Raw genomic sequence first — 70435 nt, forward strand, 5'->3', positions numbered from 1 at the left:
CTTCTTCAGTATGACACATTTTCTACATGACCAGCAACTGAATAACAATGATTACATGATACTGTGTGCAGAACCTAAACTTGTGTTTCCTTCAGAAAACCTAATATGTAGTTAAGTTCTCTTCCATACATGTGTTCATTGTTCAGTAAATACAATGTTCTCTGTGGTTCAGGTTTTCATTTCTTTCATCTCTGTTTTGTCATCACACATCTTAGAACTAAACATTCTTCCTTGATTCTTCTCTTAAATCTAACATAATCAGAACCACAATCTGCATCTGCTTTAATTGACCAAGTTTGTTACCAAATAGCCTACAATGAATTTGGTTAGTTTTTTTTACCTTAAACTTTCTTAACATATGATACTCGCAAACTAAGACATGCCATCTTCCTCCGTTGGCCATGTTGCCATCTGCACTTGACCTCATCAACTCACTTCATCCTAACGTTTGCAAAGCGTGCTTTAGCGTGTCTTACCTGAATAATGACAACTGCTTTCAACAACGTATGCGATATAAGTTCTATGGAATAACCAACTTACACATCTTTGATACATGTACGCTACGACTTTACTCACCTCTCAGAAGACAAAAACCGGTGTTAGCACAGGAGACATTATAGTCGAAGCCAGTGTTGCCAACTTTTCTGTGAGGAAAGTAGCTGTAAGCTCTCTGAAAAGTCGCCAGAAGTTGCTAGATGACGTAATAAACTAATTTGCATAATATGTAAATAAGCTGCGGATGCGCACAATATGCAATTCTGACGGGGTAACACTAATATTTTTCCCGCGAATACAAAGTTCTAATATGTTGCTGTTATTTCGTCAGACTGCGCTATGTGAGTGGAGAGGAGACCATGACAGCCCTCGCTGTTCTCAGCTCTCGTGAGATCAGTTGTAACATGAACTGCAGAACAGGATATGTGAGATGCTTTTTCAGTGCTTTGTCAACACAAAAATCCACCAAATGACAAAAAAAAAAGTCGCTAGATTTGTCGCTAGTCGCTTTTTGCTAAAAAAGTCGCCAAGGGGGTCTGAAAAGTCGCCAGATATAGAGACAAAGTCGCTAAGTTGGCAACACTGGCTCAACCTCTGAGCTTGGGCATTCCCCTTCCGTAAGAAAAATGAACTTGCAAAAATGTTTTTCTGAACTTGTAAAAATGTTTTTTTGAACTTGCAAAAATGTTTTCTAAGATGTTACTTTGTTCCGGAACTTGCAAAAGTTTTTTCTAAAATGTAATTTTTTGTAAAAAACTTGTAAAAGTGTTTCGAAAACTTGTTAAGTGTTTTACAAAATGTAAAAATGTTCCCGAGTTTGTTTTTGTGTTTTGCCCTTCTCGGCCACCGTACCAAACAGCTCATGGTACACTTTAAGATTAATGAAACAGTATTCAAAATGTATTGACAGTGTTCATTTACCCAATCAAGAACACTCATCTAGAGTGTTATTTATAGCTTGTTTTTTTGTTTTAATGATTTTGGTAAGTCGATGGAGCTAAAATGTAACGCTGACATTGGGTAAAATAAAGATAATATATTTGATTAATGGCTTACAAACTAAGATTTTAGAGCACTCTGTGCTCAAATCCTTGATCTTAATGGTTAAACAGACAGATTTGTAAAGGTAAGGCTGACATGCATAGACCATTAAAGAATGGCTTTTTTTTAAGCAAAGACTTTTGAGCACTTCACGCTTTGAAGTTTTTGTTCATGCTGGCTCTGGTCTACAGCTGGCAAAGTGAGTAACGTCACAGTAGGCGTACATTAGACCATGCATTTCAATTGGAAAAAGAAAGAGGAAACGCTTAATTCTTCTAAAAGCCAAAACAAACTTAACACTATGAGAAAGAAGGTGAAAAGCCTCACACAACACAGTAAGTGGTACTGTTTCCTGGAAGGGGACGCTGCCTTGTCTCTGTAGCCTGTGTGTCACCACACAGCTTACATACAGGCCATCCTCCCAGCGTGAGGGGATCAAACTCAGCACAGAGATGACCTCCTGAGTACCATCTTCTTTTGTCAGCAGGGTCTCCATACTGTGGTTGAGTGTTGGGCTCCATGCCAGGGTTGGGGGATCCTGGGGGCAGTGGGAAGCGACTGCACAAGTCATACGGGCGGGGGTGCCCTCCTGAAGGGGTTGCGGTGAGCTCAGACGTGGCTTGGGTGGAGCATCTGGAGGAAGACATGCCAAAAAGTTGCATTAGGTGCATCTCTGTTATCGGTTCAGGTAGATTTTTAAATAAACAGAATATTAGCTATTAGGTTCCCGAGAGATTAAAGTCTCACATATTTTCAGAATAAAACATTGGTATGAAGCTAAGTAGGCCTACACACAGGAATTATTTAATGTTAATTCAGAAGGGTATTTTGGACAATTTCCGCCTATATTGCACTGTTTCATTTAAAACTTGAATATCTATGGTTCTACACATTGCAAAACAACCATTCATAGCTTAAATTAAAAAAGACACCTTGCCCCTCAAATGCAATCAGTTAAAGTGTTTTATTATTTCATTTTAGTAAACATTTCAGAGCAGCAAAACTAAAACTTTTATCAGAAAAAAACATAAAACGCCTAGTGTTTTTTAATGTCTCATTGTAAAACTAGGTTTTGAATGTCATGGGAAACTAACATTTACATTTCCTGATGCAACAACATCTTGACAGTGTGTGTAAAAAATTTGAAGCAGATAGACAAAAGTTTACAAATGTTACACATCAGTTTACATATGGCACCTTCAGACGTCTCCAAGTGTCTCATAACCTCACCAACCTCCCCAAATACAAAAGCAAGTACCTGTCACTGTATATCAAGACTTCATACTTTTTTCTTGCCTTCTGTACTACAGCAAACTATTCTGAATGAATTTCAGTGTAATATATTGTAATTTATTGTGAAAACACATATGATGCTCTAGTCTCCAAAATATACCCAAAAATATATCCAAATCCATATAAAAATACATCATGTATGTTTTGTGGTTTTTAAACTCAGACTAAGGTAGCCTGTCCTGATGTTTGTGTATTACAATATGTTTTGTGGAAGTGGGTGTGGAAGTGGTGTAGTAGGGTGTGGTGGTGGTGTTGTGGAGTGTGGTGGCGGGTGGAGGTGGTGTGGTGGCGGGTGGAGGTGGTGTGATGGGATAAGATGAGATGAGTTCTGTTCTGATGAGATGAGTGAGGAGCGGACAAAATTATCTCCTGCAGGGACATCTCTGGAAAAGAAATCAGTTGGCAAATGTTACACAAATAACTCAGTATAACTGAACAAGACATTGTAAAATAACCAAACACAATGCAACTAAAAACAAGAAACATGCAGACATAGAGAGTAGAGAAATATAACATACCAATCATACCACAAGGTATGCTAACAGTAAGTATTATGCGTGTGTGAACGAATACATGCAGATATGTATAGTTTACAATACGGACACAGAACAGCAAAAATGCCAAACTACGCTTGCTAATTCGCCAGACATATACATAGGCTAGCCAAAATTGTAGAAAAATATTAAAATGCAAATGTGTGTGAAACCATACATACAAAAGCATTTACATAGTTTACATTAGGTGCACATGACCCAGCAAAAATAGCATCTAGCTAATGTTAGCGAACTTGCTAGCAGGCTTGCTAATTCGCCAGACATATACATAGGCTAGCCAATATTGTGGAAAAATATTAAAATGCATACTAATATTATGTGTGTGTATGAAACCATACATACAGATATGCAGTTACATAGTTTACATTAGGTGCACATGCCACAGCTAATGTTGTAGCTAACGTAGCTAACGTTAGCGAGCTTGCTAGCAGGCTGGCTAATTTACCAGACAAATACAGGCAAGGCAATATTGTGGAAACATATCAAAGTGCATAGTAATAGTATTATGCGTGTCTGACACATAAATGCAGATATAGATACTTACATTTCATGGCTAGGACACAATCCAGCTGTTCCTCGTAGCTTTATAGCCATAGCGGACCTTCTGATTATCCATTTCCATAGCAATCTGAATAGCGTCAGGCATCGCTGTCATATATCATCTCCACAAATTCTTTCTTCATTTTTGAAGCTAAAGGAGTCGAGAAGCAAAACTAATTTGATCCTTTTGAAGTTTGTGGTAAAAAAATTATGTCTTTGGGCGAACTCAAGTACAGTGTTGAATACGCAAAGTTTGGGCTTGAAATGGGTTCATTGACGCATGGAAAGCAAATGAGAGAACTGATTGGTACGCGTGAACCAATCACACTCTAAAATTACTCAAAGACAGGCATGTCTTTCTAAACCTGAGAATGAGTACTATTGGATGGAATAGGTGTCAATCAGTTTCTAGTAACTGGATTGGAGAAACAGACAATTTGAATGTGGTCATCTGTTACAGGAAGTGGTTGCTTCGTGGGCACTAGACATGAAAAATACGGTAGAACAAGGAATAAAATTGTATTTTGCCCCCCAAAAACTACACAGTTTTGCAGAAGAGATATATGGCTTTGATTATACAGGTGTATTTAGGTAATTGAGAGTGAGTACATAAATAAACTACAATAATATCCTCATTTAAACTATTCAGTGTCATAATTTAGTTGTTTGGATAGATAACGATTGTTTCATGGCAGAAAATACGATATTTTGGCAAAGATAGTATGTTTTAATGGACAATTAGTTTGACAAGACGTCAGGAGGGGGGGAAACTACAGGGGGCATCACGTTTTTCTGTTTTTCTGTTCTAATGAACTGTTGGGCACAGGCATTTGATATTACGTGTGCTTGTGGCAGTATTAGTGCTTACTCAGAAAAACATCTGTTTGTAGTTAAATGTTTTTTTATTTTTGTGGCTACATACACGTAATTAAATTGTTATCAGCTGCAGAGCGCCGCCGCACCCAGCAGGGGGCGCTTCAGAGGTAACAGGGAACCCAAAGCAAGATGGAGAAGTCTTATCGAGATCTTATCTTGTCATTGAAGTTATATACATTTTTCTTACCATTAACTTTTATTGAAACATTTTCCTCAAAAGTATATTTTTCTTTGCTCTCCAGTCTAAAGAAGTATTTGTCCTCATAATCTCTTGTGAAATTGTATAAGACTGAGGTGCAGTTCCCCTGGGTGAGGTCACCAAGTATCTTGCCGTGAAGTTTGTTTTGGCTTTTAGAAGAATTGAACACACCAACACCGTCTTTAAACCACCGGGAGCCTTTTCTCCACACTCCTGTGGCAGGACCCATCACACTTGAGTCCTTGGTGGTGAAGGAGCACGGGATGAAAATGCAGGAGCCATGGGTTGTTTCCAAAGTTGGGGGCATATTGACAGAGTAGTCTGAACATGAAACAGCTGTAGCCAAAAGAGACATAACATTTATTTTTATTGATACACTTCATGTTTCATATGTTCAAAAAAAACGATATATTGCAGACAATGGAGATGAAGCTAACTGTGTATTATAGTGAACATTAGACATACTCACATGAAATAAAACATCCATACAAAATGAGGTCCCTCACCAGAATCATATCTCAAAATGATGGCTACTTCAAATAGAAACACCTTGAAAGGCAAATATCGTACCATCTTGAGTTAATTTCTCACTGTAAGCCCATTTTTAGCATCAAACCATTTACTGTCATCCAGATAACCCTTACCTTATCTTCAAACCATTACATCCTGTAAAATCAGACAAACATAAATAGCTATACAAGTATGCAGTACTATTGTGAGGAGACACAGTACTTTTATGTGGAGACAAAGTTTCCCGGAGACATACTGGTTTTGCTGAGATGCAGCGACAGGAAAGCATCCACTTTCTCTTCTAAAGAAACTGCCCCCTAAAAGACACACTGCTAAAGGGTACAGAGGTCGGTAACACTTTCTATGAAGCCTAGCTTTATAAGGCCTTAATTATGACTTATAATGTAGCTATAAGACATTATAGCAATTATTATAACTTTATGTATTATGTATAATGTCTTCATGATGACTCATAACCACCTTTATGAAACATTATATCAGTTAATTATAAATGGTTGTAATTTAAGACGTAATAATGCATTATACAGTAAATATGTGATTGTCAGTCTGTGTTTCAGTAACACTTTCTATGAAGCCTGCCTTTATAAGGCCTTATAAGAGCATTATTGCCTTTAAAAGTATCTATAAGTCATTGTAAAATGGGTTCAAATAACAAGAATAAGTATAAACAAGATAGAAAAGATAGGTAAAAACAAATTGGAATGTGGTGAAATTTCATTAAATAAATGCAAACAAAATAATACATTTTTGACTCCGAAGGTAAATATGCTCATATTTCTGGAAAAGAATTACTGAGGTTTGAAGCTGTAGTGTGTGTACAGAGTGTGTTTTGTATTTATTTATATTTATTTAAGTTTACTGTAAGATGTTGTTAACAGTTAATATAATGTTCATAGTTTGAAGTTAAAAGGTTTGAAGCGTTAGTTTGAAGCCAAGTGTTTTGTATTTATAGTATACCTTAAACAGTTAATATATTGTTCTATTTGAAGAAAATGATTTGCCTTGGCAGTAAAAAAAGCCTTTCTTTAATGTCGTCAATCGTCGTTTTGAGCTTTTTTTTTTTTTTTTTTTTTTAAGTATCGATTCTGGCACCGTCTAGGCACCGTCTAGGCACCGGTATCGTTTTAAAAGTATCGGTTAAGCACCGGTATCGAGAAAAAAAAGGAGAAAAAAAAAACGATACCCATCCGTTCTTATAATGCCCTCATAGGGCCTTATAAAGCTAGGCTTTATAGAAAGTGTTACCCAGAGGTCTAAGCCCAAAGTACACCAAATAAAAGACCGGAACAGTGATTAAAGCAACACTATGAAACAATTTGACACCTTTTGATGTATGGTTTTATAGGCAACTAGTTTTGGTACCATCCTCAAATTCATTGTGATAGCATATGATCATGTGAAGGACAGATAAACACCTGTGTCTTTCCCACTAGCCATCCAGGATATCATGTATGTAGTTCTGTGTTTCCTGGCTGGATCCCCTTGCAATGAAAGAAAAGCTTTCATAGCATGACATTCCCAGCTACGCATACTGCAAAAAGACACCAGTTAGTGTGTTGACAAGCTTCTATCAGTGTCAACTGGGCTGTTGTTGGTGTTTGCAAGGTTTTTGAATGCCTTTTAGGATGCTAATTTTGGAACAGAACTCCTTTTTGCTGCTTTAAAATTCCAACCAGATCTATTTGTTGTGTGTTCCTCTATACAAATCCATCTACATCTACACCTACAGTACAAGCCAATCAGAAAACAGTAGACTATTTTGTGGAGTATAATACACCATTTCTTAGAAGTAGCACATTCAACACCACAGCTGAAACCTTAACACCTAGCATGTATGGCTACCCACAAGTATATCAGGCTATTAAAGTAGCATTGACAAGCAACATTGACAGGTCACACACAGCAAATGTCCTCATATCTAAATGTGGGTAGGCCGTACATTCCCACAACATACAAATACATATTCCAGGTAAAATGCAGATATTGTCACTAAGATTTTAAATTTTGTTTCAGTTATTATGTTTGATAAGGGGTTGCAGTGGATCAGAGGCCAGAGCACCTTACACTGTGTGAGGTGAAAGTGTATGCAGAAAGCAGTGATGTTGAATGTATGGACTAACCAGTGACGTGCGGTGAGGTTCGCAGCTGGTGAGGCACAGAAACCGGAAGTGATTACGTCATTCAGATCTCTAGTTGTTTAAAAAAAATAGAAATGTATACATCATACATGTGTATATATGCTTATGGTTTTAAAATTGTCATCTCACCAGAACTGAAAAAACTTTATGTTTTATTGTCTAACAGCTTTTATTGTCTATATTGTCTTATATTGTCCTATATTGTCTAATACCATTACTTTTAAACGATTATTATTATAAGAAGTTATGCGGCTCTTGTCAACTGACTTTTACGAGGCTATAGGCCTACAGCTAAACGTACAATCGGTGTGGTAATTGAACTTTTACACCGTGTCAAATAAGATATTAATAGCAAGGTAGTGTCACAGGGTGACCACATTCAGTTGGGGAGGAACCAACCGTCAGGGAGTTGGGTTCCTAGGGGTGCGCTGAGAGCGTAACACCAGCTAGAAGCTACCATGTAAACAAACCCTGGGTTTATCCATAACCATCCAGCTGAGCGGAATGACTCCCGCTACAGCTCTTTTAAAATAGAACTTCTCGCCATGAAGTGGGCCTTGAGTGAAAAATTTAAAGATTACTTATGGGGCGCTAAGGTAAAGGTTGTGACTGATAATAACCCTCTTGTCCACTTACAGACAGCCAAACTGGGGGCCGTAGAACAGCGGTGGGTGGCCCAACTGGCCAACTACGACTACCACATCCACTATCGACCAGGTAAAGAACACACTAATGCTGATGTGCTTTCTAGGCTCCCTGCTAAAGGAGGGACCGACCCAGCCTCAACCCCTTCCACGGAACCTGAAGATGGTCTACTGGTAGGAGTGATCGAGGCACCAGGATCAAGCCACGAGTTGCCCCCCGCCAGCTGGGGCTGGGACCCAAACCGATGGGAGGAGCTGCAGGGGGAAGATGACGACTTGGTGGCAGTTCGGACCTACCTGAGCCAGGACTCCTTACCCTCAGCCGCAGAGAGAAAGGCCCAGACACCAACTGTGAGACAGCTCCTGAGCCACTGGGATAAACTCTGCGTACGAGAAGGGGTGGTTTGTCGTTCGGTGCATGACTCCGTAACCCATGACACTGTGTTCCAGGTAGTGGTGCCACGGACCCAGGTTCAGTCCCTCCTCCAAGCCTACCACACACAGATGGGCCACCAAGGGCAGGAGAGGACCTTGTCCCTGTTGAGGAGAAACTTTTACTGGCCGAAGATGAAGGAGTCGGTGGAGGCCTTCGTCCACAGCTGTCCACGCTGTATGCTTTTCAAAGCAAGACAAAACCCGAAAGCCCCCTTAGTCCCCATACTGCCCAAGGCTCCCCTTCACACCTTGAGTATGGACTTTCTGACGCTGAGTCGGCCAACGGACCGCTACCAAAACATCTTGGTGGTGACCGACTTGTTTACCAAGTACGCTTGGGCGATCCCCACCACTGACCAGACCGCCATCACCACCGCCAGGGTTCTTTGGGGCACAGTGTTCCAACCTTTCGGTTGTCCAGAGACCCTCCACTCCGACCAGGGCCCGAACTTTGAATCAAAGGTCATTCAAGAGCTGTGCCAGCTGTACGGTTGCCGAAAGACCCACACTACGCCATACCACCCGCAGGGTAACGGAGGATGTGAGAGGTTCAACCAGACCCTGCTGAGCCTTTTGGGGACCCTGGAAGTCGAGCAACACAGTAGGTGGGTGGACCATCTCCCTTTCCTAATACAAGCCTATAACAACAGTGTACATAGTACCACAGGCTATGCCCCATCCTACCTGATGTTTGGAAGACATGTGCGTCTACCCATGGATCTGCTCCTTGGGACGGCACCGAGAAACGGACCCCAAAGTACAACAGAGTGGGTGAGTCAACACCACCGACGGCTCCAAGATGCCTACAGGCAGGTCACCGAGCATTTAGGTGCTGCCGCTGCCAAGAACAAGCGCCTGTACGACCGGACAGCCCAAGACGCCCCCCTGCTGCCTGGCGAGCGTGTGCTGGTGCGAGACTGCCGACGGCAAGGTAAAGGGAAGTTAAGCGACCGTTGGGAGGCCACACCCTATGTGGTATGCAGCCAGCGACCTGACCAGCCTGTCTACACTGTGCGGCCGGAAGGGAGGCTGGGCCCTGATCGGGTACTACATCGCAACCTGCTTCGTCCCTGTCCAAATTACCCAGTACCGAGGCGAGAGTCGCCAGTGAGACCAGCAGTCCCGATACCACCTGGGATGGGGTGGGCAGCAGTGCCTGTGAGACCTGGACCGCCCGCAGACGAACTGGACCCCCTGGCACCGCCCAGACGTTCCCAACGGGACACCCAGGGCCAGCCCCCGGAGAGGTACGGTAACTGGGCCTAAGAACACAGGTTCTAGGGACTAGAACCCAATAGTGGGGGAGGATGTCACGGGGTGACCACATTCAGTTGGGGAGGAACCAACCGTCAGGGAGTTGGGTTCCTAGGGGTGCGCTGAGAGCGTAACACCAGCTAGAAGCTACCATGTAAACAAACCCTGGGTTTAGCCATTGATTAGGCTAACTAGCTTCAGCTGCGCAGCCAACATCAACTCTTCTGTCTAATTAACCCTCTGATTGTGAGCTCTTGAAAAGCAACAGGTTACCACCAGTATGGAGGCAGATTGGGAAGGAGCAGACAGGGCCAAGGAACAAGGACTCGTAGGCGAGACGGCGGCCCAAGCAGAATCCGAACAAACTGATGACAAGCCGGGCAAGCTACTACCCAGAGCATACGGAGTAATTGAAGCTGGATAGCGCAACCCCTCGCCAGTCGCATTCACAGAGAGGAACCCCGGAATAAAGGTTACGAATACTGCTAAGAGTGGAGGACGCCCTAACTACGTGAAGCTAAGTAACCTGTCTCCTTGCCAATCAGAAGTACCGTGTATCGCTGGTTTACTGTCTGCTAACGGTTGGCCAGTTATATGTATCTTTTGAGGACGCTACCGCTGTCATTTGTGTGGCACGAACTCTCTCTTTGCAACATTGTTGCACTACCCGCCGGATCGTGGAGCTATTGCCTGGACTGTCTATTTATATGAGCAAGTAAGCCCCTGTGTTGGGCCCCTATGGACTGACTATTTGCTGTGGCATTGTTTACACCTGAAAGTGCCATTGTTGAAGTGACGTTGTGTGCCGTGTTCCCCTAGAGTGGTGTGTCGAAGTGTTTGCACTAATTGACTGCACTGTTGTTAGTGTGGCCTCCCACAACAGTTCCAGGCTTTACCCATGATCTGTGTATGCTACATCCGTGCCCTGCTAACTGAGTGTAGAACATGTTTGACATCAAATAACTTTCTTCGGTTAGCTTCTCACAGCCCAGGATCCCCTACTGGAGGAGACGAGGCGAGCGGCTACCATCAATTGCCCCGACCACCTGTAGGAATTGCAACAACGGCTGTGCTACCCTAGACTAAGCCCGCACTGCTCTTCTCCCCGCTTCCCTGCCATTAATCCCACAGTCTCCTAGGCTTTGGAGCTCTCTCTCCCCCCCTCTGCCAAAGCCTCACGAAGTGCCCTCACATCAAAGACTTTTCTCTTTTTAACTATTTAATAAAAGAATTACTTTTAACCCTGACTCTCTGCGTCTGCCATCTTTTTGGGGTGAAGTTACGGTGTGCTCCTCAGAGTAATAGTGGTTTAGGTGAAGTGGAGGCTCCAGTGCCCCCCACCTGTGACAGTAGCGTATGTAGCCCTCCCACCAATGATATGGCTCATTTCAAGCTCTGCCTCCCCTGCCTCCTATGACTGCACGTCCCTGGGACTAACCACACGAGCTTGTGCGCTCTATGCTGCATTGTAGGTCTACATATTAACAGAAAGTTTGAGTTGAGTTCAGGCGCTGTCGTCTTCTCTTCTCTTCTCACGTGGGTCCCACAATCACATCTAGACTGTGTGTGTTAAATATCCAGCGAGCCCGCAGCAGATTGAGGAAGCCACTGCGCTTGAACCCCTGGGACCAGCCGCTGCTCTGACCTTTGACCTCTGGCCAGCTGAGGACCACCATTGCTTTCACAGAGGTGTGCCATGCTGGAGAACCATGAAGATACCACGCTACAGATGAGAAATGCCACTCCAGACTTACCAATACACCTGTCGGTGAAATTGAATGACCTCAAAGGACCGTACGGAACCGAAGAGCCACGATTACCAGACCAGTGGCTCTGCATCGCCACTGTCACCCGAAGAAACAGGCTTTTACCAATTGACAGTGCTCAAATACTACAGAGGCTGTATTTAACCTACATTTAGCAGAGAATGCAATAGCTTTGCGGAACACAGCAGGCTTGTGTAACATTGAGCTGAGATTTAGCATAAATGTAGAATATGTAGTAATTATACTAATAGAGGCTAATAATAATAACAATAACAATACCTCTAGCCTACTACAACTAATGATGGTTATTATCTATAAAACAATCAATCTCTTTGGGATTGGTTTAAGTACTGTTTATAGACTAAATGTGGCCAAGTTTTATGAGTGGGCAAGGTCCAGGGGTGCAGTGTTGCACGTTAAACAAAGGTTCAATGAAGGAAGTGTGTACCATTAACCATCAGTTCGTGAAATGAATGCATGTGGCCTGAAGCCTAAAAATGGTTGCTTTATGGCGGAAGTGCCCGAATACTGTCCTGATAGTCAACAATGTAAGCCAGTAGGTAGGCTGAGTGTACTGTTTGTAACCAATCACAATGTACCATTGCATTTGCGGGGCGTACACGTTGGTGACTAGAGGAAGTGAGAAATTGATCAGTGTATCCAAAAGGGTTTATCATGTCACATTCATCCTAGATTCTTTAACCGGCATGTAGTGCGAAATATTATTTTAAACAGCTAGTGATTAATTGCCAACTTTGCTAATATTGTCTTCCACGGAACTACGAAATCAAACGGTAAGCATGGGGCGCGTACAACGTTACCGACCAAGATGTGTGCTAGTTAGCCGTATATTGTTCATGTTTTGCTGCACTAACGTTCGCTTTCGTCAGCAATACCAGCATTACACGTACCAGTCTATGTGTGGTTCCTCCATAAAGCCTTCACTGCGTTTAAGTTTGACAGTGTTTGTGTTGAGCCTAAAACACGACTAGCTTGCTATGCAAAAACATGGGAACAGATCATTTTAGGACATCTGTCCGCACATTCATTCAACTTAATCAGCGTCTTGATTTATGTAGTAGTACTATGTCCTTTTTTCCCATCCAATCGTTTTGCCATTTGTCTTCATCTACCCTACATGTCTAACGTTAACTCTTCCAGTATTGCAGCGATGGGGGAGGTAGAGTTATCCTGCCTGGCCTATGTGAAGATGTATCTACACTCTTGCCTGTTTCCCCGGTGCAGCGTTAACGGCCTGCTGTTATCATCCAGTCCAGTAGGGGGGCCTTTATGTGTTACAGACTGTGTGCCTCTTCTCCACTCGCACCTGCCCCTGGCACCCATCACACAGGTTGCCCTCACACAGGTAGGCCAGTGCTGTGATTTTGCAGGCTGCCTACTTGACATCTGTTGTATTATTTATGCTGGTAAATAACAGCATCGGTGTCATTACCATTCCTTTGTGAATATGGCTTGAAAGTAAGTGCTGCCGAACCATGTTATGGCTACTATGTTGACTTTGGATATGAATAGAAACTGGTCATATTGCGATTCATGCAATGACTTTTTTTTTTAGGTGGATGTATGGTGTGCACAGACACAGCAGAGGATTGTGGGATACTATCAAGCAAATGCTTGCGTATCAGATAGCAGGTACTTTTCTTTCCCATGAACACACATTTCTGTTTTTCATAGTTTCGTTATGTTGAGCTCAAAATATATCTAAATATGTTCTGAGCCTTCAATTTTCACCTCTCTTGCAGTCCAACACCTTGTGCCTTGAAGATAGCAGACAAGATTGCGGAGCAGTGTAGTGGAGCGGTGCTACTTATGGTAAGAATATGTCTGTTTTATTTTTTCTAACACTGGTAGCACCAGCCTAATAATTTCTTCAGTTTAGTTCATCCATAATCAACTACTACTGCCCAATCCTAATTAGTTACAGGTAGTAAAGTTTGTTGAAATGTGCAATTTTACTGTTGGATGTAAAATAGATGGATTGTTGGGCCTACTCAGCCTTACCTTTGTTTGTTTTTCAGATTGATGGGGCCAAAATGTCCCAAGGATACAGGGTGCCTCCCATAGTGATGTATGAGCGCAAAGACTCCCGCTGGACACTGAAGGACAAACACATGTAAGACATATGCATGCACCACATTAACCAAGGGGGAGGGAAAATTGAATGTGCATTTTTGAAGAACAGAATATACAACAAGATCTCGTAGTGTGCAGTTAGTTGACCTGAAAGATTCAACTCCCTGTTGCAGTTTGCGCAGGCAAGTGCAAAAGGTGTTATCAAAAGCCAGTGCACACCGACCACTCTGGTTTGTCTGAGAGGTGCTCTCCATTTACTACCAATCAAACAGTGGAATGCATTGTCACTCATACGGATCCCCGGTGACAGTGAATCCAGACAGTTGACATTGAGAAAAATGTCTTGTGCGCTGTCAGTTTCCAATACTGACAGGTGGAGATGTTTGAGCTATTCATGAAGTTGTTAAATGACTGGTGGAGATGTTTGAGCTATCATGAACTCGTTAAATGAAAACTGCTCATGTTAACATTGTTTCCTCTCTCAGGATAATGCTGAGACAGTGGGAGGAGACTCGTTCAGTAGCCAATCAGCTGCTTGACTCAGGAGACCACACGCTTTTGGTGGATTTTGACAGTCATTTGGATGACATAACAAAGGACTGGACCAATCAAAAACTGAATGCCAAAATAGCAGAACTGGCATCTCCTGTCAATGGGAACGTGTGACTTGATGTTCGGGTGTAACAACAGACATTTAATAAACCTCATGAAAAACTAATGTGAAATGTTCTGAAAAACAACTGCAATTTTAAAATGTTTTTTTTTTTTTCTCCATTAATTAGATTTGTGTTAATATACTGTGTATTGTAATGCATTAACAGAGGCTGTTTGTTCCATCTGAAATACTTTTATTATATTTCAACTAAACATTCTAAAGAACTGTCAATGAACAATTATGTTTTGGATAAATAACAAAAAATCATAGTTCTCTGCCTTTTAATAAAACTTAACTAGCAATTGTAGTGGTAATTAGTAAGTACACAATATGAGACCAAACTAGATCTACAGACTCCCTGTGGTTTGTGCAACTGTACATATTGACATGTGTTTAAGTGTGCTTTTAATCTACATTTTGACCAACAAATAGAGTGTCTTGTTTTCTTCCCACATGCTGAAAGGGTCTGACTGGATTATATGTCACTATGTAGGATGGAACTGAGCACTCAGGTATTCCGCTGCCTGTGAGAGTGACAAACAGGAATTCGTACAGTAAAACACAATTTCAGTACCCATAGCACAATGTTAAATCTCCTGTGGTAGTGGAGAGGGGGTACCACACAATGGCCTCCAACCAGTTGCACAAGGAATTTAACATCTTGTCCTGTATTTGAAATCTGCTTTATTTATTTTAAATAGCACAGATTAATTACGAAGCGAAGGTTTACCTACATAATTTAACCAAATCACCTAGTGATATCTTCTTGTCTAATTAAAAATAAAATATAAAATAGAATCTGTCTGGGAGAAGAGGATGGATTTTTGCTGTAAAAAAGAAACCAGCACATTCTTGGGATTGCAATAGCCATGTTCAATCACTAAAAACGTAAAAGTCACCAAAAAGGACATGCTACCCTTACTTATAAACACAACAGTAATCAAAATCATCATAAACAACACTATACGCATAATAATCACAGGCCTTTTCACAAAGAACAATTATACATTTTGAATTGCAATCTTGGTTAGTGAGTGATGCATTACATCATAAATACACATTCATGCCACATCAGTCAGATATCAAGGTTTGCATTCTTCCTCCCCTCCTGCGTCAGGCACGAAGAGACAAATGAACACCAATTAATCTCATTCAACAGTTTCTACAGAGACTGCTCTGAATGTAATGCCTATTAATATGTAGAATGTGGCGGTTGACAATAGTGGTCATTCATGTCCATATTTTCTCTCCTTGGTCACTCAACCAACCAGCCTGATTCTTCTGAGAAGTAGGACAAAAGTGCTTCAGGTTGGGATAAGTTTAGGGTTCCTAGTTAAGTGTTGTTATTTTTTTGCCCTTTTCCCCCCAGAAGATCTGGGCAATCTGTTTGCCTTGGGTAAACCACTCTGTGGAAAGTGCATTAACAAACTTGGTTTCTTCCTGAAGGGTAACATGTAGTGCTTGTGCCGTAGGTAATGCTTCCATTGATAGACCAGGGTTCTGGGCGATCACTCAGGAATGATAGCGTCAAGGCTAAGGTATCTGAATGAGATTGAGAGTGACTTCTCCAAGTGGTGACTGACTTGCTAGGTTTTGAAAGATGGACACAGACTCCCTGAGCGTGTCTACCTCCTTGATCTGTTGTTCTGCCCAAGGAAATGAGATCTGGTCAAAGAAAGAAAGCACAGAAGGATGAACTTAAGGGGGACGTCACCTTTTCTGCACAAAGTTGTACAAACACATAAAAAGAATTGTTACAATGTAATTACTGCAGCATCATTTCTTATCGTGGACTCTTTAATAACTGTTTAATGCACTGATCATTGCAGAGGAGTCTGGAACTGATTCAGGCTAAGTTGCCGTTTACTTACGTTCACAGTGATGAGCTTAGTGGCAGGGTCATCTGTATTGAGAAGCTCCTCCCCAAAGCACATGGTGATGCTGGTCTGTGGAGGTGGTCCCCCAGAAGTTTGATAGTTTTGCAGTTCTATTTCCCAACACAAAATGCAATTGTAAACAATAGTACAAAGGCAAACTATCCCTCAAATAAATGAGTGATTATGGTCAGGGGCGGATCTAGCCATTTTGGGGCCCTAGGCAAAATATAGACATGGGGCCCTCATTTTTGAAACACGTACACAAAACAAATAACCATCCCAATACTCTTAGAATCGCAATAAACCCATAGTGCATGCCACTCAACTCTCCACAGTAAAATCAGTTTCAGATTTCTCCAGCCTTTGCCAAAATTACATGTTTATTACTCAGATCAAACGAGAGCGAGAGAGAGAGAAAGAGAGAGAGAGAGAGAGAGAGATTAGAATTTCCATTCTCTGCCGTGTTCTTTTAGGAAGGCTGATACATTTTTCCAGTCGTTCGTGCCGTCAGTGCAGAACCGCTGCTTATTGCAATCGCCAAACAGCCGACAACAGAAACAAACAGCGCGGCCTTTCGTGTTACTGTACACAAGCCAGGACCTCTGGATTTTTTCGCATTTTTTCATGTTCAAATAGTAGTGCGTGCTTGTAAAGCGTCTGCCCTGTTTGTTCTGGGCAAAATCTCCTCGTAATTGCACTGGTCCTTTCTGTACAATTGAACAACGCTCGGAGTCTGTAAACTTTTCTGGCCAATGTGCAGGGTCATTTTCACCGAGTCGCATACAGATCCTTCTGCTTTGGTTTGAAGTAACGTTATTACGCGCTGCGCGCGTTACTACGTCATCATATTCTGGACTAGTCCAATGCACAGAGGAGGGCATGTGTGCTGGAAAATTATTATTTAGGCATTAGTTCGGCGTTATGTTGAAATTTTTGTTATTTTTTTCTACTAGCAATGTGTGTTTTTTTTTTTTTACTTTACTTAAGTAATGGCTGGGGGGGGTCAGATTTGGGGGCCCCTAATAAAGACAGATTTGGTTGGGGCCCTAGGCACCTGCCTAGGTTTGCCTAATGGAAGATCCGCCAGTGATTATGGTGTACTTTGTACTTAAACTGGAATATAGCAAGCAGACACACTGAGACCAGCGGTTATCAGAGTTCCCTCACCTTCTATAAATTCCTTCCTGCTGAATACCATCACTCGCTCTACAGTACGCTCCATCTTATTGAGGGAGGTGGAGGAGGGAGTATGAGGCCCCCTCCAAAAGACCCGCCCTTGGCAGCAGCGCTTGGCATACACCCCACTTCCTGTGGATGTCAGCATCACACCCTTCTCCATGAAGGGCAGCAGAGTGGAGATGGCCTGCATGGCTGGTTCAGACGCCATTGAGATGGGAGGATCTGGAAGGGGGATCCGGTGGAAAGTGGTCTGAGATGATGGGGGTGGCGGGACTGGAGGCACAGGCATATAGGAGATGCGGATGTCCTTGTCCTGAACCTCACGCCTGAGCATCTCCTGGCCCAGGTACTGCACAGAAACCAGGAAGGAGTGGAGCACTGCCAAAGGAGAAAAGCAGGGGGTCTGGTTAAGTAAGATTGCTAAGACACGAAGAACAACAGAAATAAGCTTGTTTGGTGGACACTCCCTTACCTGTGGAGGCAGCGGGGGAAGTCTCAATTGTAACGTTCAACTGGATTTCGTTGACTGCAAGAAATAGGATTTATATGAAACTCACTTGCATTACATGTCATCTCTAGATTAGATTAGGTCTGTGTTAGAATGAGGTTAATGTTATGTGTCAAATCAAGAACTGGGACATACGGCCATCACTCTTCATGGTTACTGTGGGCTCAGTGACTTCTAGAACTTGGGTGTTGAACTCAGTGACAGCTTCCATTTCCTTTATGGAAAAGCAGAATGTAAGGTCACATATGTAATTACTGAGACTCATGAGAAAATCTAAAATAGCATAACATAACATAGAACAGTAAATTGCAATGGCTTATTTTGGGGTGGGTAAGAAAACTCACTATGTTGATTTCTTGCACTGCTGTGACTTGTTCCTTTATCATCTTGGCGGAGAGCTCCTCCTCGCTATCCTCGCTGTGGCTCCTCCTCCTACTCCTCCTCCTCCTCTCAGACACTTCCTTCATCTGACCTGTTTTGACATTCCCCAGCCCTGTGCAAGAGGGAATTGCGTGCATAGACAGTGGTTTCCAAGGAGTCTAATTGCAGTTGTGTAACTGGACAGATAGCATATCACCATTGCAGTTTTAGAAGCGATGGCAACATTTGTACTTTGTGGCCTACACTGATAAACCCCTTCAAGAGCAGTAGTGCTAAAAATGCTTCCAAAACTCTCCCTGTGATGCTTTGAGATACATGTTGAAATAAGTGCAGGAAAGAACGTAATTTACAGTATATGACCTAATTATTATAGGGAAATATTCTTTGCTTTTCTGAAAGACAGGAGAAACCAAATTTAACAGAGTTCCTGTCCCCAAAATATGTTCTCAACAATGCAAACATAGTGATGCTCATCCTTTTGTAGTATATTTTAATAATTCATAAAAAGAACACATGTTTCTTTGGCATCTACCAACTGAGACAACGGAGAAAGAATGCCAAAGCATTTGACCACAGAGAGACTATGGTGATGAACAAGTTAATCTACTCATTTTAAAAGCTTCCTGTTTCCTGTGGTTAGCAGTGCTGATCTCAAGGCTAAATGAACTAACACTGCTCACTGCACTGCAGCGTAATGTTTGCAAGTCTGCCATGGCTTGATTAAATCATCTTCCATCCAATTTGATCCATTCCATACATCTTAATGTAACCAGATCAAGTCCATTATTATGTGTACTACACTGTCTAGTTTAGCAGCCACTACATGACAAGAGAACAGCAATTACATTGCGTGCGATCAGCTGTACCGAATAATAAATAGCCTAAGGGTTTGTTGTTGTTTGAGTTTGCCATCAGGCTGATACTTGACACCGTAGCCTGAGCATTACAATGATGTCCCAATGTTTACTGTAGACCTACCCTACTCCAAGACTATGGCAGCAGGTCTGTTTGCACTCATGGGAACACCACAGTTTTGTAAAGGTACATTTAGTCAGAAGTAGGTTATAGGAGCAATCTAAGAGTGATTGTGAATAAAGGTATAGTACAGTTTAGGTATTACTTCTTACACTATGCGCAACAGATTGTAAGAGTGTGTGCAGGTGTGAGAACCAAGGTACGGTTAGTTGTGTTGCTACCTTGCTCAGAGATTGGGACCAGCCGATACACTTTGAACGGCTCTGATATATCCAGCTGTGATCTTTCTGCAACCTCACAGAACTCAGGGCTCTTGTTGAGCGCGCAGCGAAGACGAGTCTTCCAGGATGCAGGGTCGGAGCGGCCAGCGTCAGTCAGCTTTCCCTTAAACTCAGCCCAAGCCTGCAGAGAGTTTTGGGTTAAGCACGCTAGCCATTGGGAAATGTGTTTTACCAACTTGTGAGTGTGGGGGTGGGTCCGTGGTTACAATGTTGTACAAACTGTTACTTCACATCCCTGTTTCTTCATAAACACAAAAACCAGCAACTTCTCAAGCTGCCTTGAGTTAACATGACTACTACCACGATATTTACCTACAGACAGATGTAGTGGGTTGGTTAAGTGCTCAGTGAACACATGGGGGTATGGTGTTACCTTGAAAATGGCAGCATCTTCTTCGCTGCGGAAATCTTGTTTGCCTGCATGTTTCCATGGGATGCGGAACATAGTCTTTGCCTGGTCATCCCACATCAGACCTGGATACCTTCCACTGCTCACCTGTGGAGTTCACAAAAATACCTCTAAGAAAGGGGCTGTCTGTGTCTCCCCCTCTCTCTCTCTGACACTCCACACATACACACTCTGAGACAGTCCCCTCTGAAGTGACATACAACTCACCTGCTCCACCATCCATGAGCGAAGCCGGCGCGTGGACCGAATTCCCGAAGGCATATCTACGATCAACAAAAACAGTTTATTGCTTTCAAGGCCGTATGACCCGTTTTTTTTTTTTCATTTTTCCAATACAATTCTCTAGGCTAAGTATTGTCTAACATCAGCTGAAAATGACTATGGACATGAAAGAGACACATTTTGACTATTATGTACAAATTAAAGTATTCATGTTGAGAACATTTAAGAGCGTTAGATGTGCTAACTGGTTCATTTGGTCTACCATGAGCTATTTATGTGCACATTTAAGTATTTATAGAATTTATGTTGAGAACATTTTAGAACGTTAGATTTGTCAACCTGTTGTTAACTATGGTTCATTTTGTTTAAAAATAAGGTCAACTACTATCTACAAAATATATATTTTTAAGGTCTTCGTTAACGTAATCTATTGCACATATTCAGGCGTTACAGTTAAGAGTCACTTACCAGACTCAGCTTCGGATCCTTCGTTAGGATAGAACTGGACCGCTAGCAATCTCACCGTCAGGGAAGTTCCAGTCTCCCAGACCTCAGCTGTTTTGAAGTAGACTTGCCCTTTCCCAGAAATCACGTGACATCGCGGAAATCCAAAGCAGGTCTCTTTTACCATCGCTAGATGGGGCTGTTTAAACCTTATGGACAGGTCGCTGATTTTGTGCATTTATTTACCAAAATGTGCCTTTTTCATTTTTATTTCACTATTTGAGGCAGCTAAGTATTCAAATCCCGTTGTGCAATGTGCACCAGAAGGATATCTCTTTGAATCTGAAATCAATAGTATGGCTAGATATCTCATTCGTGGACGGTAAAATTCGACAGATGTATGGAAGGTGTATCACCCAAAGACGTTTGTGCTGCTTCTGAAGTTGGTGGCTAAGACACTCAGCAACAGAAGAAAATCATTTTAAGAATTGGTTTTATTGTTTTTATTTTACACAAGATAGATTTTTACTTTCATTGAATGATTCTATTTCAGTTGCTAAAACACATACAAAAACATATTTATTTGTGTATTTAGCTAATCGTGCTCCTTATTTCCTTTAAAAAAAAATATTTAAAAGATAAATGCTTCCAAAAACATTATGAACAGTTATTTCTTCCGGGGGACCTTGTCTCCAAGTGGAATCTCCTTCAGTTTCTAAAATAGAAAAACAATCAGAAAATCAGTACACCAGACAGGGACGTGCACAGGAATTTTGAAGGGCAGTTGCTCTGCCCTGGAAAAAAGGGGCAACACATTTTGTTTTGTCACAGCCACTGCCACGCCCCATCATCTGATCGCAGATTTTGCCAATATCATTTTAAACTCTCACTAACCGCCGCTTCCACGCCCCCGTCATCTGATCGCAAATTTGCCAATATCATTTTAAACTCTCAATAACCGCCGCTGCCACGCCCCTGTCATCTGATCGCAAATTTTGCCAATATCATTTTAAACTCTCACTAACCGTTGCTGCCACGCCCCCGTCCCCTGATCGCAAATATATATATTTCCTTCGAAGGGGCAACTTCAGTTGAGGAGGGCAAACGGGCAGTTGCCCGAGCAACCTTAGCCCACTCCTGTGCACGTCCCTGCCACCAGACCTCCACATTGAATTGAAAAACACTCCACAGATTCCTCCTATGTGTCTAGTCACTTGCCTTCAAAAGCCTTGCTTGGTGCATGTTCTGGTCTTCTCCCTCTCCTGGCCTGAGGTCAATCTGGTATCTCCTGCAGGCCGCCGTCAGCTCTGTCTCATCAAAGAGTGGCGCTGGATCCAATGTGTGGTTATTGATGAGGCTCACCAGATACTCCCGGTAGTGTTTACTAAAAACAAATCAAATAGATAAAACACCCAGGGTCCAAAAAAGGAAAGGCATGCCTCCAGATATTATCGCTCAAGACGCAAAGCATGCTGAAGAACACTACATGTCATTTGAAGTCTCATCACACAGACCTATTGCAGAAGTTTAGTGAGGGAAGCATTATGGTTCCACTTAGTCAGTTACAGCTCTGATATACAGTCATGTCACTAATTCTGTGCTCTCTCTGTCCACCTCCACAGCATCTTGTCCCTGCTCAAACCAATCAGGCCTCTTTATACTATATGTCTGTTCCAAATATTTTCACCCAATTAATAGCCCCATTTATGAACTTTATCAGACAACTCAACTAGTCTCTTAGTCACTATGTCTTATCACTTCATTTAGTGGCTCTGATTTATGCCAATGTGAAATGTCTTGGTGGTGAAGGTGATGCCAACTCTGATGTCCTGTCACTCACTCGCAGAGTCCCGCCTGATCCGGCTGTGTCTGAACCCCACAGGGAGAGTCAATGTGCTGCCCAGCCTCCTCCTTCTGTTCAATCACTCCACACGCTCCTGAGAACAGGGATAGAGTGAGAGTGAACTACAGGTAGGGGGATACAATTGGACTGGAAGAGAGAGAGAGAGAGAGAGAGAGAGAGAGAGAGAGAGAGAGAGAGAGAGAGAGAGAGAGAGAGAGAGAGATTCTAACTGTTTATAGAAAACTGATGCTGAAAAGTGCTTTCCATACCAGTCTGAGTACAATTGGGTGGGTTTGTGTTGAATTCGACTTCATTTTTCTGTGGAAATATGGTGAAGTATTAAGAGTTTGTAGTCATTCAGTCAAACTGTTGCCCAACTTGCCCTGCATCGGCAAGTCCACAGAACAAAGTGAAATCATTAGATGCTAAGACGAGCCCTTTCCCTCTGGACTAATGGACTCCTTCACACATGATCTCAGAATCATGGACTCGTTCATAGAAGATCAAGACTCAAGGACTCCTTCACACATGATCTCAGACTCCTTCACACATGATCCAGACTAGTTAACTCCTTCACACTTGATCCAGACTCATGGACTCCTTCACAAATGATCTCAGACTCCTTCACACATGATTTCAGACTCATGGACTCCTTCACAAATGATCTCAAGACTCCTTCACACATGATCTCAAACTCATGGACTCCTTCACACATGATCTCAGACTCATGGGCTACTTCACACTTGATCCAGTTTAAATGAGCATTCATCCAGTAACTCTGACAGCATTAACACGTTACTGCTTAGCCACACTCCTACAATCCCCTACCCCATCATTTAGTATTTCCTCAGCTCTCTCTCTCTCATTCTACCTGGAGAAGCTCCTGCAGTCTCTTGGGCTCCCAGTCCCGCAGGTAAAACAGGCAGTCCCTGGGATGGTGGGCATGCAGGCCTGTGACAGAGCACTGTGCAACAGTACATCCAGTCTATGAAGGAGAGATACATCGTTTTTGTGTTTTATACAAGGCTTTTGTAGGGAAGGGACTTTATGAACAGACGACCCCCTTAGCTTTGAAAGAAGAACGGTTACCTTGTGGAAAGGGTTGTTGCAGCCACTGCAGAACTCATATCTACACTGCGTGCAGGTAAAGTGCATGCACCCCCCTCTGGTCAAGGCATACTGGTAGCTACAGCTGGGACAGACTGGGGAGGAATTATATGTTACAAAGTAACATATAATATAAGAGTCTATTAAGCAAGCTTTAAATGTGTGTTTTATATAGTTGTTGTCTCTGTATGTCTGTGTAACATCATGTCTTTCAGGTTTTGTATCCTTTAATGCTGTGTAACATCATGTCTATCAGGTGTATATGCTATAATGCTGTATAACATCATGTCTTTCAGGTGTATATCCCATAATGCTGTTTAACATCATGTCTTTCAGGTGTATATGCTATAATGCTGTATAACATCATGTCTTTCAAGTGTATATCCCATAATGCTGTGTAACATCATGTCTTCCAGGTATATATCCTATAATGCTGTGTAACATCATGTCTTTCAGGTGTATATCCCAAGGGACTCACCTATTCCATTGTCTCGCAGGTAGCCAGCGAGTCCCTGTCTCTGGTATTCTGGGTCATTCTCTCGTTTCCAAGCCTGGAACGTCTCACAGGACACATCCTCATGTTGATCTTCCCACTGAGAAAACAATAATTTAGACACTTTTACCAATGGATATCCCTTGGTAACTCATATACAGTAGTACAGGTATTCCATTCAATTGTACTTATATAGCGCCAAAACAATACACCAGGCGCTTAACAGGAAGAGACCTTGAGCAGAACCTCGGGACATTAGTGTTATTGTAGGACAGCTTAGTGGGTATGCAGTGTGCCCTAAGTTACTATTACAAGGGTAAGTAGAGCAAAGGAACTGAAAACTATGGTGAGGGTGGCAATTATGTGTATTGGAATTTTGTTTATGTTTACTTTTGATGAGTTACGTTTAATTATGTTGGCTGGCTTGGTGGATGGGGATTTTTAGTTATACAAGCATAGTAAGGGTGTCAGGATACAACTAGAAAATGCATTTCCTGAAGGAAATACCAGTGCATGAAATGCAAAGGTTAAGAAAGGAAGAAGAAAATAAAGAAGAGTGAAAGAAGGAAAGAAGAAAGGAAAGAAGAGTGGAAGAAGGAAAGACAAAAGGAAAGAAGAGTGAAGAAAGGAGGGAAGAGTGGAAGAAGGAAAGAAGAAAGGAAAGAAGAGTGAAAGAAGGAAAGAAGAAAAGAAAGAAGAGTGAAGAAAGGAAAGAAGAAAAGAAAGAAGAGTGAAAGAAGGAAAGAAGAGTTGAAGAAGGAAAGAAGAAAATAAAGAAGAGTGAAAGAAGGAAAGAAGAAAGGAAAGAAGAAAGGAAAGAAGAAGGAAAGAAGAAAGGACAGAAGAGTGAAGAAAGGAAAGAAAAGTGGAAGAAGGAAAAAAGAAAGGCAAGAAGAGTGGAAGAAGGAAAGAAAAATGGAAGAAGGAAAGAAGAAAGGAAAGAAGAGTGGAAGAAAAAAGAGATAAAGAGAGAGTGAAAATACTGAAAAAAAGAGTGATGAAGAGAGATTGAGTCTGAGAGAAAGTAGACTGAGAGGGATAGAGAGAAAGATGGAGAGATGGAGAGAAAAAAAAGTAGAGAATGGAAGGTGTCTTAATGTTCCTAGTTACAGTTAAATTGAGAGGGACAGAGAAGAGGTTCCTTTGATTTGGCGCAGGTGTCAGTGAAGCACAGGTGCAAGCCAGTTTAAAGACCCTATTATGATGTCATAATGGCCCAATGTAAGTAAATGGGAAAATTTAGATTTGTTTTTATTTAATATCTTAAAAAGTATAACGTTTAGAAAAGTGAAAATACATAGCATAAGTGTCCTTTACAAGACCTACACGACAAAGTTTGAATGAAGTTTCTACGTTAAGCGGTTCGGGCTGAATTAATCGCAGAAAAAGGTGAGAAGAATAAGAAGAAGAAGAAGAAGAAGAAGCCTAGGAATAACAATACAGGGCATTTCATGCACTGTAATAACTGACGTGGCATCACCATCTCCATTCTACATCCAGGCGTTGCAAGATACTCACAGGCTTCTTACACTGGGCACAGAAGCTCTTTCTACAGCTTTGACAGGTGACTTTGAACTGGTTACCATCGTAGATGAAGCCATTTGTACACTGAGAAGAGAAGGAGAAAAAAAGAGTAAATGATCAGTGCTAATCTGAGAGCTCACAAGGCACTGCCTGTGATGCATTCATCTGATTTGAGATCAGATCAGAGTGGATACTCACCTGACTTGAGATCAGATTGTGACTATATTAACCTAGAGGTGAGTGGATACTCAGCTGATTTGAGATCAGATTGTGACTATTTGAACCTAGAGGTGAGTTGATACTCAGCTGATTTGAGATCAGATTATAACTATATGAACCTAGAGGTGAGTGGATACTCATCTGATTTGAGATCAGATTGTGACTATATGAACCTGGAGGTGAGTAGTTACTCATCTGATTTGAGATCAGATTGTGACTATTTGAACCTAGAGGTGAGTGGATACTCAGCTGATTTGAGATCAGATTGTGACTATACGTCCTTGGATGTGAGTGGTTACTCACGTGAGTGCACCACAGGAACTTGGGGTCCTGGATGAGTGCATGCTCTGTTAGCTTCTTGTGATAGAGATCAAACACATCTTTTTCCAGGCAGTCCCGCAGCTAGAGAAACAAGAAGTGAAAGGAAGTGGTCAGTACCATGCAATGAGCAATATACAAGAAGTAAAATAGACAGGTAACTTGTTCTGTTGCATTCTCAATTCAACTGACTAATGACAGACTCATTTTTGTTGCTACTCTCCTGTAATCCCGAATCCCTTTCTCCCTCTCCTCCCTCCTCTACCTGAATGTCCAGAGTGGAGAAGTAGTTGTCCAGGTGTTCGGGGTCATTGATGTCTGGCTCCTCACAGTTTGGACACACCATGTCTCTGATGTGTTTGTCTCTGATGGCAATGGTGAAGTGATCCCTGAAGCACTCACAGCACATTAAGCACTGACATGAAGTCAGGGATTGCATCTGGAAGATGAAAGACAACAATGATAATGTGCTCGCACACACACAGACACACACACACAGACACACACACATATACACACACACACACACACACACACACACACACACACACACACACACACACACACACACACACACACACACACACCTTGTTGAGGGGGTATTTGCTGAAGCACATGTGTTGTTGAGCATGCACACACACAAACACACAGACACACAGACATACAGACACACAGACACACAGACACAGACACAGACACAGACACACACCTTGTTGAGCGGGTATTTGCTGAAGCACATAGTGCATGTGTTGTTGAGCATGCGTCGGATAAAGTCCCGGTCTTGGCTCTCTTTGACAGCCTGCACCACGTCCTCCAGAGAGTAGTCCATCCCCGGCTCCTGAAGCAGAGACAGAACCAGCTCACAGCGCCCCCAACTGGGCAGGTCGTAGAGCGCGAGCAGTCTGCGACACATCCTCTGCGACGACAAGTGGAGAGAGCGACAGAGTAGAACATCATCGTCTTTAACTTGCACTTCGACATTTTCTTTAAAAATGTCAAAACAGAGGGCATGAATCAAGATCTCCAACAAATGTTTAAAGAAATAAGAGACAATGCCATCACAGAATAACACCATCACACAAACAAATCCAGAAACTATTAAAGCTGGGAAAAAATATATCTGCAGAAGTTATCTGCAATAAAGCACACGCTCTACGAAGTTAAGTGAAGTCAGCACCAACCTGTTTGTCTGGGTTGTTGACATCGATGGGGGCCTCTGGCTGACTGCACCACACGCGCTGGTGAAAGGGCTCCAGAAGAGGCCGCTGAAGGACTGACAGAGCCCCATGTACATCACCCCCACTCTGCCTCAAGGCCCCTTCACATTGGACCCGGTCCTTGAAACCCAATAAATGCAGCTCCTGCATCTACAGCATACATATATATATCAACACACGCATGCACATCTACTGTATCTACACACTTGCGGAGATGTGCAATTTCAAATTGGGAATCATAAGTAACAGACACATCCACCGATCAAGCAAACCACCCAAAAATGATTTGTTTTCTACCATGGCTACTTAGTGATGGTTAGGATGTTGGGAGGTGCCCTTGTGCGAGCTTGTTCAAGTTACCTTGTCTTGTCTAGTCCTCAACAGCTGCCGCACAGCCTTCTCAGTGTTGCCCCCGGCTGTCAGCCACGCCTGTTTGGCCTCGGCTCTGGACAGTTGCACTTGCCCTCCTGTCACCCCTGCCTGGCCACTGCCCAAGTCTGAGGAGTCTTCACCCTGCTTAGCTGTGGCGCATGTTTGCTGGACAGACACAGCCATGGCACAGATTTCATCCAGCAGGTGGGGAAGTTCAGAGGTAATCCAGTCAGAGGGGTTGACATTGCTATTTCTGGAGACACAGAGGGCAGCATACACCTCCTCGGGACTCATTCCCCTCTTCTCCCCTTCCTAAGGCAGCAGAGTGATGAGAAAGACAAAGAGGCGTGAAGACAAATGACAAGAGAATAGTATTCTGAGACTAGTAAATCGTAGCAGATTAACAGATCCACCCACTCTGATATGATTGACAAGTTTCTGCCCCTCCTCCTTCATGATCTTCTGTGTCTGTAGTTGCATGTTCCTGGGCATAGGAGTGGGCGTCTGGGGTTTAGTGTTAGCGTTGGTTGGCAACGCAGGAAGGGGCTTACTGCTCTTGGGAGGCTCCTGACGGGGTAGGGTGCACATCTCACAAACCCCTGAGGGCCTGGAGTTGGCAAACGTGCAGTGCTCACACATCCACTAAGAAAAAAAAGGAATGTGGAGAAAGCTGTAGAACTGGGCTGTCAAGATGCTTCAAACACGCACAAGATATATCAGCGTACAACGTAGAAAATCTATTTCAAACAAACTGTAGACTTGAACAATGGTTAGAACATAGAAACAGGAATGATCTTGTGAACTCTAAACTCATATCTTGTGTATGTAGAAGAACCGAGGTATCATGCCGACCTCATTCTCTCTGGCCTCCAACTGGGCCGGTGGTGTGTGTGGAGATGGCGGATGGCGTGTGGGGGTGACAGAGGGCCGTGTGGCGAGACGAGGGCGTTCACACACTGTACACAACACACTGTTGCCAGGGTTCATCACAGTACAGCTCCTGCACTGCCACTCTGAGAGAGAGAGGGCAAACAGAAGCGATGTAGAATACACAGCGATACAGATCTGGGATTTGACAGAAACTACATGGCACAGGAGATGAACAGGCATGGAAACAAGGAAACACAGGTGGTTGGGTAACCTGTGATGGTGGAAGGCTGCGCCGATTCCTCGAAGCCCGCTGGGACAGCACTGGCCAAGCGTGGGCATTCACAACTCATGCACAACACAGCCTGGACATCATTTACTCGGGTACAGCGCACACACTCCCACGAGGACAGAGAGTGACTGGGGAAGCAGGATAGTTGAAAGATGAGGAAGTACAGGAGAAACAAACAGAGCAACAAATCACTCCTCTTGATACTGCATGCTGATTCATTAAAGATCGTGATTCATTTAAGACTAATGTGACAGCTTATTTATGTGCAAATGAACAGAGCGGGACTTTCAAATGGTGCAAAATTTAAGAGAGAAGGTGAAATGGTAGCTTCACTGTTCCGGTAGCTGGTAGCTTCATCTACTTTACTACTGCTTTCCAACAGAAAAAAAGACCTCTTAAAACATCAAGGGTATCCTCTGGATGCTAATCCATCTCGCTTGCACAAGGACACTGTCTAGCAAATGTTCATATTTTCAAAAGCTGGTCATGACATGGAATCAAAGGCAGCACGTTGTATCTTTGCCCTACAAGTACAGTAGTGTACCCTGTCTTTAAGCCTGTGACTATAAGGTGGGATAAAACACATTCTGAATAGATACATAAAACAAGATGAGTCTCTAACCTCAAAGCTGTCCCCAGTGGTGTGTGACTGATGGGCTGTCTGTCATGTGCCCTGCGACTCGGGTGGGAATGGAACAGCTGGTCACACTCAGTACACAGGCGCTGGCTGCAGGTGACACAGTGGGCAGACACAAGGGACACTCCACAGATAGAGCAGTTTTCTAAAAGAGGGAAACATTAGTAAGCCTGTCTGGACAGTAGTAGTCTGCCCTAAAGCACAACAGTATCTCTAACTAGCTCACGAGTGAGAGTTGACCAGTGCAACCGCGCTCACCCTGAACCCGATGTCGTCGGTGACTGGCTCTAACAGGGTGACGATGGCAGATGGCATCACAGGCGTCGCAGAAAGGCTTGGAGTCACAGGAGGCACAGAGAAGCGTGGACGTCCCACCACACATGTCACATCCTTGGGGGGGTCTAAAGGGGGACGCTGCGGGGGGATCTGACTGCACTCTTAGCTGGGCTGGTGGAGCGGGAATGGAGGATATAGCTATGGAGGCCAGGGCTGGGCTAGGGGTGGTGATGTTGCGTTTAAGTGGTGATGATGGAGGGGGAATAACCAGGGCATCAGAGATGACCTCCTATAAAGACAGACAGACAAAAAGATTGAGTGCGCTTGTGTGAGTGTGTGAGATAGAGAGACAGAGAGATGGTAGACACTAGGATGGTTCTCATGAATACCTCAGGACTATTCTGCTCAAGAAGGGCTGGCCCAACACTCTCAAAAAACTCAGGGTGGGGATGCACCTCCTTACATAAAAAAGCAAATACTTGTTATGCATTATCAGTACATTTAGCAAGCTTGTATGTGAGCCTTAAATTCTCAAGCTAATGCTGACCTTCACAAGCATGTCTAACTCTGTTCGCATCATCATGACTTCCACCGTAACCTCTGCCACCCTTGGAACATTAGGCTCGGTGACATCATCTGGAAAGCTAAGGCCGTCTGGGAGGTGACTGGTGTATCCATAAAGACATAGCACATCCCTACCACCCTGCCGAAAAGAAAACAAAACAAGTTTCATTTTGTGACAGGGTAGCAGAAAGTAGTATAAATGCAGAGTAAAAACCACAATCCATATCCCTTTCACAAATGCAAAGAATACATGTTTGTAGTCACACATTTTAGCTCTCAAACACAGATACGCTGATGACGAGTACTGTTACTCGTAGGCTTGGGGATCCTCATTCACCTTGACAGCATCCACAGTGGTCCTGAATACTGGGTTATTGTGCTTATTTACCTTGACAGCATCCACAGTGGTCCTGAATACTGGGTTATTGTGCTTGACACTGCGCCAGTATTTGGGCCGGTTGGGGCTGGTGAGATTACAGCCATATTTCTCCAGAATGCTCACTGCTTTCAGCAGGTGTGCACAACACTCCAGCACCTGCAGGGAGAGAGAAAAGGGTACAGAGATGAAGCCAAAATGGAAGTGAAAGAGTAAACAAGAAAGATAGCTGTCTTAATGTCCACAAACCTCATGTCTTGTCTGTCCAACAGCATTCTCTGACACCATGGTTTCAGCATTGATGTGTTTGTAGCGCTCAGACAGGGGGAGGGCCATCTTGGCCATCAATGTGACGTCTGCCCTTATTTCTGGGATGGAGCCTGATAAAGTCAGTTGGGACTCTGCCCTCCTTCTGAGCTCTTCAAACTGAGCCGAGAGTGCCATTATACTGCTACATATGGAGCTGCTGTTTCAGAAACACGATGTCAATGGAAAAATGTCAAAACACTTAATAACAAAAAGTCAAACTCACAGAAGTTATAACACAATAACTACACTCATAATGTACAGTCATGTAGGCCTCCTGCTGAAACGACTTATTGTTTCTTCTATTTTGGCCAAGCTTAGTATTTCTACAGTAAAATTACTTACCTACTAATTTGGCTGACTGTGCTTAAAATTTACCAGCTTATTCTTTGGTAGGCTACTATGGTATAAATCAGCTTAATTAACAAGAACTAACAGAGGCCAACTTACATTCACATGCTCTTAGCTAACTGTTATCGCTTTTTTAATACGACCTTTGTACAACAATTTGTTGACTTAAATTAGCCATGACATGCCACACTACACACAAATGTAGGCTAACGTTAACTGGAAAACTTACTAGCTACCCTGGCTAACGGGGTTGATATCGAAAGCTTGTTTACAAGTCACTAGATGTCGTTATTTCTGAAACTCAAAGGTTGTATGCGACACATTACCGTGAAGACTTAAAACGCGGTAATATTCCGAGTCTCCCCACTGATCCTGTGTCCAACTCGACTAGTCTGTCAATAAAAATTGAGATCTGTCTTTAAAGTTTAAGCCATAACCATATGTATCATGCTTTCAACCAGCGTTTGGGATGTTCATAGCTGTGAACATAATGCGGAAGTTCATGATTTCTCAAACTCGTTCGAAATGCTATCAGAAGACTTTACAGGAAAAGTTAAGGTGGTCTTTAGTCCGTTTGCGAATCTAGAAATGATCTGGTAGGCTAGAGCACTAAAAAGATATTATGAAAGACGATATTCATTCAGCCTACATTATGTTCACATTTCGAGCAGACTCATAATGACGGTTGCCTAAAATCAGCGTTTATATAAGTGCCAACATTTCTGACTTAGTCTACCTTAAGAGTTTGGGCTTTTCTGCATATTTAAGTATGGGAGGTGTCATCAGGTGCCAAAGATGAAATCGAAAGCTTTATCAGGAGGGAATTAAGGACAACACGGATTGCGACTTCCCAATATACATATACGAGAGAGAGAGAGGCTATTAAAAACAATTCTTTCAGATATTCACATTTAAGTTGACCATAAAAGTTATTAATATCAAGTCTCAACATGTCTAAAACCTCTGTACTCAAGATAAGTCGCGAGAACATAGTTAAGGTAAGAAAATTGGGCCAAGGCTATGCAGCAAGAGACAATTCTCAAAACGATGCTAACATGCTAGATTGCGATTTTAAAGTTGTTATATGATTATTTTAAACTTCGTAGGGCGTACTGCTATTAACAATGGCAGTGTGGGTATGCGTGCTGAATGCTGAAGTAACAAATTCAATGAATAGATATTTGTTGATAATGTTTGCAAACACACGATGAATAACCCTTTTTTGACAGACTCCATTCACCATGTGCACAATACAGTTTATTGCTTTTTGCTTTAAAATCCTTAGTCATCGCAGCCATTCGTAGCAATGGAAATCGAAAGTATAATTGGGTATTTCCCATTTCCTCTTGTCGTTGTTATAACGTAGTCAACTGCCAAATGTAAGAAAAGCCACTTGTAGAGACAGAAACCCTGAACTTTTATTCCATTATGTGCTTTTCCTACCTTCCACCCAGGTTGAGAATTATCGCCAGTCACTCTACCGCCAGGTAGGTAGCCTATTTGGGAGCGGAATTCACACAGCTATTACACCCCTATTAGCTATTAGATCTGTGCTGCTTTGTAAACTGAGGTTGACAGGCAATTATAAAATATTGCATTGCATTACCAAGAAGTTGTTGTGCTATAGGCCTATGGTATGTTCATTTTATTTACACATTGGAATTTCAATTTCATTATTTAGGCCGATAATCTCTTTTCAAACCACATCCCTCTGAAGATAGCACAACTGGACAACTTGCTCCAGGTATGTATGCACGCCAGAACATTACCTTAATTAAGTGTATTCATTTACTTACATAATTTTTGTTTCATTTTCTTTGCCCCACCCCTACTCTCAGGAGGATGCCTTGTGCATCACAGACCTCTCCTCCCTCCATGCCCCTCTGGAAATCCCCATCCCTGAGCCTCCAGTGGAGGATGAGGTCAGTAACACTGTAATCACTGTAGACATTTGAGTGAAGGGTTAGAGGCTTTTGTGTTATTAAATAAGGGCTCACATTATAGAAGCACTGAGATTTGATTTGTTAACTCACATGATCTTCTTAGGAGATGGAGACTGATAAAAATGAGGAAGATGAAAAGAAGAAGAAAAAAAGTATGTACTTGTTCCTGCATTGTATCTACCTTGGTTTAAACACCATTTGTTAAGTGCTATTCTTGATACTTCTCATTCTCCTTCATTTTGACCATCCCCTTTCAGCTCCAAAGTGTGGTTTCATCAAAGGAAATGAAAAAGTTGTGAAGCTCTTAAACATAGTAAAGCCAGAGATTGTTGCTCTGAAGGAGACCTGCATCACAGTAAGAACAACAACATTACAATGCAATATCTGAAAATGACAACGATGTATTAGGTCCTCACATTTCTTCCCTTTCATAGTTGAGGGAATTTTCTATAAAACTAGAAGGGCATTAGGAGAGACCAGACCCATGCCAAGGCCAAAGGTGCGCCAAGGCCAGCAGGCAGGCAAAAAATGCCCTCTCGCAATGTTAAAGAAAGGGAGACAGTTCCTGGATCTGCACACAAATGTAATGGGTTCTTCCTTGGCTCATGCCCCACCCCTCCACCACGTTTCATGGGTATCACATGGTAGTTTTTGCATAATCTACTGACAGACAAACAAATCAACAAATGGTAAAGAAAACATAAGGTCTTTGGTGGAGGTAACTGGTTATAGATAGCAATAGTGAATTGGCATTTTCCACAGGTCTTTTAAAAGGTCTAGCAGCCACCCCATATTTCATCAGATTGTTTTATATTTTAACATATTTGATTAATGTGCAATACTATACATAAAGAAAAGAAAATTACTCCAATTAAACTCCTTCAAGTTATTGGTTATCAATACTCCCAAATCACAATGATGTAAAGTATAAAAAAGTATATTATGATGCTCTGATCCTTCATCTCTTAGGTGTCCTGTTGGATTCAGCATCTCATTCCCAAAATTGAGGATGGGAATGACTTTGGGGTTGCCATTCAGGTACATTTATTTCTACATTAATTAGAAATTGCTGTAACCATCCAACATATTTCCTTTTTGTTACATTTGCATTGTGTCCCATTTGATCATATTATTGTTTTAATTTTATGAAGGAAAAAATACTTGAAAGGATAACTGCTGTGAAGACTAAAGTTGAGGGATTTCAAACCAACCTAAACAAGTAAGTGTAAAGGGTTCACTTTTTACATTACTGTTGAACTGTCCTAATTGCCTTTCTTTCATTACCTCGATGGTGTTCATTACCTCTATGGTGTTTTTAGATACTTTTCAGAAAGGGGCGATGCTGTTGCCAAAGCCTCCAAAGATACTCATGTGGTGAGATGACCTTTTTGTACATCTGATATATTAGTGCAGTGCACAGATGTGCAGCTACTGTGAAATAATTGAACATTACTAAATAGTTCTGGTTAAAATTTCACGCTATTTCTAACATGGTTCCCTCGTCCTTTCCCTTCCATGCATGTGCTACTAGATGGACTACCGTGCTTTGGTCCACGCGAAAGATGAAGCTGTGTACTCTGAGATCAGAGTGATCGTCTTGGACATTCGCGGCTTCTATGTAAGTAATCATACTGGGTTTGTGGAAAGGTGAAATATCTTATAATTTAATGATAGAGTTGAGGTAACAGGAAACATAACTGCGAGAATGTTTTTGTGCTTCACTTCAAGTGATTTTGTAATAATTTAGTTATGAGAGCCAGTAAAATGGAAACAAATGTAGAGGAGCGGAATGCACCGGAATATTGGGAATATTACAGACAGTAAAAACCTCCTGAAGCACATTACTCTGATTACTCTATTACATCCACATTCATGCAATCATCTATTCTGTAGCTTAGTAGCTGTAGTTTTATTCTCCAGTTACTGTTTTAAGTCATTATCTTTTTCTTTGTATCACTTTTTATAATAATTTGTCCTAATAGTATTTCTTCATTGGTCCATTGGTACAGCCCTCTAATTCAGCTTCTCTAATTTTAAAAAGTTGTTTATGCATAAATAGTACTTACCCCCTGGCAAAATTGAGCTCCACTGGTTGCCTGTAGCTGCTCACAATAAGTTCAAGTAATTTATGCTTGCTTACACAGCGCAATCTGCCCCCACTTAATAATCTTTGGATAAAAGCGCCTGCTAAATGACTTAATGTAATGTAACATAATAAACTGTTTTTTTTTTTTTGCCCAGGCTGAATTGTATGACATCATCAGCAAGAACCTGGAGAAAGTAACCAATCCAAAGGGAGAAGAGAAACCCTCCATGTATTGATGTTTAAACTTGGATTTCACATTACCAGTGATTACCATACCCACATAACTACAGTTCCTGTTTTTCTTTCTCTCAATCCATTAAAAAACAGCCTTGGTACAGTACAATTATGATTTGGTCTGCTGTGTAGGAGTCACTGCCACTGGTTCAATTCATCAAGATGATCTTAAGATCACAAAATACTCATCACAAGCAGGGATATGTGAGCTTCATTCAATTCCTCTAAATCACACATTCAAAATGCATGCTTAAAGGGCTGAAAGGGTATGCTGTTGTTCAGCGAATTCCTTGATGAAAACACCAAAGTTCAAGATAGCTTGTTATGAGTAATAGACTTGTAGAAGACAGCTTAGCGAAAGAATACATTTATTCCGAAGCTAAGCACAGTAACCTAGGCACATCATGGTCTTCTACGAGGAACACCTTCTTCTACATTCTAGGGCCATATAAATGCTAATATGTTAGCCTTCAACCATCTTGTCGTGGCTGTAGACAAAAGCTAACAATCAGATTCTAATAGCTCAGGGGCCATTTACATGAAGCCTAGTTTGTCAAACTAATACAGATAGCTAATACAGATAGCCCTATCATTTAGACGAGCACTCTCTATCCGCAACGATCCGAATCGGGGGTAGAAATTGAGTAGATTTGAATCGGTACGGGGGCTGGTGTTCGTCTGCACGGATTCACGCAACCTGATGACGTCATTGCCCCATGTGATCACATCACGATCTCTAACCAATATATATATCACTTGTTCTTCCTCAACATCTCACTCGCGGTGGGTCTCGAAATAACTCATTAATCTAGCCTACTGATTTTGATTTAGCCTCCTATCTTGATCTAATTCTTTTTATTCAGACGTTACATAACTTTCATGACCACAAATATAAATTGGCCAGCGATTTAATTCGCTTTTTTCTTTATATATTAATGTAGAATGGTCGGAGCAAAGCCTCATGGGAAATGGGATGACAGCCATGTCATGATGTACTGTTCCAAACTCTTTATTATCAATAGAAAATATAATTCATTTTCGCATAACCTTTAGTCTGACCACTGATTTTATTAACCACCATAATGAAATGTTGCTAATTGGAGCTTGAATGTCTTGTGTAATGTGTTTAACCGTGTGCTGTTTAGTCTTTTCTTCTACGTTTTTTCAGTTGCAAGCGCCACCCACAGGCATGGGGTATGTACTCCAGCCCGTTCAACACAATCTGGTGGCTCCGTTTTTACGCAAATTTCTCGTTACCAGGCTCCGTCTTTACGAAATTAAAAGATTCGATTTGTGTGAAAAATGAACCCTATTCAGTGAATCTAGGCTTCATGTAAATGGGGCTTCAGGCTCCATGACACACAAAAGCCAGGAACAATGTCTGATGGCTCTCAACATAGACAAAAGGCAAGGAGCCAAGCCTGAAGGCTCTGCCCTGGTGAGTTTCAAACTGAGAGAGGGTGTCAAATTGAGATAAGATCTGGTATGTGGAGTTATGGTCTGATATATGAAATCCACCTTAATCTAACAGAATGAAAGTAGAACCCTTGTCAGCTCAAAAATCAGAGCAGAGGAACATATATTATGGAAAATGATCACACCTACCCCTTAGGTTAACTTCAGTTTACAGCAATATGAAATCCGAGCAAGGGAAAAACAAAGTCTGATTAGTTCCACATTGGGCACAAATGGCTTTATTTTAGGCAAAAGGGGAGGTCTAGCTTGACCAAGGGCTACAGCCAGGTAGGGCCATATAAATGCTAATATGTTTGGCTTCAACTATCTTGTCATGACTGCAGACAAAAGCCAACAATCAGATTCTAATAGCTCTAGCTCCGAGACACACAAAAGCCAGGAACCATGTCTGATGGCTCTCAACATAGACAAAAGGCCAGGAGCCAAGCCTGTTTGGGCACAAATGGCTTTATTCATAACAAAACTAGGACTCTCAGTAGCAGAAGGAGCCTATACGTCATACGCCACATAATCCAGCCTATTTACAAACTGTTCAAATCTTTTCAAATTAAAATGCAAGGCTCCAGTAGAAATTATTTGTTTACAAAATAACAAAAATAAAAATAAAAATGGGGAACAAATGCATAGGAGAAAGGAAGTACAATTTAAAAAAAAAAGACTAGCATCACTCCTTCAAACATCTGGGCCTTCACCTCCAGGAATTAGCTACAAAATAAAAGATAAAGATTAGCCATGACCGAGGCAACCAAACACACAACACAAAACCATTTAAAATAATGCAACTCCATTAATTACATTGAAACTTACCATTGTAATATTGTTACCATTTAACAGAATCTGGTCAAGTTTGGTTATCCTCCTACCTTCTGGAGTGATTTCACTGAGAAAAACATTGTTATAAACACCATTTAAAAGGAAAATATATTTTATTAAAGTTTTATAAATTCTAGAAATGATACTTACAATTCTGTTACATCCTCCAGCACCATGTCTGGGAGTGGAAGTGAAGGAACATTTTGGGAGAATCTAGACAGTTGCTTCTGTTTTATCTATGCTCTACTAAAGAAGCTGAAAATATTTTTTTTGGTTCAAAACATCCTACAATTCCATAAAAGGATACTGACAAAATCATCAAAACCCAATAAAGTGCCGACAATCTCTTTGTCATTCTTCATGACGATGTGGATTCTGGAGCCAATACATTTGTCCACAAGTTCTGTTGATTGAGACAAGACGATCAAATTAATACATTTTCTTTCTCCCTATTCTGAGTAGTAATGCAGAGTCTGATACTCAGGATCTTATTATGCAGAGCAAGTAACTTTAAAAAAAAGATCTGCTTCAGGCTTTGCACGTATTATTATACTCTGGCCGACTAGAAGTTATAAATAGCCTACATATCTTGAAAGCTAACGATTTATTGCCCAAACCATTGTTTCACATGGCCTTGCTCAACTCTAATAAAGCTCGCAGATGTTTTTGCTCAATGTTGCTACTTCTGCATGGAATGTATGCCATTTCACTTGGTCCACTTGAGTAAAAGGGAAACATAATTGAATGACAAGAGTTCCTGCCTCCCTGGTTGCATCATGGAGACAATCTATGTTTCAAAGCCACGGACCAACATTGGCACTTTAGCAAAAGCAATGGCACCTCTGCACGTGACTGTTTTTTTGTTTTTTTTTACACTGAAACGCTATTATATATGTATATGTATAATTACAAATTGGTCGTTAAGCGGACATCAAAGTTAACATGCGGAGGCGCTGCTGCGGTTCATTCATACCATCTTATTCAATACTCATGGCGCCCTATTAAGCTACTGGCTAATATCATGGGTTTGCTAACAGTTGCTAGCTATAGCTGGGTGTTCTCGGTGGCAATACTTCGATAAGCACCAGAACAGGAAAGTTGTTCCGCGCAGCTGTTCAACTCACGATATGTCAAGGCTTTTTCCCCCTTAACAAATAACAAAATAACTGAAACCTACCTAATGGGAGCAGTTGGGAAGGATTTGTTGCTGGTGTTGCCGCCATGTTACGAACAGTTCAAGAAAGTATAATCGATCGAAGATCTAACTTTTTCGAACGGTGGGAATATTAATCAATCAACGATAGAATCGTTTCAGAGGCGAAAACATGCACTGCTGTTTTCAAGAGTGGCTTTTGGGGGGCGGGGGGAGAGAGAGAGAGAGAGAGAGAGACAATGGCCGCCTGTCCCTTTATCCCTGAATAGAATAGGTTCTGTGAAGCTGGCCAGGCTCTTGATGCACTAATCTGATTTAAAAAAAAAAAAAGGTGGCGATACAATATTCCAGAGCGGTCGAGAAACGGGCTGCAGGTACAATAGTTATTTTGTGTCCGGACAGCACCTTAACTCTAGTTGTCTTGGCCGCATCTTTGTACGACCACAGATATTTACATATTTCTAAAACGGCTCTTCCAACTCTCATTTAAACAAATCACAGAATAAACTTAGATATTTATGTGTTGGTGGGGACAAGACAACAGTAACTTTACTTTCATATACTTTAGTCCCTCCGTTGCCATTTGCCATTATAGCCTAGCTTGTATTCTGTGCTGCTGCAATGAAGTCCGGGATTGTCAATAGCACTAAATGATAGAATAAACACAATGTTGAACCTCTACATGAATAACAGGCTTTAATATTCGAAAAAAATCAATCGCTATTAAAATGTACACAAAAAAAACAATCGTTTATTGGCTTTAACTCTATAATATAAGGGCATAACAGGAAGATGTTTGGCAGAGAGATGAAGGTCAAAATGCTCTGTTTTGACCCACGGATGTATGTCCATCATTGTTGTATTCAGAGAAAATGGATTACTTCTGCCCCACTTTATTCTCGTCCCAGCACTCCCCAACTGCCCCACAATTCCTTGCGAGAGTAACAACAGCCAATCAATGTGACCCACGTCAAAAACATCCACCCTTGCATAATTAGTAGCCTAGTATAACATCTCGACGAGCCCCGGATTTAGGCGGACATCACGCAGAACATTCCAGCTCGACAGGAGACGGCAGCAGAATAACCAGCGACATGTCTGACGAGGGAAAACTCTTCGTCGGCGGACTCAGCTTCGACACGACGGAGCAGTCCCTCGAAGAAGCATTCTCAAAATATGGGGCCATTTCAAACGTTCACGTTGCCCGAAACCGGGAAACACAGGACCCGCGTGGATTTGGTTTTGTTACATTCGAGAACCCGGAAGATGCGAAAGACGCATTGGATGGAATGAATGGACAGTCTGTCGACGGTAGAACGATCCGCGTGGACAAGGCCGGAAAGCCTGGTGGCGGAGGAGGTTACCGTGGTGGCGGAGGAGGCGGGTACCGCGGTGGCGGAGGATATGGCGGAGGCGGAGGATATGGCGGCGGTGGTGACCGTGGATATGGCGGTGGCGGAGGCCGTGGATATGGCGGCGGCGGCGGCGACCGTAGCTACAGCAGAGGTGGCGGCGGAGGCTACTCTAGCCGCAGCGGGGGTGGTGGCGGCTACTCCTCAGGTGGCGGAGGAGGCTACAGCCGGGATCGGGACCAGTCGAGCGGCTATGGTGACCGGTACTGAGACGGCTATGACCGCTACGCTGTTGTCGACTAGATATCGGCCTGCTCCCTCTTTACCCCGAGACCAACACCTCACAAAGATGCCCTCCGCAAGAAACCAATTGTTCTAGTTCTCTCTTTCTTGTTTTCTTGGCGATTTGCAAATCGCTTTTCTATGTTGAATTAACTTGCGTGCATCTTTGTTTTGTGGGGAAACGCAGAAAAGGGGGATGTTAAGTTTCTGGCAGTAAGGCCAAAAGCTAATCTGCCTCATTGTCGGCTTCAGTTCATTTGCCGCCAAATCTTTGTCTTTATCCAGTGGAATCAGGCAGCCTCGTGTAAGAACCAAAAACGATTCAACCTTTTTATTTACTCATTCAGAACAGTTTTGCTCCGTCTAGCTCTTGGTCTCCGAGATATCTATGAACATTATGTCCCAATTCCTTACGATGACTTAAACTTTTTTATATGTATTGTAAAGGCTACTTTCTATGTCCATCTGAAGAATAAAGTATCAACAGTCACTTTGCCTCCTCTTTTCTTTGGGATTCTCGAATGGGAATATCTGCATTTTTATTATCGACAGATCTGAGTTTTGTTAAAAATAATGAAGACTTGTATTCGACAAGTATCAAAGAATCCAAATTAAATAGTCAACATTGAGTATGGCCGATTTGATTATCCGGGCATTTACGATATTCTTGCCAAAACTAACATAAACGAGCACTGGGGTGGGGGAGGGGTCGGGCATGGCTTTCCAAAGCATGGCTTCCTTTCAGACTGGTGAAGCGCCCTCCCGCGGCCTAGGCCTGGTCCCGCCCTCCACGGCTCATAAATCCAAACCAGTCAGTCGGTATGGACCCTGCTCCTAGCTCAAGTTTGTCTATTAATTTACTGTAACTATGGACAAACTCATTCAGGAAACAAAGAAATGAATCGAGATGGACAATTTGATTGATCACAGTCTGGAAAATTCAAAAACTGCTCATCCAGTAGTTTTGTGCTTTATGTTCTCTGTCACCTTTGATATTCCTCTCAGTTTTTGTGTGTGTTAGTGTTCAAATTTTTTTGCTTCATGGAGCTCATTAGAGGGGTTTTGTCGGGAAGAAAATAGTAGCCTAGTTTAGGTGTAGTTCTTCTAATTGAAAAAGTTGTGTACAAATCTGCAACAAAAAACTACTTTTGCATTCATACATTTTTCACAGCATTGGTCTTTGCCTTATGAATTCTACTTCACATCTTTCCTTGACCTCATGATGTTTTCCAGAGAAGTAAGCTGGGGAACATACTGCCATATGAGAGGGGGAAGAAGGGGGAGAAGAAAAAGAGAGGGAAAAAAGGAGAAATTTGATAAATGCATTCCTAGCTGCCTGAAGACACAAAGGAAACTTTTTTTTTTTTTTTTAATACTTTGGATGCATCGTGGACGGTATACGAATCCATTTCGTGGAAATTCTTTGTTTCATTTAATTTACATAAATATATGCACATACAGCAGGTGCATTAAAAAAAAATGTAATATCATGGAAAAGTTGACACCTTCATATATTCTAGAGTCATTACACATAAAGTGGTATTTTTCAAGCTTTTCTTGTTTTAATCTTGATGATTAGGGCTTACAGCTAATGGAAATCAAAAATCCAGTATCTCAAAATATTAAAATAAAGAATAAAAAATATAGAAATGTCTAAGAGTTCTGATCAGCTTAACTCAAAATACCTGCAAAGGAATCCTGAGCCTTCAATTGAATGCATTAGTTTGTGCAAAAGGAGCCCTGCCTAAGTTTGGAGTGCATAAATGAATATACTTTTTGTGTTTTGATATAATTAGCTGATCTTTTCAGGTCGACATTTCTGTACAGGAAATGTTTTACTCTTATATTTTGTGCTACTTGATTTTTGAATTCCATGAGCTGTACCGTAATCATCAAGATTAAAACAAAAAAGGCCTGAAACATGCCACTTTTTGTGTAATGATTTTAGAATATATGAATGTGACACTTTTCTGAATACAATTTTCCGCGAAATTCAAATTTGAGATGCACCTGTATATTCTTATTCTTTTTGTGTAATAACTATTTTATTCTTCTCCCACATACCTGAAGGTCTATGTCCACTGCCGAGCCCTCATTGTATGCAGATCTTTCTGTCTGTTTGTGTTTTTTTTTATTTTAACTTGTTAATGACAAGCAATGCTACTTTTATTTATTGTTGTCATTGGCATCACCACCATTTATAATTATTTTCAACATCATTATTATTATTAATGGTAAGCTGTTTTAACACAGTCATTTAAAAACCCACTTGTATATTGTACACCAGATTTGTTTGTTCATAGAGGAAAGAAGCAAAGAATTATTTTTGAAAGATTTAATTAAAACAGAAGAATGTGGAAATATTTATTTTACACACTCAACTATTTACAGAAAATAACGAATATTAATCAAAACTTTAATAAACAACATTTTACCTAAAAAGGTATTGTCAGTATGCAATACTTAAACCACGCCCCACATACAGTGGGGAAAATAAGTATTTGAACCCCTCATGATTTCCCAAGATTGCCCACTTGCAAAGAAATGTGTGCTCTATAATTGTAATGGTGGTCTATGTTAACAGTGAGATACAGGATATCAACAAAAACATCCAGAAAACTGCATTATGAATTGTTTTGCAATAGTTTGGCAAATAATATTTGAACCCCTAGCAAAACATGACTTAGTACTTGGTGGAGAAACCCTCGGCAAGCACAGACGTCAAATTGTTCTAGTTGGTCACCAGGTTTACACACATCTTAGGAGGGATTTTGGTCAACTCCTCTTTGCAGATCCTCTCCAAATCCTTAAGGTTGCGTTTTCAATGGGAGGGAAAGAGGGAATGAGGTTGAAGCCCAATATTTCACGGTTAATGGCCCTATCCATAGTCCCCTCGATGCAGTGGAGTCGTCCTGTACCCTTGGCAGAGAAACAGCCCCAAATCATAATGTTTTCACCTCCATGCTTGACTGTGGGGATGGTGTTCTTGGGGTCATATTCAGCATTCTTCCCCCTCCAAACATGGCAAGTGGAGTTGATGCCAAAGAGCTTGATTTTGGTCTCATCCTGTCTCCAAATTCTCCTTAGAATCATTCAAGTGTTCATTGACAGACTTCAGACGGCCCTGTAAATGTGCTTCCTTGAGCAGGGGAACCTTGCGAGCGCTGCAGGAGTTCAAACCATTGCGACGTAGTGTGTTGCCAATGGTTTTCTTGGTGACTGTGGTCCCAGCTGCCTTGAGATCATTCACAAGCTCCCCCTGTGTAGTTCTGGGGTTATTCTGCACCTTTTGGATTATCACCGATACTGCACGAGGGGATATCTTGCATGGAGCCCAAGACCGAGAGCGATTGACAGTTGTTTGGTGTTGCTTCCATTTGTGAATAATCGCACCAACAGTTGTCTGCTTCTCACCAAGCTGCTTGGCGATGCTTTTGTAGCCCATCCCAGCCTTGTGCAGGTCTACAATCTTATCTCTGACGTCCTTGGACAACTCTTGCCCATGGTGGTGAGGTTGAAGGTGTGAAGTATGATTCTTTGGACAGGTTTTTTTTATACACGTCACCAGTTGAGATCAGGCATATCTTGTAAGGCCTAATGAGGACTAATCTGTGTGCTTCGTGGGGACATAACTGGTCTGTGGGAGCCAGAATCCTTGCTGTCTGGTAGGGGTTCAAATACTTATTTGCCGCAACAAATGTAAATAAATTCATAACTGTTATAAGATGCAGTTTTGTTGATATTCTGTTTCTCACTGTTAAAATAGTCCTACCATTACAATTATAGATTTGCTTTGCAATTGGCCAAACTTGCAAAATCGGCAGGGGGTCAAATACTTATTTTCACCACTGTATAGAATTCACAGAAAAGTCCACAGCAATAAATCAACCCACACCAAAGAGGAGAGTCATCCCTATCCAGAAGACAATCCAGACAGCAAGTCGCTACCATTCAGAGTGGCAGGCACTCGATTTGCGCTGGCCCATCCACCAGAAACGCTCCCCAATAAAAGCACTCCGATGACGTGCAGCTCCTACCCCCACGAGGATTTTCAAACTCCTACCCCCACGAGGATTTTCCAACTACAGAGGGACACAATACAAACAAACAAACACTTAGAGCAGCCCACACGCCTTTAGGCGGGTAGATTCAGTGACAAATTAAAGAACCAGTGTGGTGAAAAGAAAGAGCCCGCCTTTAGCCTGGCAGCTGGAGAGTGTTGAGGTGTGTGTGTGTTCTACCTGCATCTGTCTTGTAGGCCTTCTCTGTGTATAAGTGAGGTGTGTGTGTGTGTGTGTGTGTGTGTGTGTGTGTGTGTGTGTGTGTGTGTGTGTGTGTGTGTGTGCATGAGTCTTTCCGGCATGTCTGTCTGTGCATGCGTCTGTGCGAACGTGTTATTCCTGCATCTCTGTGTTGTAGGCCTTCTCTCTGAAGAGTCTGAAGCACTTACCTGGCCTCTGCTGGGCTGATGCTTTTCTGATGACCGTCACCAGCATCTATTCAACCCTGATACTGGGTTAGACACCTACAAACACACACAGACAGACAGACAAACAAACACACAGACACACAGTCATCCACATTTGATTTCCATACAATATTTGTTCCATTGAACTGAACTAAAGAGGCAGGCAGCAACTCCCAAAAAACTGGGTAGGTGTGTTAGTAACACAGTGTTACCTTCCTGCCAATAGCAATCCACTCTGATCGCCTTAATGTGACTTTAAAGACGTTGCCTTTGGTGATGAAGATGTACGCACATTGTTTTTAATGCATGAAAATAACATAAATGCAGGAACATGAAGAGCAGACCATCTTTCTAGTAATAGTATTAACCCTATGAAAAACACAGTGGTGGCATAAGCATAAGGGTAAACTGTGTCCGTGTTTGAAACAGCTCATGAATTAACCTGATTTCCATTACAAATATGTATATTTAAAGTGTGCAGTGTAAGATATTATACAGTTAGACACCGTTACCTAACAACAGCGGTGAAAGTAGCTCCCTAAACATGTGTAAAATAGATTGTATTCATAGGACAACCACCAAATATACTCTATACATCTGAATTGAAACGATTGTGTAGAAAATACTCTGATTCACAGTCAAAACATTTCGTTCTCATTCATTCATTGCCCAGGTAAAAGCCCCCTTAATATGGCGACATTTTTGTCAGATAAGGGAGTGTTTGTAACGTTTGTAAAGCTAAATAAATCGATACGACAACATTAAACAACGGGTGAAATTAATTAAATACTTAAAGTTAGCCTACATCAGACAGCACTAACAGATAACTATAGCATAGGAAACGCTGATGAGAAAGAGCGAAATTCCAGTCAGATAACAGAGAGCGTTTGTAAGGTGGAAAGCTAGCTAAACACAAAAGGTGAAATAACTTCCGGACTTAAAGTTATCTCATACAGTAGTTTATTACGTTTGTAAAAATTCACCATGTCGACAATTTGCCTCGGTAGATTACAATGATTCCTTGAAGCTTTGGCATCCGGCTTGCTTCACTGTTTGATTCATGCCCCTTCAGGTCCGGCCATTTCACGTCGCCTCACGTCGCCCTCCAGCATTTCTGCCGTGATTGGCAAATGTTTGGAATTCGCCACGGTGATTTTAAATCATATTTGATACATCAGACCTGTATGGCAATGTGTTGATCACAATAAAATGTATTTTAGAAACGTATTGCATTTGGAACATTTATAAATACTTTGGTTCGCTTTTTCCAAACAGTAACCTTTTTGCCTTGTCGTGGGCAAAAAGAAAAACATTTTTTTGCATATACAGCACCCCCCAATGGTCAAATGAGGCAACATTTTTTTGAACCACTTCAGGGAGGGGTTCCTGAGACCTGTACCAAGTTTCAGGCCATCAAAGAGTTGCTTAGGTATGGTCTTTCTGTCAGCATCATGAATTGCAATGCAATGACAGTGAGCTGAATAGTACATATTGGTTGGTTCTTGTATTTCTAGCCCATACTAGTGTGTGTGCTTTCCTGCTAAGGCTGTGCATAGAATTTCGTAGGAGGGAGAAGAGGAAAGCTTCTTTCTGGGACATCAGATGCTGATCCATGGACTGTTAAAATAGACATAATTACTCTGAAATAGACACTGTGCTTTTAAAATTGACACTGGAGCAGATGTCAATGATTTTGACAGCATTTCTTCCAGTGCACAGCTGTCTGTTCTTTAAAAAGCTTCCACCGGATGTGTTAGGGTTGGCCAGATTGCAGTTGAGGATAGGAGCAAAGCAAAGACCTTCTCAACCCTTGCTCGGGTTGCCAGCTATTGAGGGCCCGTGGCTTACTTGTCTTACCATGTCGACAGCATAGATATAGGGACCCTCCAGACAAGCTACCCCAAGCTATGCAGCAACCATCCAGCTTAAATCAGAGGCGGCCCCGTCTTCCTTAAAAAAAAACAGGAGGATTCCACTAGCATTGATGGGGAAAGTCAATGAGGATCTCTAGCGCATGCAAGCCCTGGGTGTCATCAGCTGCGTGGTGGGGACAGCTGATTGGTGTGCCCACATGGTAGGTGTGCCCAAGAAATATGCTGAAAAGGTGTGTTTATGTGTGTACCTGACGGGTTTGAAGAACTATGTGTGCCGTGAAAAGTACATTCTGACGTCACCTGAACACTTGCTGGAGCAAAAACGTTCAGCAAACTGGATGCCAACGTGGAGTTCTGGAAGATTCTACTTACACAGTAATTGTCAAGTACACTACATTCATCACATCCTTCACGAATGGAAGCTTACGGTTACCCCGACTGAACAATGGTACATGCAGGTAGAGAAGGAGGCCCTAGGCCTCACATGGGCCTGTACACAGTCTCTGTTTGGAGATCCACCATAACCCCCCATAACCCCCCTTGGAGCCCAAGCACTGGATCTTCTGCCGCCAAGAATCCAGCGCTTCAGGATTTGATTGATGTGCTACACGTACTCCATCGTTCACTTTAGACCTTCACATCCCGAGATACTGGCACTAGATTTTTGCATTGAACACTTGTTGCTACTCCACAAATTGAGTCGTAATAAGCTAGGTCCATGCTAGAGGCCAACTTGCCATACAATTTTTATTCATTTTTGGTGAAATGGTTGTCAAGTTATGTCCCAAAAAGCTATTTAGGCCTACCCCACTTTCAGGAGGTGCTAAAACAAAGCGGGACACATCCACCTAGGGACACAAAACTTATTTTTCGTGTCAGCCATGTTGTGCTACAATCATGCCAAGTTTCATGTGGATTGATGAAGGTTAAGTATTTGATATCGTCAACCAAATATAGGTGAAAACTAAAACTACAAGAAGTACCATGTTTATGTAACAGGTTAGAAAAGCTGTGTTAATAATTGCTCAAGATATGTTACCTGTATTTCAGTTTCTTTTATTATTACTTTTATTTTGGTATCACACTGGTATTGGGGTCTCTGGTAGCCCCCCCTGTCTCCCCTTGTATTGTCCCTCTCTCCCCCCTTCCTCTTTCCTGTTTGTTTTATGCATGAATGAGGTAGGTGGTGAAGGATTAATGGGATGGATGAATCTGATAGATATTGCCTTTAAAACTAAGCATCTATCTTATTAAATAGCCTCTTAAAACATATTACTATTATATGTATTATATATATAAACTAGTTATAGGAAATATCATTCTTACATATGTTTAATGTGGTTTTCCTTTTGTTACATGTGGGGGGCTAGCCTTTACAGTATAGGTGAAGCAAGCAGGCTGGAAACTATTTCTGTTGGTGTGTTTACAGGTGTGATACCGTTTTTAATTATCTTTCTTTACGTGTATATTTTTGATGTATATATTACATGTTTGTTTTTATTTTTTCCTGTTTGTTTTATGCATGAATGAGGTGGGGGGCTAGCCTTTACAGTATAGGTGAAGCAAGCAGGCTGGAAACTATTTCTGTTGGTGTGTTTACAGGAATAAATTACCATCTTACAACAGTTGTCCACGAGACATTTTTTATAACACAACGCAGAGATTTACACCGGTTACATTGGTGCCGTGACCGTCGGTTCATCCGATCTACGCTCGCTAGATCACCAGGACTGTTGCTACTGTCGCTGAAGCTACCGTTGCCAAGCTGCTGCTGATGCTACCGTTGCTAACCGCTACGTCTGCTGTCAACGAGCTCTGCTGCGGTATTTATCCTCTGTTTCACGCAACGTGCCTGAATTCTGACGTTAACATTCTAATGTTAGGTTGACACACTGCTTACGGTAGAATGTTATAGAGGGCAATTTTGTTTAATTTCATTGTCGTGAAAGTCTTTCATTGGTGATAATGGTTATATGTAGCCTATTGATTTTTTTTTCTTCTTAAAGCATCTTCATTTTGAATAACAAGTCAGTGTTATTTGGTGCTATTATCAGAAATTGCGATCATTTAAAAAACGATTTTTTTTCTGTGCTTGCATAATTCTTAGAATTTAATTGAGATGTCATTTGTAAGAATGAATGGTGTGTTTGTGTCTAGTGGGCTGGGGAGGGGATGCCATATGGGGTTAGATGGAGAGGCCAGTGATCCAAAGATAGGCCAGTTAGGTCTAGGCCCAGTGGCATGTTCAACCCCTATCACCCACATAGTGGGAAACACACAGGAGCAGGTAGCGGATCCTGATACTATTAGTTATCCTACTGGCAGACATACAGCGCAGGCACATGACACAAATTATACAATGCAGAACTTTATGCCCAGCACTCATTCAAGCCCAGCAAATGCCACAACTACACAGACTTGCTCAGGAGGCTGTCTGGATGCCTCAAGACTGAATGTAGTTGTCCAAGCAGACGCTAGACCACCCCCGTTCTTCAGAGGTGACCACACTGACACATGTACTGTCCATGAGTGGGAGGATTTAATGCAAAGTTACATGCGAAGACGCAAATGCGACACTCCTGAAAAATATGATGTGATAACTAGCAGACTTATGGGGAAAGCCAGGGACATTGTTAAGGTTTCGCTGCGCAGCAACGCAGAAGTTGACCCCTACAGCTGCCCTACTGTTGTCTTTGACATCCTCAAGCAGAATTTTAGCGATCTCCCATACTCTAGCATGCCCATGGCTGACTTTTATAGCACACTTCCAAGAATGCGTGAGAGTGCATTAGATTACTGGGTGCGATTGAACAAGGCTATTGATATTGCTGATGAGTGCCTCCGCAGACAGGGCAAACGTGTAGAAGACGTGTGCGCTGAAGTTGTGATGATGTTTGTTACTCATTGCCCAGACCCCCATTTGGCCATGTCTTTCAAGTACAAATCAGCTAGAAAATGGACAGCCTCAGAGGTCCAGGAGCGCTTAGACGAGCATCAGAGGGATTTGAGGCGTGGGAAGTCAGTGAGCCAGCATTCTTCATCCATTTACAGTGCCCCCCCTGTTGCAGTCAGTCAGTCCACTGCAGAATTCAATACTTTTTCCGAACAGGCAGAGCTGATGGGTCCTGTGCTTCGCCAGCCGCCAGCAGCTGTATCAACGGCTGTGAACCATGCAGAGGAAGAGCCAGGTATGCGTGAAGTGGTAGGCATGCTGAATAAAGTCCTCACACTGTGCTCCACCCAGTCGCTGTCACAACATGTTCAGCCCCTGTACCGTCAGCGCCCCGCCCGGCCCTCTGTGTCCTCTCCCTGTGAGGTATGCAGCAGCACTGACCACTCCACCTTCAGCCACTGTAGACTGCTGAAGCTCTGTTGTCATTGCTTCCAAGCTGGCCACATTAAAAACAACTGTCCTAGTGCCTCTCGTCCAGCAGCGGCGCCCGCAAAGCCCAGCCACATGCCATCAAACTAGGTAGCCCACGCTGCGAGAGGGCAAGCGTGGGTGGCAGTAATGAAGCCCTCAACAGGAAACCAGACCTGCTTTCAATCTACAGTGCTAATCGTCGACTCTTGCCAGCAGACCAGGTGCCGATTCTCATTGGCACGCAGAAACTCAAAGGATCAAGTGAGCTGTTTTATACACCAGTGCTGGTGAGTGGCAAGGTCACTTTGAGAGGAATGTTAGATTCTGGGTCCATGTCTTGTACACTCAGTGAAGAGGCAGAGAAGACACTTCAGGCTGCTGGGGTTCTGCCCAGTGCTCAGCCTATCCCTGGTAATGTGGTGATTGTGGGCTGTGGTGGCAAGAAGACCTACCCGAAGTGCTTCTATGACCTCGAAGTTGAAGTGTATGAATCAAAGTTCATTGTACCTACCTTAGTTGTTCCGGGCCAGAGAGATGACTTCATAATTGGCACTAACGTGATAAAGCCTGTTCTACATGACATGAGAAAAAGAAAAGACTACTGGCGGCTCCTTTCTTCCAAGAACGATGACCCTGAATGTGACCGTTTCCTTGAGCTACTGAGCAGTGTGTCCAGGTGGGAGGGTACAGGTGAGTGCGACAAAATTGGAACAGTGAAGCTTGCGCGTAGCGTTACACTGCTTCCACAACAGGAGCACCTAGTGTGGGGGAGGCTGCCTGGCGATGTTCCTGTGTCCCCTGGGTGTACCATCGTTGTTGAGCCTACTTCAGCACGCTCTGCGCCGAAGAACATTCTTGTTGGCAAACTTGTCACTGCTATGTGGGGTGATCGTTGGGTTCCGATGAAGATCCTCAACCCGACATTGGATCCCATCACACTACGTCGCAACGCAAAGATAGCTGATGTTTCCCCCTGTCTGGCAATGGAAGACTTAAACATCACCCAGCGAATGTGTCGGACTCAGGACGAGGCCCCTGTTCTTACGCTGTCAGGTAGCAAGCCCACTGATCCTATCCAGGCGTTGAAGGAGGCTGGTTTGGGCGATATCGACTTGGAGGGCTGTGAAGTTTCCTCTGCTGATAAGGCCAAGCTCGCTGCCCTACTCTTGGAGTTTAGTGACATCTTCTCCAAAGACTCCCTTGACTGTGGTGAGGCCAAAGACTTTGTTCACAGAATCCACCTTTCAGATGACCGCCCTTTTCGACTTCCCTATCGACGTGTCCCACCAGCACACTATCACAAACTGAGACGGGTGCTGAATGAGATGGAGGAGCGCGAAATCATCAGGAAATCTGTTAGTGATTATGCCTCTCCTCTAGTCATGGTCTGGAAGAAGAATGGGGACCTGCGGATCTGCACAGACTTCAGATGGTTGAATGCCAGAACCGTTAAAGATGCCCACCCTCTCCCCCATCAGTCTGACTGCCTTGCCGCGCTTGGGGGCAATGCTCTTTTTAGCACAATGGACTTAACGTCTGGATTTTACAATGTTCCCCTCCATGAAGCTAGCAGGAAGTTCACTGCCTTTACTACGCCACTGGGGTTGTATGAATACAATCGTTTGGCTCAAGGCCTCTGTAACAGTCCTGCGTCCTTTATGAGGATGATGATTAGCATTTTTGGTGATTTAAATTTTTCCAGTCTTCTTTGTTATTTGGATGACCTGCTCGTCCTTGCCCCATCTGCTGACGTGCAACTGGACCGTTTGAAAGTTGTGTTCAGCCGTCTTCGGGCCAACAATCTGAAACTTTCACAAAAGAAATGCTACTTTCTGAGGCAGTCAGTTAAGTTTTTGGGACATATGGTAGACAGAAATGGGGTCTCTGTGGATATGGAAAAGGTCGCTGTGATCTCATCTTTTGTCAAGGGTGACTTGATGGAATCAGATGGCTGCACCCCATCTCAGAAGAGGATAAGGTCATTTTTGGGCATGGTCTTATATTACCAGCATTTCATCCCCAATTGTTCGTCTATAACAAAACCTCTGTTCAGTTTGACTGCTGGCTGTAAGCGTAGGGGCAGAGCGCCTAAAGCTGGTAAAAGTGGCACTTTCCGCCGACTGGTTCCACAAGACTGGACAGCTGCATGTGACAAGGCCTTTGATGACCTGAAGTCTGCGTTGGTTGAGTGTGTGGCCCTTGCCCATCCTGATTTTGAGAAGCCTTTTATCCTCTGCACTGATGCATCTCTTGACGGCATAGGCGCTGTTCTCTCACAAGTCCAGGATGGTGAAGACAAAGCAAGACCAGTGGCGTTTGCAAGCAAGTCACTCAGCCGTTGCCAAGCCAACTACCCAGCACACAGACTAGAATTTCTGGCACTGAAATGGGCAGTGTGTGATAAGTTCAGCCACTGGCTCAAGGGCAGCCAGTTCACCGTATGGACTGATAACAATCCACTCACGTACATCATGACAAAGCCCAAACTGGACGCCTGTGAACAGCGCTGGGTTGCTAAATTGGCCCCATATAACTTCAAGATCAAGCATGTTCCAGGCAGATTGAACGTTGTTGCTGATGCACTGAGCAGGGACCCTTTTGTCAAGCCGATGAGCCAGCGCCTGCTTTCAGAACCATACAGCCGTCTGATAGAGTGTGCAAAGGATCTTGGAGACGGATTCATCCAAGACGTCTTCCGCTTGACTAGTCAGCCACAGGCACTTAGCTCCATGGATGTGTCTCCAGCCAGCTCCCGCGCATCTCTCTCAGAAGATGAGGTGTCTACACTACTGGACAGCCACAGTGACTGGGAGTCTGCTTCGCGGCTCAGAGCTATGTCGGTGGCAGAACATTTGTCTGATGTGGTCTCTGTTGGCCAGCCTGCTCTGCCTGTCTTGTCCTTGCAAGATCTGCAGACTCACCAGCATCATGACGCAAACATCGCAGCTGTCATCCCTTATGTTGAGCGGAGAAGGAGGCCGTCATTCCGGGAGCGATGCAGAGAGAGTCAGTCCACTCGTCAGCTGCTTAGACAATGGGACAGACTAGTTTTGCGAAACAGTGTGCTGTATAGAATCTGTAAAGACCCCCTGACCAACTGCAGGCGTTTTCAGTATGTCTTGCCTGATGCACTGAAGTGCGAAGCTCTGGCTGGAGTCCATGATCATGCCGGTCATCAGGGTCAGGCCCGCACAGTCCACCTCGCACGTCAAAGATTCTTCTGGCATGACATGGAGAGGGAGGTCCGTGATTACGTCAGAAAGTGTGGCAGGTGTGTCCTGAGCAAGACGCCTGAGCCTGCTGCTCGAGCCCCATTGGAGAACATAAAGACCACTTGCCCACTTGAACTCGTCTGCATTGACTTCTGGTCTGCAGAAGATCATAACAACAAGTCTGTGGATGTCCTTGTGATCACGGACCACTTCACAAAGCTAGCCCAAGCGTTTCCCTGTCGGGACCAGACAGCAAAGAAAGTGGCTAAGACGCTGTGGGACAAGTTTTTCTGTGTCTATGGTTTCCCTGAACGCATCCACTCTGACCAGGGGACGTGTTTTGAGAGTGAGCTGATTGCTGAGCTTCTCCGACTTGCTGGCGTCTCAAAGTCTCGCACCACCCCCTACCATCCTATGGGGAATGGTGGGACCGAGAGGTTCAACAGGACGTTGGGTAGCATGCTCCGTTCCTTGCCTCCGAGACAGAAGCTCAAGTGGCCTCAGATGATCCAGACCATGACATTTGTCTATAATTGCACCTCCCATGAGACAACTGGTTTTGCTCCTTTTTATCTGATGTTTGGCCGTGTACCGCGTCTGCCAGTGGACCTGATGTTTCAGAGTGTTTTGGCAGACGATACGGTGTGTGACTATGATGCCTTTGTAGATTCTCTGCTAAAAGACCTCAAGTCTGCAATGTCTGTTGCCCAGAAGCATACAGAGACCAAGCAGAAACACCAGTCGGATCAGTACAACAAGAGAGTGAAAGGTCAGTCGTTGTCAATAGGAGACCGAGTGCTGATGGCGAATAAAGGCTGCCGTGGGAAGCGCAAATTAGCGGACCGATGGGGAGACAACATCTTCACAGTTGTTGCCGCAAAGCCAGATATCCATGTTTACAGAATTCGTGATCCTGGGGGAAAGGAAAGAGTAGTACATCGGAATCTGCTGTTGGATGTAAACTTTCTTCCTCTTAGTGGCCAGCTTGATGCAAGCTCAGCAGAGAACAATGAGCCTGATGGAGATTCTGTGCACGATGGTCCTCACTCTGTCCAAGCAGCCCTCAGTGACATGGAATCCTCCTCTCCCTTAGATGACGCCATCTCCGTTCCTACTGCAGACGTTGAGGGACGTACCTTGTCATGGGTCTCGAAGCACTCAGATGTCGCAACCCAGGTGTCGGAAGACCTGACTGAGGATCCAGGATTGGCCCAGGCCCCTTCGGACTCCCCTCCTGAGCATAGTCTGTCTGATACATCTAGTAGCCCTGACATTAGTTCATCCATGCAGCCGACACTCCCACAACATGCACCTCACAGGTCTAGGTTTGGTCGAGTTATCAGGCCTGTGTTCAGGTTAATCGAGTCTATGGCTCAGCTTCAGTCAGTTTTGAATGACGATGTTCCTGACAGATTTGTCATCAATGTTTGATTTGTGTGTCTCATGACACAGTTGGTTAACCCGGTTAGTGATGGGTTGTGAAGGTGCGAATATGCAATGTTGTGAATCTTTCCCATCATGGCATGGTAGATAGGCATTAGTGTTTGGGGTGTATACGGCATCCCTTCTTCCTATGGGGTTTCTAATGGCCTGAATTGTCTGTGTGGGGAGGTTGCAGATATTTGCGCAATTCTGAGGGGGTAAGTGTAACAGGTTAGAAAAGCTGTGTTAATAATTGCTCAAGATATGTTACCTGTATTTCAGTTTCTTTTATTATTACTTTTATTTTGGTATCACACTGGTATTGGGGTCTCTGGTAGCCCCCCCTGTCTCCCCTTGTATTGTCCCTCTCTCCCCCCTTCCTCTTTCCTGTTTGTTTTATGCATGAATGAGGTAGGTGGTGAAGGATTAATGGGATGGATGAATCTGATAGATATTGCCTTTAAAACTAAGCATCTATCTTATTAAATAGCCTCTTAAAACATATTACTATTATATGTATTATATATATAAACTAGTTATAGGAAATATCATTCTTACATATGTTTAATGTGGTTTTCCTTTTGTTACATGTGGGGGGCTAGCCTTTACAGTATAGGTGAAGCAAGCAGGCTGGAAACTATTTCTGTTGGTGTGTTTACAGGTGTGATACCGTTTTTAATTATCTTTCTTTACGTGTATATTTTTGATGTATATATTACATGTTTGTTTTTATTTTTTCCTGTTTGTTTTATGCATGAATGAGGTGGGGGGCTAGCCTTTACAGTATAGGTGAAGCAAGCAGGCTGGAAACTATTTCTGTTGGTGTGTTTACAGGAATAAATTACCATCTTACAACAGTTGTCCACGAGACATTTTTTATAACACAACGCAGAGATTTACACCGGTTACATTTATGTCACATTAAGTGGCAGTACACCATTGATGACTGACCATTGATGACATAGGCCTAATTCATCATACAGTACGTCCATTAATTACTAGGCTTACCTCATCATACAGTACACCATTAATTACTGTAGGCCTACCTCATCATACATTTACCTTTTCATTTACATTTAGTCGTTTAGCAGACGCTTTTGTCCAAAGCGACGTACAAGGGAGAGAACAGTCAAGCTACGAGCAATAGAATCTGGTGTAAAAATAAATACTACCTTAGGGGCCGATCACACAGGACGCGACTTTTAAAAGCGCGTCGCTAGCAAAACCATTGTTTTCCTATGGTACGGCGCGCCTTTCATGTGCGCCTTTTAAACGCCGCGCCTCGCGCCTTTCTGGCGGTTTAAAGGCGCGCCTAAAAGTTAAAATATTCTCAACTTTAAGCGCAAGGCGCGGAGGCGCACATTTTAGCAGTTTATAACTATGAGGAATTGTACAACTCCAGATGTAAGAATTATTCGAATTCTATACGGCGGACACATGCGTGGACCTGCGTGAGCAACCAATTGGCCGTCTCTACACTATGCCTTTTATAAATGCCTTTAAAACAAATAGCCTAGCATGCTAGCTAACTGTAGGCACCACTCCACAGGCGATTAGGCGCTTTTCCCCAGGAGCATCTTGCCAACGCGCTTTCGATGCGACTGCGCTTATAAAAGTCGCGTCCTGTGTGATCGGCCCCTTAGGCCGCGTTCACACTAGACTTCTTTTTTTAGAAAAAAGCGCCGCCTTCTGCGCCTTTTTTACATGCAACTCTATGGGAAAAAGCAAAAAGGCGGACGCCTTTTCAGAAAGGCGCCGCCTTTTATAAACTTCTAAAAAAGCGCAACCTCTGACGCCTTTTTGAGTTCAATTTTCTCAACTTTTCAGAAAGGCGCCGGGTGACGTCAAGCGCCTTTTTGACAGCTGACCTATCAGGACGAGGAGAGTAGGTAGTCGCGTACCTTCCCTAGTAACCTTCTATCTTAGTTTAACCGACCAAACGCCGTAGACCATCGTATTTGAACCTAGAAGTTTTTAGTTTAACTTTTTTTTGCTTAGATTTTTAGAAAGTTACCGAGAAATAGACACTGTACAATTTACAAACCACATTATTGTAACTGAAAAATACGTCTAAGAGGATTTGCGAGGTGTCTGAGCTACCTAACTAATGTTAGCATGCTACTAGCCATTAGCGATTAACTGTGTTTTTGCAAAGCATCTGCCCCAACTTTCTTTTCCCGACATTGACATGTATCTTGTACATAATCCATTCCCATAAACCGGAGATTTCAAGCGTACAGAAACTCTTCTGAGCAGGCAAGAGTGCCAATATTGGCTAACGAGTTGTAGCCAAATTCCTGGGTGAAGGGCTAAATAGCTTGCTAGCTTTGATAATACACAGCCATTACTACGACTGTATCAACGTGCTGCGTTTCACTTAACAGGTCAGTCATTCCCTAAATCTTTAGCAATTGTATATTTAGGTTGTCACATTCAACAGCGCAACATATCCCCTAGCGTTTTGAACTTTCTGTGAGTTGTGACCGTATGTTATGACCGTAATGTGTTTGCATCAGACACAAATATGGCGGTGCTTAAAAGACAGTGACGTCACATAATATCCATGAATTCTGAAGCGCTCAAAAGGCGCTGAAGGCTGCGCTTTTTTCTTAAAAAAGAAGTCTAGTGTGAACGCCGCTTTACATTAGACATACTAGTGCAGTGCCCATAGGAATTATGCATTCTGTAGTGTTAGCAGACGTAGGTGTAGCTGTTGGGCAGTGTAATAGCAAGACATATTTGCACTCCACATAGGTACAGGTTACACTGAAGTATGATTGTGATGCATGTTTCCTTTTCCTTCCTAATACATCGGAAAACCTCTCTCATTGCGTCAGTAGATGCATGAACGCATGGTCACTGGTGTAGGCTAACCAGCAACGTTGAATAGAAAGGCGATCACACACACAGTATCTTCGGAATGACAGCCTCTCCCAGCCAGGGTAAATGCAGACTGAGGTTTATAATATTGCAATAATGAGAAAACAAAGTACACACGAATTACAACAGATACATCGGGACACTACATCGGTGTTAGCAGACATAGGTGAAGCTGTTGGGTAGTGTAATAGCAAGACATATTTGCACTCCACATAGGTACAGGTTACACCGAAGTATTATTGTTATGCATGTTTCCTTTTCATTTAGAAATGTTTTAATGTTGTATAGCCTTTTTGGAGATACACCAACAAATAAAGTTTGAGATTATGTAGTGGGTGCAGCTGAATATAGATGTCAAAGTTGCCGTCTAAACTATAAACTAAATGTCATAAAGAAAGAAATAATTTAAAATGAAATTATGGTTGAAATAGATCACTTCTTTATTGTAAGAGTAAGTTTACGGTAAGAATGGTCATGCAGTTGGACTCAGATGTAGGTTCATTTTAATGAATGTATGTACTGTACTGTATGTATGATGAACTTTTCAACAGTGGAAAATACATAGCTGCAAGCTAATGTAGCTAAATGATGAGTTAGTTTAGCCTGGTGGTCAACCTGTTGACATCGTATCTTGGTCGCATCGGGTTTAATACAGTTTGACACGTCTCTTACCTTGAACGTCTACTCCTCATGTCACGAAGTTGCTACACTAACTGTCCGTAACACTATGCACAATTTCAAAATATACACAAAACAATAAAGCACATCGATATACAACCTAGAAAGGCTAAGCCCCCTGAACTATATGCTTTGTTATGTTATTGTAGGCCTAATCAGTTTGCGTGGGAAAATATGTCTGCAAAGAAAAGAGCAACCTTAAAGAAGCTTAAAAATAAACGAATAGATAAAATCAATCACTGTCTTAAGATTACCTGAGCAAAAGTCTGTATCTGTTCACCAAGAAGAATTTGAATGTGGACCTCCTTATCGTATCCAACGCTATTCTGAACTTTGAGTGAAGGCAGGACAGTTTTAATACCGCTAATATTGTTTGTGACGTAATGTGTGACGTCATTTCGGTGCTACGGGAAACGATAACCCTTAGTGCCTACGGGAAACGGTAAAATACAAATATCTCGCGAACTATGATTTCAAAAATCTTCAAAATCAAGGATGCACAGGTTCATGACATGCGTAAGCTGCATGCGAAATCTCATAACTAACGTAACTACCATCAGGGAGATACGCCCTAGACTGACAGACACACAGAGATTTCTGGATTTATAGATAGATATCCATGTTTATCGGATCAAAAAAATGTGTGGAATCCGGAGGTGACGTAGGGTCGTACCCAGGGGCGGGGTGACGTTTTAAAACACATCTGGGAACGTCAACCTGTACGCACGATGGCTGGCAACGGAGAAGCGGCATTGATGGCAAGTTCCCAACTAATAACTCCTGAAGTCTTCCGTACATTGGAGGAATTTGAAACAAAGTGGAAGTAGATACGGGTTCGAAATATATCACTCACGCAAAACAACGCGATTTCGGTGGAAAAAGTGAGTTGTCATACATCGTCTGATACAGATGTGTTCTTCATTGTGCCAATAAACACATACGCTAATACACCGTAGAACTGTACAGAAATGAATGAAAAAACATACAATTAATCATACGTTCATAAACACAAAAACAATCTTAAATGTCATTAAAATAATTACCAAAACAAAACGTTAATCTTAGCTAAACTTTAACTCTCGCGAGCATCCAACTGTCAACTGTAAGTGACAGGTTGTCATACATCGTCTGATACAGATGTGTTCTTCATTGTGCCAATAAACACATACGCTAATACACCGTATAACTGTACAGAAATGAATGAAAAAACATACAGCAATTAATCATACGTTCATAAACTTTAACTCTCGCGAGCATCCAACTGTCAACTGGAAGTGACAGGTTATACCCATTATGGGAAATTGAGTCAAACATACATTTTGAACAGCTTAAGTAACTCAGTATACCACATAGTGAAGAAACATTTAAACTTTTGTGACTGCAATTACATCATCTGTTTTCACACGAATTGTGAATGGCTCACCAAGCAGATGTTGGGTTGGCTTGACATGATGCTATGCTGGCTCCTTGATTCCCTAACTTCTCTAAATGTTTCTTTCTCTAACTTCTCTTAATGCATACACATCCCTAGATAGGGACCTGGGGTGGCTATTAGTGCAATGGGCTTCTTTTGGGCAGGAATAGAATTTACAGAGGCATTGTAACGTTAAAACTAGAGCAGTCAGTATAGCATACATATAATGATAAGCACTGAAACAATGTTTTCATGAGAAATTCAGACATACCGGTAAGAACAATGTTCACTATTCAAATATTCAGTAGCCTAATCTGTACTGAAAAGTACAGAACAATCTTCAAACTTTTATTAAAATTAACATGGCAGAACATGGTAATCAATGTAAACAGCACTGAATTGCATTGATTTGTTTCATGGAGTTAAAAAGTTAATACCTGACAGACTTTAAAAGATGATCATGGACTAGGTAATGTCATGCTTTACCCAGATGCATAGGCTCATATATTCAACAGACAATTTACATCAGATACACTTGTCATGACATTTTAATACAGATGCGCAGCCCTCAGCTAAGAAGAGCACCCACTGGAAGCTGAAGCATGTCGAGTTTGATGGCGTTCCATTCCAACTTGTGGGCATGAAGAGGTATGGCTGTCATCTGGGGGAAGACAGGAACATCTGTCAGAAACAGAAGTACAACGCAGAGAAACAACAAAAAGCAGTATGTTAATGAACTTACAAACACACACACAGACATGCCAAAAACTATTCTTCCATTTTTCATGGAGGTAACTATAAAGTACCTTCATGGTTTGAAGCAAATATGTTAAAATATGCTGGTGAAGCTGGTGTGTTACGCCGAAGGGCAGTTATACCAGCTATATACATACAGATACATCTTCAACAGTCCAACTCAACAGGTAAGTCTTGAGATGAAATGTCATGCTATTTTGTTTGAGACTAAGTATAATGCTGTTTTGTTTGTTTGTGATGTACAGTAACATGTACTTCTATGTCTCTCTGTGCCTTAAATAGCTTGAAGACCATGACTTCAGGGCAAGACATGGCCAGGTACAAGATACCAAGAAGATGGATTGCCCAGTCCAGTTTTCAGTTCACCACCTAATCAGATTTCCTGATTTCAAGGTGTATAAAAACTTCAATACACTATCATAAATACTCTTTTTTTCATAACACAATATTTTGAAATTGTATAACACAACAGACCTAATGACAATTGTAACTGTTTATGACCATGTCATTTTTAAGATTGAAGAGGACACAACATTTGCCAAAAAAAAAGGTTTGGCGGCATTGAAGGATGCACTTGAAAAACATCCTTCAGCAGTTAAAGCCGTTGTGGAGTTTCAAACACGCTTTCCAACCATGGGTGACCATAGGAACCATCCAACTGTTGGTCAAGTAAGTATGCAAAGACTTGATTTACATGGCCATTAGCAGAGGATACAAAAATGATGCATGCTGTAGGAAGTGAAATGTAATTAAACACATTATCATAACTTTCAAAAACCATAATTTAATAGATTGCTGATCTGAGTCAACCTGTGGACCCAAGAGTGAGAAAACAGGTTGAGACACTCACCTTGGCTGGTGCCAGAAAGGTGAGTGAGATCAAGCGCCATCTACAGACATTTGTCACCGACGAGTTGTTCAGAGGAGAGACTCCACCTTCCTCAACACAGCGGAAGTACTATCCGACTGACAGGGACATTTGGAACATCATGGCGAGAGTCAAGGACGCATCAAGCAATTCTACACAGGACCAAGCCAACCTGCAGGTAAGGAGCAAAATAATACAGTGAGTCAGTAACATTTGGCCTCAATATCATATAGACCATATAGTTTTGATTTTAGGTTCCTGAAGACATTCATTTCCTTTATGCTTTAATTTCCAGGTTCTGTCCACAAGATGGTCCAGTCAAGAATCAATCATCAAGTTTCGTCCTAGTGAAGTCCTCGAAGATGGTAGCAAGACGAAGTTTCTTTTTTGTTACCAAGCGGCATGGCAACAAAGACTGCTTCATCTCTATGGCCAGCAGATGTGCCTGTTAGATGCGACATATCGCACATGTCGATACGATTTGCCATTGTTCTTCTTATGTGTGCGGTCAAATGTGTGTTACACTGTAGTAGGAGTATTTGTTTCACACAGTGAGAGGACAGTGGACATCAGAGAAGCGTTGCAGGTCTTCAAGGAATGGAACCCTGAGTGGAACCCCTCCCACTTTATGGTGGATTTCTGCCAAGCAGAAATTGGTGCCCTGGAAGCAGAGTTCCAAGGTGTTGAAACAGGCCAGACAAGGAGAAGGAGGGAGGAAGTGGGAGATGGGAGGAGGGACAAGGGAGTGGTAGAGGAGTTAGAGATAAAGTAGAGAGGGAGTTAGAGAGAGATTGATAGAGCGCTGGTAGCAAATAAGGGTAATGCGGTCAAAGACATTGCTTGCAGACATACATGTACAGTGTCCTGTATTGCCACATTCATATATGTTATCTATTGTATATGTTTCTCTTGTGTTTTATGCAGATGCCAAGGTGCTACTGTGCGACTTCCATCGTGAGAAGGCATGGGTGGAATGGGTGCGAAAAAAAGACCATGGTGTGAGTCACGTGCAGCACGAGGTGCTCAACCAGAGGGACGTTGCAGCTGCCACCACACCCGAGGAGTACGAGAGATGCTTGTCCCAGCTTCACGAGGCAGAAGTCTGGAAGAACAACGAGAGGTTGCGGAAATGGTTCTCCAACAAGTGGCTCGACGATACCTGTATTAAGGTGTGTATTGTAAGGCTAATATCAGTGTTTCCCCTACAATGATATTAGGGTGGCGCCCCGCCCCCCCAACGTTACCTTTACCATAAAACATGTAAAATTATACTTATTTTTTAAGTAAAACTGTTTTAAGTAAAAAGTTAAAATCATTTAAGTGTTTGTGTCCGTGCCATCTTTTTTGTCGTATACAGAGGTGGGTGCAAGCGTTTAAGGATGAAGACCTTAAGGTGGCCATCTATACTAACAACGGGGTGGAGAGGCAAAATGAAACCTTAAAGTACTCGCTCCTTGATGGCCAAAACAAAAGAAGCCTAAGTGAAATGCTGACAGCACAGACTTCCTGCCAACGACATATCAGAAGTTAGCTGAAGTAGAAATTTTAAAATGATCTTGCATCATCATTTGAGTTGGTCAAAACAAGGTAAATGTGTGATCAATATTCTTTATCTAAATGTATTGTTACTGATCTTATTCATTGAGAAACATTTAGATTTTCCTTCATAATGACACATTACTTGTACAAGTGACTATGAATTTATGAGTGTCTTGAGTGTAAATGTTTATTTCCTTGCCGTTTATCTGGTTCTTTCTTCTATCATCCTAGGTACGTTCAACTGAATGTTTCTTATAGTTCTTACTTTCGAAAATACCATACCAGCTTACCCACCTACCTAAAGGACAGGCCGAGAGGGATAGTACTGCACATCATGGCAAGGCTGCAGGCAGTGGTGGAATGTAACGAAGTATTTTTACTTCGTTACTGTACTTCGTTACATTTTTACGTATCTGTACTTTACTTAAGTAAAAATAATAGTGCATACTTTTTACTTTTACTTCATTACATTTTGCAGCTATTATCTATACTTTTACTCCGCTACATTTCTACAATATGTGTCGTTATTCGTTACATTTTATGAACACAGTTTCCCAAAAAGTTGCCTACACAAAAATATGGATTGCGTTGCTTTAGGACGTTTCAGCCAATCAGGTGGCTCTATCAGCTCCAATGACAGCAGAGTGTGTATTTGGCACTGGCAGCACTACGGTAGCCTTGCCTGTTTTGCTTAAACATTCGACAAACAGCCGGACTAACAAACAACTTTTCAGCATGGATTGAGAGTCAGCCTCATCTGAGGACATGTTCAAGTTCAGAGGCCACAAGAACAACTCGTGGAGGTTTCAGTGCGTTTCCTGTCTACCTCAAAAAAGGAGTTGCTACCCTTCAAAAATTCGCCTTCAAATTTGGAGAAACAGGTCGAGTTATGCTGAGTTCATGCTATGCTAAGTTAATGTCTATGACTTTTGCATATCGTATGTGGTTACTGACATGATTTTATACTGTTATCTAGCAAAATACATGTGGACAAACAGCAATAGCATCAAAATAACACGATTGTACCTTGATTATTTATTTAACGTAGTGGTAAGATAAAGCTGGAAGTTTAGCAATGTCAAGCTAACGTGAAGATTTGCCTTTTTTATTGACTGGTTATTGCCTGGCATGCAAACTTAGGGCCTGATTTACTAATATGCGAGCGCTTCTTAATCTGCGTTCGCAAATTAACGCACGGTGTTTTTGCGCATTTTACTTGGTATTTATCAAGCCAGATCTGCGCTGGGCAAACTGTGCTTACTCCGCCCTTTAAAGAGCCTGATTTACTAAGATTGATTTGCGAACGCATCTTTGCCAGGCGCACATTAACGCACGGTGATTCCCCGCATTTTCCGTGATATTTATCAAGCCAGATACGCGCTGGGCAATCATTATTTAGCGCACCGTTAAAAGACTGGAGAACTTGCCAGCAAGTTACTGCCACCATGGAGATTCGAGGAAGAAAAAACTAAGGTTCAGCGAATAGATAGCGAATAGATAGCGAGATAGATATATTGGTTCACGTTCGCTCAATCACTGAACCTGATTCAATGGGTTATATTGTTGTTTTGCCCGCCATCATCTACAGCGAGATGTTTAAAAGAACACGATTATAAATAATATGCTATTGGTGGCATTAATGCATAAACTGTCTATTATAACAATATATATGTGTACATGGCGAGATTAATACGTTCTACAAGGGACATGGGTTCACTACAATATATCCCCACTGAAACAAATACATTTATCAAGTAGACAGGCCTCTCCAAAATCACCGTTGCTCAATCATGGATAAATGGCACTATTCCGAAAGATAAAACTGTCATGGACAGACCACTTCCACGTAAGTAATGGTCATGTTGGCATCACATATGACCTGGACATTCATTGAATATGTGTGCTTTCTGTTTCGGTAAACGTGTTCGCGGATTGAAGGTGGGACTGTTTGCATGTGGGTGCGATCAATTTCTCCAATTACGTTCGGAAAGTTTAATTTCATATATATGAATATATGAATTATACGAGTTGAAACAAATATTTCTGTTCGCTGTCTCTGTCTATGTCTTTGCCTTGCTGCTGCCATATCAACGTTTTCAGACTCAGTGGAAATGCGCTTGGTTAAGACGTGCTTTTATGAGGCGGAGAATTAGCCTGCAAATCAGAGATGTGCGCTCGCCGGGCAGTTTAGTAAATACCACGCAGTTCATCATTAGGCGCACTCCTCCCATTAAATAGCGCTACACGCCTACGTTACCACCCACGTTTCCGAACCATCCCACCTGTTTGCAGGTACACACCCTCAAAGCGTTAATATGCGCTGCGCCAGCTTAGTAAATACCGTTTTTCGTTACGACCGCTATTTTACGCCAGAAAATGGGCGCAATCCTGTTAGTAAATCAGGCCCTTAATGCCTAGTCTTGGGTTACTCAATATGTTTTTTTTTTCCTTTTCTGCAATCAATAGAGCATAAAACTCTGCATTGACCAGTTTAACAACTCCATTTGTTTTTCATATTTCCATTTTTTACACGTTTACAATTAAATAAAAGATTAAAAGATACAAAATTGTGTCTTTATTGGTTTGGCTTAATGGTGTTAACTTTACAAATAATCCCTGGTAGATAACTTGTCATCTGCAGAATTATAAAATAGAGTGTGAACAGTTTTACAGACAATAGGCCCAATAAGTACACCAACCTTTCCAATGAACAAATGTTGTTGCTTATAATTATTATTACTAGTAGTGACATCTGTAGAGGCATTTATTACCAGTCGCTATTTCTTTATCAAAATGGCACAGCCTAGACATTGAAAGACAACCTATTGCGTGAGTACTTTTACTTTTACTTTTAAAGTAAATTTAAAACTGAGTACTTTTTACTTTTTACTTAAGTAGGATTGTTGATGTAGTACTTTTACTTTATACTTTTACTTTCATTTTCCTGGGTACTTGTACTTTTACTTAAGTACTAAACTTCAGTACTTCTTCCACCACTGGCTGCAGGAAGCACGCTCCTATGAGGAAGATGACATCATCCCCATTGGCCCGGGAATCTTCCATGTTAAGAGCAGCAGCGAGCGCGGCCTACAGCACACTGTCAACTTTGGAGCATATACCAGCATGCCATCCTGCACATGGGTGTCAATCTCTGCATGTATGCAGAGATTGGTTAAGGCACAAGTTGCCATGTAAGCATTCTGCTCTGTATTTAACATTAAACCAGAATGGGGCTGGGAGAAGCTCTCAGCAGTATATAGGGACAATCCCCTCTTCTCCCTTGATAGTGTACTCCTGTCTGAAAGTACCTGCAGTCCAAGTGAGGGAGACGTCAACAGCAGCTCACCATCCACAGAAGAGATACCATCCACAGAAGATCCACCGTCACCCTCACCCACAACATCACCACCAGTATACGGTGATCTCCCTGAAAAGCAGAAGAGAGTGAGAAACCTGCAGAGGGAATGTGCCAGCCTTCTCAAAGAAATGTCAAACATGACGTACTACCTCCAGGATGAACAATACCTCACGTCCATGAAGAAGCAATTCGGACTCAAGTTGGAAGAAATGACCGGACACTCAACCCATGATGGGACCCTCCGTGTCAGAAGCCCCCCAACAAAGAAAAGGAAAATAGATCAATCAACAATCATGAACTACCAACAACTACCAACAACTAGCAAACACCGATAATCAAATAGAGTAGGCCGTCATGCTGAAATCATGAAAACAACCTTTCGTGTCAACTATAATATGTCCAATGATGTTGAAGTAAAACAAGATACCCATGTTGCTTTATAATGTGTTGATTTATGGTTCACAAATGTCCCTAAGTAAATTACCTATCTATATATCTATCTTATACAGACCCCTCTCACCTCTCACTCCCCACCCCCACTCAATAATAATAATACATTTTATTTGTATTGCACTTTACATCAGTGGTCCCCAACCACCGGGCCGCGGCCCGGTACCGGTCCGTGAGGCGTTTGTTACCGGGCCGCACAGAAAGAATAATTCATTTATTTCAATTCCGGTGAATTAATTATTAGGCATCTGAAAGGTGTTTTATTTTGAAAAACGACCAGATTTTCCCGGACGTCACATTCGCCTGTGCCTCATGTCACGTCAAGACGCTTGTCTCGTTCAAGTGATACGTCACTCAAAAAATAACCCCGCAAACTACCGAAGATAAGTAAAAAAACAAACATCTTTGTAGAACTTCTTTGCAAACTAAGGAGCCAGAAGAGGAGCCTACTACCTCCAAAAGAGAAAGCTTCTTTTAACATACAATACCAGGAGTCATACTTAAAATACGGGTTTATCGCAACAGGTGATTCTCACGCACCAAGTACGCTCTGTTTAATATGTGGTGACAAGCTAGCAAACGAGCCAATGAAGCCTTCAAAACTGCTTCGGCACATGGAGACCAAGCACTGATTCAGAGTTATGGTGAGTTGTATTTTTCATGCACTTAACGTTTGTAATACAATGGTGTTGGCAGAAAGTTAACTCCACCTAACGTTAATGTTAGCTTTTGTGTATGAGCAGACCGGGCTTCATTCTATCAAACTCGCGCTTGCCTCACAAGTGCAATTGATTGATTTACATCAAAATGAATGGATGACGTGACTAATGAGAGGTGTAAAATGACACCTTGAAGCCGGTCCGTGAAAAAAATGCCTTCATTAAACCGGTCCGTGATGCAAAAAAGGTTGGGGACCCCTGCTTTACATCATACAGATCTCAAAGTGCTACATATACATATAAGACGACAACAATTAACAATGATTAGAAGAAAGCTTTTGAAAAAAGATAAGTTTTCAGGCCTTTTTTAAAAACGTCAATAGACTGTGGGGCCCTGAGATGGTCAGGGAGGGCATTCCACAGCCTTGGGGCAGCAGAGGAGAAAGCCCGGTCACCCATGGTGCAGAGCATAGTTCTGGTGGCTTGAAGGGTGTTTGCGGATGCAGAACGGAGGGAGCGTGAGGAGGTCTGGGGGGAGAGGAGTTCCCTGAGGTAGGGGGGAGCATGTCCGTATAGGCATTTGTGGGTGAGGAGGGAGAACTCTATTCTGAGTGGGACTGGGAGCCAGTGAAGTGCTTTCAGGGTGGGGGTGATGTGGTCGTGTTTACGCACCCTCATCAGGATCCTGGCAGCGCTGTTCTGGATATATTGCAGTCTCTGTATGCTCTTGCCAGGGATCCCAATGAGGAGTGCGTTACAGTAGTCCAGTCTGGAGGAGACAAAGGCATGGACAAGCTTCTCTGCATCTGCCAGGGTGAGTGATGGCCGGAGTTTGGCAATGTTCCTGAGGTGATGGAATGAAACCTTGCAGAGGTGTTTGATGTGGGTGTCATAGGTCAATTCAGCATCCATTTTAACACCCAGGTTGGTAACTGATTTAGAAAGAGAGATGTTTTGGCCAGAGAAGGTAATGTTAGTGATGGTGGAAGAGCGGAGCTGATGTGGTGTGCCGACTAGTATGGCTTCCGTTTTCGAACTGTTCAGCTGCAGGAAGTTTACCTTCATCCACGCCTCAATCTCCTCAAAGCAGGTGGTCAGAGTGGATGTTGGCAGAGGTGCAGCAGAAGTGGGTGTTGTCCTAATGTAAAGCTGTGTGTCATCAGCATAGCAATGGTAGGAAATCCCATGCTTGCTGATGACATTTCCCAGGGGGAGCAGGTAGAGGGGGCCCAGCACAGAGCCTTGAGGGACGCCGCAGGTGACGTTGTGGGTGTACGATTTTGCACTGCCCAAGGCGACGTGCTCAGTTCTGCCGGTTAGGTAGGAGGTGAACCAGCTTAGTACATTGCCTGAGAGCCCAATGGTGTATTGCAGGCGGTGGAGGAGGATGTTGTGATCCACTGTGTCGAAAGCAGCTGTTAGGTCCAGGAGGATGAGGAGAGATGGGGAGCCAGTGTCTGCTGCTATCAGGAGGTCATTGGTGACCCTCACCAAGGCTGTCTCTGTACTATGGCCAGTACGAAAACCTGACTGCAACTTCTCAAAAAGGTTATTAAGTTGAGGTGATCTTGGAGTTGTGCTGCAACAGTTTTTTCCAGAACCTTTGACAGGAAAGGAAGATTGGAGATGGGCCTGTAGTTGGAAAGGACTTCAGGATCAAGAGAGGGTTTTTTCAACAGTGGTCTGATGACAGCAGTTTTTAAGGAGTTTGGGATATGGCCGGCCAGGAGGGAGAGGTTAATGATCCTGGTGATGAGTGGAGAGATGGCAGAGATGTTGGTTTTCAGCAGGGTTGTAGGGGAAAGGGTCCAAGGCACAGGTGGACAGCTTCATTTTTCTGATGATAGCCTCCACCTCTTCCTGCATGACATCAGAGAAGAAGCAGAGGGGCGGGACAGACTTTAACAGTGAGTTGGCAGATGTGAGAGGCATGGCAGAAGTGGTGGAGAGGTGTGAGCGGATGTTCTCAACTTTTTGTCTGAAGAAAGTCATGTGCAAGTTGCACCTCTCTTCAGTGACCTCGGAAAAGGATGGTGAAGGGGGTTTGAGAAGGTGATTTATTGTGGAGAAAAGTTGTTTGGAGTTACCAGGGCTGCTGTTGATGATAGTAGAGTAATGCTTGGACCGTGCATCCCTCAGAGCATCTGCATATGCAATACAACAAATAATAAACAGGTATTTATTTACCCTCACTTTTGTGTTCATTGGTGACCAAGGATCAGACCAAGGGTTTCTCACTGTAGCTTTATTGCCTCCGAGTTCTGCATTCAGAAATGAAAACAATTACTATCCAAAAGCTATGCAACAACGACTGCATTCAACTTGTACAACGTAGTTCTAACTCTCAAGCACAGATTAGCAAACACTGCCTTACTGGCTAACCTAATGCGTTGCATAGCATTTTATCAAAACCTAAAGACAGACAGCACTGGCATAGCGCATTGCATGATCGTATAGTTTGAACATTTCTGAAAACATACATATATACATACACATTCTTAAACATTTACATTATGTACAAACCACATACCTGCATTCACAAATGAAAACAATTACTATCCAAAAAGCTATGGTGCAACAACGACTGCATCCTAAGAAAAA

At 42.6% G+C, this 70435-nt stretch overlaps 6 protein-coding genes across 7 annotated transcripts; 3 read left to right on the forward strand and 3 right to left on the reverse strand.

Annotated features, from left to right (window-relative positions):
- Positions 1–12428: 12428 nt before the first annotated feature.
- Positions 12429–14572, forward strand: emc9 (ER membrane protein complex subunit 9). The gene is made up of 6 exons (XM_080855198.1): positions 12429–12560; positions 12928–13132; positions 13343–13419; positions 13530–13599; positions 13806–13900; positions 14346–14572. Exons 2-6 carry the CDS (start codon positions 12938–12940, stop codon positions 14524–14526), a joined length of 618 nt encoding a protein of 205 aa, XP_080711324.1. The 5' UTR covers positions 12429–12560; positions 12928–12937; the 3' UTR covers positions 14527–14572.
- A 610-nt stretch (positions 14573–15182) lies between these two features.
- irf9 (interferon regulatory factor 9) lies at positions 15183–20890 on the reverse strand. The gene is made up of 10 exons (XM_080855197.1): positions 20816–20890; positions 20333–20388; positions 20090–20212; positions 19657–19837; positions 18424–18572; positions 18215–18293; positions 18044–18097; positions 17560–17949; positions 16387–16502; positions 15183–16180 (listed from the first exon to the last, which is right to left on the reverse strand). Exons 2-10 carry the CDS (start codon positions 20384–20386, stop codon positions 16049–16051), a joined length of 1278 nt encoding a protein of 425 aa, XP_080711323.1. The 5' UTR covers positions 20387–20388; positions 20816–20890; the 3' UTR covers positions 15183–16048.
- A 289-nt stretch (positions 20891–21179) lies between these two features.
- On the reverse strand, positions 21180–32015 carry LOC308377972 (E3 ubiquitin-protein ligase RNF31-like). Of its 2 annotated transcripts, none has more exons than XM_080854759.1 (23): positions 31880–32015; positions 31146–31362; positions 30909–31055; positions 30504–30659; positions 30346–30414; positions 29939–30245; positions 29666–29825; positions 29026–29171; positions 28737–28897; positions 28302–28526; positions 27873–28196; positions 27477–27662; positions 27005–27211; positions 26561–26734; positions 26281–26379; positions 25753–25842; positions 24220–24334; positions 23724–23836; positions 23506–23619; positions 22904–22952; positions 22632–22728; positions 22010–22175; positions 21180–21506 (listed from the first exon to the last, which is right to left on the reverse strand). In XM_080854759.1, exons 2-23 carry the CDS (start codon positions 31338–31340, stop codon positions 21459–21461), a joined length of 3348 nt encoding a protein of 1115 aa, XP_080710885.1. In that variant the 5' UTR covers positions 31341–31362; positions 31880–32015; the 3' UTR covers positions 21180–21458. The 2 variants fall into 2 exon arrangements, with proteins under 2 accessions (XP_080710885.1, XP_080710886.1); XM_080854760.1 differs by having other exon boundaries at positions 31146–31359; positions 31880–32003.
- A 344-nt stretch (positions 32016–32359) lies between these two features.
- psme2 (proteasome activator subunit 2) lies at positions 32360–35903 on the forward strand. The gene is made up of 11 exons (XM_080854847.1): positions 32360–32551; positions 33008–33040; positions 33235–33297; positions 33392–33475; positions 33600–33648; positions 33754–33851; positions 34466–34534; positions 34648–34715; positions 34816–34870; positions 35028–35114; positions 35738–35903. Exons 1-11 carry the CDS (start codon positions 32504–32506, stop codon positions 35816–35818), a joined length of 735 nt encoding a protein of 244 aa, XP_080710973.1. The 5' UTR covers positions 32360–32503; the 3' UTR covers positions 35819–35903.
- Positions 35904–37607: 1704 nt separating this feature from the next.
- On the reverse strand, positions 37608–39349 carry lsm5 (LSM5 homolog, U6 small nuclear RNA and mRNA degradation associated). The gene is made up of 5 exons (XM_080854803.1): positions 39283–39349; positions 38413–38508; positions 38256–38283; positions 38100–38172; positions 37608–37997 (listed from the first exon to the last, which is right to left on the reverse strand). The coding sequence occupies exons 1-5, from the start codon at positions 39326–39328 to the stop codon at positions 37965–37967; spliced, it is 276 nt and encodes a 91-aa protein (XP_080710929.1). The 5' UTR covers positions 39329–39349; the 3' UTR covers positions 37608–37964.
- A 921-nt stretch (positions 39350–40270) lies between these two features.
- Positions 40271–41382, forward strand: LOC308378040 (cold-inducible RNA-binding protein B-like). The gene has a single exon (XM_080854844.1). The coding sequence runs from the start codon at positions 40353–40355 to the stop codon at positions 40878–40880; it is 528 nt and encodes a 175-aa protein (XP_080710970.1). The 5' UTR covers positions 40271–40352; the 3' UTR covers positions 40881–41382.
- Positions 41383–70435: the final 29053 nt, after the last annotated feature.

The sequence above is a fragment of the Sprattus sprattus genome (genome assembly GCF_963457725.1).
Source record: "Sprattus sprattus genome assembly, chromosome: 17".
Taxonomy (NCBI): domain Eukaryota; kingdom Metazoa; phylum Chordata; class Actinopteri; order Clupeiformes; family Clupeidae; genus Sprattus; species Sprattus sprattus.

Excerpts from the sequence above, each read along its gene's own strand:
- emc9 (XM_080855198.1), top strand. The coding sequence starts at position 12,938 with ATGGGGGAGGTAGAGTTATCCTGCCTGGCCTATGTGAAGATGTATCTA. Across the intron at positions 13,420-13,529 it reads GCTTGCGTATCAGATAGCAG|TCCAACACCTTGTGCCTTGA; the intron begins GTACTTTTCTTT and ends CCTCTCTTGCAG. Across the intron at positions 13,901-14,345 it reads ACACTGAAGGACAAACACAT|GATAATGCTGAGACAGTGGG; the intron begins GTAAGACATATG and ends TTCCTCTCTCAG.
- irf9 (XM_080855197.1), bottom strand. The coding sequence starts at position 20,386 with ATGCCTTCGGGAATTCGGTCCACGCGCCGGCTTCGCTCATGGATGGTG. Across the intron at positions 18,573-19,656 it reads GGTCCCAATCTCTGAGCAAG|GGCTGGGGAATGTCAAAACA; the intron begins GTAGCAACACAA and ends CCTCTTGCACAG. Across the intron at positions 16,503-17,559 it reads CAGGAAGGAATTTATAGAAG|AACTGCAAAACTATCAAACT; the intron begins GTGAGGGAACTC and ends GTTGGGAAATAG.
- LOC308377972 (XM_080854759.1), bottom strand. The coding sequence starts at position 31,340 with ATGGCACTCTCGGCTCAGTTTGAAGAGCTCAGAAGGAGGGCAGAGTCC. Across the intron at positions 29,826-29,938 it reads CCGACGACATCGGGTTCAGG|AAAACTGCTCTATCTGTGGA; the intron begins GTGAGCGCGGTT and ends TCCCTCTTTTAG. Across the intron at positions 25,843-26,280 it reads AGTTCCTGTGGTGCACTCAC|TGTACAAATGGCTTCATCTA; the intron begins GTGAGTAACCAC and ends TTCTCTTCTCAG.
- psme2 (XM_080854847.1), top strand. The coding sequence starts at position 32,504 with ATGTCTAAAACCTCTGTACTCAAGATAAGTCGCGAGAACATAGTTAAG. Across the intron at positions 33,041-33,234 it reads GCCAGTCACTCTACCGCCAG|GCCGATAATCTCTTTTCAAA; the intron begins GTAGGTAGCCTA and ends TTCATTATTTAG. Across the intron at positions 33,298-33,391 it reads AACTGGACAACTTGCTCCAG|GAGGATGCCTTGTGCATCAC; the intron begins GTATGTATGCAC and ends CCCTACTCTCAG.
- lsm5 (XM_080854803.1), bottom strand. The coding sequence starts at position 39,328 with ATGGCGGCAACACCAGCAACAAATCCTTCCCAACTGCTCCCATTAG. Across the intron at positions 38,509-39,282 it reads TTCCCAACTGCTCCCATTAG|AACTTGTGGACAAATGTATT; the intron begins GTAGGTTTCAGT and ends CTCAATCAACAG. Across the intron at positions 37,998-38,099 it reads ATGGTAACAATATTACAATG|CTAATTCCTGGAGGTGAAGG; the intron begins GTAAGTTTCAAT and ends TTTATTTTGTAG.
- LOC308378040 (XM_080854844.1), top strand. The coding sequence starts at position 40,353 with ATGTCTGACGAGGGAAAACTCTTCGTCGGCGGACTCAGCTTCGACACG.